Here is a 72089-nt window from a genome sequence, read left to right as displayed (position 1 = left end):
AAAGTTTAACTTATTTTGTTTGTTTCTCATTTTAGGATAAAGAAAGGCTGAAATTCTTAATGAAGAGAAGGGGGAAGCCTTTCCATCAAGGCATAACATCCAATTTCACATTAAAAAAAATAAGAAATCAGAAAACCATAGAATAGAATTAAAAAAAAGTAAAATTTCTAACTTACATGGAGTTTTGTGAGCTTTCCTTTGGCTTGAGGGATTGAGGGTTTTACTCTTGCTTGGATCAAGATGCTTGGATCAAGAGTGGCCACCAATTCTTTGTAGAGGAATTAGTCAAAAACAAGTGAATTATCAAAGAATTCAATGTTTTTGGCTCTGGGGAGGAGTAGAGTAACAGTGCATAAAACACTATTAAGCTTTTACAAAGGGGGAGGCTTCTATTTATAGGATAAAGTGAGCCTCTAACCAAGCAAACTGATTTTAGAATTTTCCAGATTAGTTTGGTCACTTTTTGACCATTTTTAGGTCAGTTTAGCTTACTTTTTGGATCTAGTTGAAACAGGAGAGAAGAGAGATGAAAATATCTCATTATTTGTGAGTTTAAAACTCATCCACACATGTGAAATAGGTGCCTCCTTCAAGAGGAAAATTCCCCACACTGAGGTGTCAAAAATGCATCATTTCCTCTAAATATCTCTTCTTTTTTAACTAATAAACCTTGTCCTTAGTCAACTCTTCATCTTATGTGAGTATTTACTCATTTTTGAGGGATTTTCTTTTATTCTTCAATTTATCTCCTCCCTACATTTGGATTAATCTTATTGGTCCATAGAAACCTTAATCCAAAATTTTTAGAAAATCTGGACCCTCAGGATAAGGTCTTTTTTTAAACCTATTTTCAATTAATTCCAATTGCACATTGGAAAGTTCTTTTTGAATTTCTGATTCAGGAGAATTTAGTTTAATAAGAAAGGATATTTTTTCATCCAAAGATATCTAAAAAATGAGTTATCTCTCTCTAGAATATTTTCTCTCTCTAGGCCAAAACAGGTAGAAACAAGATCTTTTATTATTCTGAAAAGGGGATTGATTACAAGGGAAGAAACTGGACATCTTGAGGGGCTGAGGAGGAATCTTACAGTCTCTCCCACTTGAAAAACGCGAGATGTCCTCATCTCACAGGTGGAGTATGATCTTCTTCCATCTTCTTCTTTAATTACTTCCAGCGTTACTGCCTTGGAAGTGGACGGCTGATTTGAAAATATCTCTCTTTGCCTTCCCCTATTATGAGGCGGAGGTCTTGCATTAGTTTGGATTGAGACTGTGGGTTGGTTAGAGGGTCTACCCCTCTGGGATTTTCTTGATTTTGGCAGAAAGAAACCTGATTACTCTGGAAGGAAGGAGCTGGAGTCTGGAATCTTGATCCCTGATTTCCCTACCCCGAAAACCTTGATCCAAAAGGTTTTGGGCAATCCATACTGTGATGTCCAATTCCTTGATAGTTATAGCATTTCACTCCCTTGTTCAAGGGTGGAACTTTTGAAGTTGAATTCCAGGGGATTGAGTTTCGAGAAAAGGACATTTCTTCCATTCTGGAACTTCCCATATTCTAGGCTTTTGACCCTGATATCTTTTAGGCGGCGGAAGGTTGGAATCACCTTCTGGAATTAAAAACCTTTTGAAAGGTAATGGTGCTGGCTTCGGTGGGACTCTGACATCAAAGGCCTTGGTGAAATCCTTCGCCATCCGCACTGCTTCAGCCATGGAAACTAGCTTGGCATTCTTCACCAGGATATTCAAAGGTTCGTTCAGTCCCCGAATGAACCTGGCCATCAGCTGTTCTTCATCCAGCGGTGGCGAGAATTTGAGGAAAGCAAATGCTTGGTGATATAATTCAATAGTTCTGCTCTGTTGGGTTAACTCTAAGAATTCGTTCATCTTTGTTTCCAAAAAGCCGGGAGGACAAAACCTCGTCCTTAGGTAATTTTTGAGATCATTCCTTGTCTGGGTATTCCAATCCAGACGGTTTATCTCGCAGTGGTTTCTCCATGCCACTTTGGCTATTTCTACTATTTTCAGTCTTGCAAGAGCCATTTTGCTCTTCTCATTGTACCCGGTGACATCAAAGTACTCTTCCATTGCTTCGATCCACTTTTCCACAGCCTCACCCAAGTTTTTCCCTTCACCCTTGAAAGGTCGAGGCTGCGATCTATGAAGAGTTTTACGAACATCCAAGTGGAGCTCTTCCTCGTCGAGTTGGGGGTTATCATTTCTACCACGACAACCTCGATCCATGTTCCTATCAATACGAAAATGCTTATTAAGTCCCTTTATTTATGATTCAATTCTGATTTTGGATTTAACTGATTCTGGGGTTCTTTATATTGGTCAGTTCCTGATAGAATCATGGGATAAAGATATTCATATAGAAATCATTATCGACGGCAGATAACAATTCATTCAGAACATCTCATTCATATCTTTAACACAATAATGGTCCATTAGACCAAAATTTCCATTTGAACAGTCCTCCATGAGGATTTCAATTATACAGATTTTTTTATTTTTTGTCATCCCTTAACTTGATCCACTGGGTCAAGTGTTAATAGTAGCAATTTGTCAGCACAATCCACTAATCTCATAGTGATTTGCTGAAGTCATTATTGTCATTCCAGTTATGAACATCATCATAGGGACTCGTCCCATTCATCCTCATTGTGGTTTTGTTCAGCTTATTACATTTCAACCAAAATTCAGGAATCATTATTTTTCAATCAGAATCCAAATCAATTCATCAGTTCTCAACCAGAATTTTAAAAATCATATCAACCACATTGGAGTTCATCATCTGGATAGCATTTTTGCTTATAATTTCAAGATCTTAGATTTACTCATATATATTGCCAGTAAAGAGCTGCAGTTATACCCTCGATATATACGGGTAGTCATGGTCTTTGGAATTATAAGGTAAATACCATCATGTCTAGGCCTCAAGCAAGTCAGGGATTCCATATAATTACGGTACTTCCATCTGAAGACCCAATTACCAATTTATGAATTTCAATCTGAATAACAATTTGTATGAAATTTATCACACAATTTCAACCTTTTACTGCTACTTCATCAATTTTTGACATTTTTGACTTCTCAGTTGATCCACTTTAGCCAATTTTGCTCTGATACCAGCTGTAACATCCCAGTCCCCACCGCGCAATGAATTCAGGGGTGCTAGCAGCGGAAGTAGCACTTCTTACGTGGGGTAGGGTCCCAGACTCGGGGCCTCGCCCCCACGGATATCCGGACAAGAGACTAATCCATCGGTTCTTCCAAAATCGAACCTGGAAAAACTTCCCTTGCCCGAAAAACTCGGGCGATTCCTCCACCAGGATAAATTTTTCTCTAACATAGTCAGAAGCCTTAACTAACTGAACTGATTTGGCCGAACTCGTAAGTCCCATAGTCAGATCAGGGAAAGATTGCACTTGGATCATAGAGACCAACGCTTTTTTCCTAATTGAGAGGCACAGCCGTTGATTCTTTTCCATAGAACAATTTTTATCCGGGATTTACTTTATCTAGCGTACCATAACAGAATTGAGTCTCAATTTAGGGATTCATCAGTCCAGCCTCTAACCCCATCCAATCCCATGGGTTAGCCAACCACCCAACCACTATAGTGATGGGATCCAATTAGAAACTTGGTTAGGTTTTGTCCCGGGTACCAGGGAAAAGAGTTCCCAGGGCCCCTAACCGGATATTCATGCAAACTTAAAACTAGTCACACCACTTACACACCCAATATGAAATTGCCTTTTTCACAGATTTAGCTGTCTTTAAAACAATCATTTAATGAAATCATAGTTACTGACCATAATCCTCCAAAAATTTTCGGTCGAGTTCTAATTTCCAATCATTCTTTCCTCAGTGTACCTATGGCATCATTGGCAACCAGAACGCTCACCACCTATCCACTTAGGGGTCTTTTCGATGGTTCCTAGCTCATAGTACTCGGCAATATTCACATATCAAAATGGAATCTTCATTGAAGATCAGCAAGATCAACCAACAGATCCATATAAAAGAACCATGGACTCATCCGTGGAGGACCAGCAAGGTCAATCAACAAGATCCATGCCCGAATTTAGAAAACAACTCTTACTCCTTGTTCCAATATCTTCCACGACGCATGTGTGGGTATCTTCGAGAGCCCGAGTATTGTATGGTCAGCACCCTTTAGGATCCTTCGCAGGTCACCTAGCGCTTCACTCATAGGCCACTTCCTTCGTCACTCATCCTCCGTATCGGAAGCTCACCATTTTAATCAAACCGAGGCTGGTCAAGACCTTGGCCGACCTTGCTACGTGAGACGTCCTCCATTGACTCTCCGTTAGCTGTTGCAACTTTATCAGATTAGGTCTCCACGACCTCGTTCACAAGACGGTCAAAATGCTTCCCCAGCATTCTTGACATAAAACAATCATTTAAAAAAAGGTCATAAATTTAGTTTCTATAGCGAACTCTCATCTTTCCACATCATTCCTCATTCATGTCATCTGTATGCCCTTTCTCATCACATCATAATCATTCACATCACAATTCACATGACACCACATCAATTCTCGTCCATCACATTCAATTATATCACATCCATTTACACCCATCACATCTCATTCATTCATATCCATCACATTCGTTCATTCATACCACCATATACATTCTTATAACCATCTTATCACATACATTCTATCCACATTATATCACATCACTTCTGTCCACACCATATCTCATTTCATACACATCCATCCAATCGTTCACCTGTACGACTACCCACATCTATTCATACATTCATCTCTATCACTTCACATCCACATATATTCATGTCACATCACATCATTTTTAATCACATCACGTTCCTTCGCATACACATCCACATCACTTTCTTTTACATACATTCACATCCATTCTTTCACATACATCCACTCACATCCCATATCATTCATTTACATCCTGATTCACATGACATCACATCTCATCACATCTATTCACCTCACATCTCTGCACCCCTATTCACATCACATCCATCCATCCATTCATGCACATCTATCTGATTTACATCACACATCTCATCACATCTATTCACCTCACATCTCATCACCTCTATTCTCATCACATCTATCCATCCCTTCATTCACATCTATCTGATTCACATCACACATCTCATCACATCTATTTTCCTCACATCTCATCACCTCTAATCACATCACATCTATACATCCCTTCATTCACATCTATCTGATTCACATCACACATCTCATCACATCTCATCACCTCTATTCACATCACCTCTATTCACATCACATCTATGCATCCCTTCATTCACATCTATCTGATTCACATCACACATCTCTTCACATCTATTTACCTCACATCTCTTTTTCTTCCTGAATTATCTTTCTCAAAAAGGGGGTGATATTTCAATTACTAATTTATTGAATTTCATTCATTGAATATTCACTTAACTGATTTCTAAACTAATCACGAATTTCGATGAGGAATAAATTAATCATTTATCTGAATATTTTGATTTCGATAGATTTCCTGAATTTTCTCTTTACAAACCGAGTGAATAGGAAATGATAGCAAACGCTTGGTGATATAATTCAATAGTTCTGCTCTCCAGGGTTAACTCTAAGAATTCGTTCATCTTTGTTTCCAAAAAGCCGAGAGGACAGAACCTCGTCCTTAGGTAATTTTTGAGATCATTCCATGTCTGGGTATTCCAATCCAGATGGTTTATCTCGTAGTGGTTTCTCCATGCCACTCTGGCTGTTTCTACTATCTTCAGTCTTGCAAGAGCCATTTTGCTCTTCTCATTGTACCCGGTGACATCGAAGTACTCTTCCATTGCTTCGATCCACTTTTCCACAGCCTCACCCAAGTTTTTCCCTTCACCCTTGAAAGGTCCAAGCTGCGATCTATGAAGAGTTTTATGAACATCCAAGTGGAGCTCTTCCTTGTCGAGTTGGGGGTTATCATTTCTACCACGACGATGACCTCGATCCATGTTCCTATCAATACAAAAATTCTTGTTAAGTCCCTTTATTTATGATTCAATTCCGATTTTAGATTCAACTGATTTTGGGGTTCTTTAGATTGGTCAGTTCCTCACACAATCATGGGATAAAGATATTCATATAGAACTCATTATCGGATAACAATTCATTCAGAACATCTCATTCATATTTTTAACACAATAATGGTCCATTAGACCAAAATTTTCATCTAAACAGTCCTCCATGAGGATTTCAATTATACAGATTTTTTATTATTTATTATTTTTAAATTTTTTATCATCCCTTAACTTGATCCACTGGGTCAAGTGTTAACAGTAGCAATTTGTTAGCACAATCCACTAATCTCATAGTGATTTGCTGAAGTCATTATCGTCATTCCATTTATGAACATCATCACAGGGACTCGTCCCATTCATCCTCATTGTGGTTTTGTTCAGCTTATTACATTTCAACCAAAATTCAGGAATCATCATTTTTCAATCAGAATCCAAATCAATTCATCAGTTCAACCAGAATTTTAAAAATCATATCAACCACATTGGAATTCATCATCTGGATAGCATTTTTGCTTGTAATTTCAAGATCTTAGATTTACTCATATATACTGCCAGTAAAGAGCTGCAGTTATACCCTCAGTATATACGGGTAGGCATGGTCCTTGGAATTATAAGGTAAATACCATCATGTCTAGGCCTCAAGCAAGTCAAGGATTCCATATAATTGCGGTACTTCCATCTGAAGACCCAATTACCAATTTATGAATTTCAGTCTGAATAACAATTTGTATGAATTTTATCACACAATTTCAATCTTTTACTGCTACTTCATCAATTTTTGACATTTTTGACTTCTCAGTTGGTCCACTTTAGCCAATTTTGCTCTGATACCACCAGTAGCATCCCTGTCCCCCCACCGCGCGAATTCAGGGGTGCTAGTAGTGGAAGTAGCACTTCTTGCGTGGGGCAGGGTCCCACACTCGGGGCCTTGCCCCCACGAATATCCGGAAAAGAGACTAATCCATCGGTTCTGGAAAAACTTCCCTTGCCCGAAAAGCTCGGGCGATTCCTCCAGGATAAAATTTTCTCTAACGTAGTCAAAAGCCTTAACTAACTGAACTCGTAAGTCCCATAGTTAGATCAGGGAAAGATTGCACTTGGATCATAGAGACCAACGCTTTTTTCCTCATTGAGAGGCACAGCCGTTGATTCTTTTCCATAGAACAATTTTTGTCCGAGATTTACTTCATCTAGCGTACCATTACAAAATTGAGTCTTGATGTAGGGATCCATCAATCGAGCCTCTAACCCCATCCAATCCCATGGGTTAGCCAACCGCCCAACCACTGTAGTGATGGGATCCAATTAGAAATTTGGTTAGGTTTTGTCCCGAGTACCAGGGAAAAGAGTTCCCAGGCCCCCTAGTCGGATATTTATGCAAACTTAAAACTAGTCACACCACTTACACACACAATATGAAATTGTCTTTTTCACAGATTCACCTGTGACAAACAATCATTTAAAGAGTTCCTAGGCCCCCTAGCCGGATATTCATGTAAACTTAAAACTAGTCACACTACTTATACACACAATTTCACAGATTCACCTGTCTTTAAAACAATCATTTAATAAAATCATAGTTACTGATCATAATCCTCCAAAAATTTTTGGTTGAATTCTAATTTCCAATCATTCTTTCTTCAGTGTACCTATGGCATCATTGGCAACCAGAACGCTCACCACCTGTCCACTCAGGGGTCGATGGTTCCTAGCTCATAGTACTCGGCAATATTCAGATATCAAAATGGAATCTTCGTTGAAGATCAGCAAGATCAACCAAAAGATCCATATAAAAGAACCATGGACTTATCCGTTGAGGACCAGCAAGGTCAATCAGCCAGATCCATGCCCAAATTCAGAAAACAACTCTTACTCCTTGTTCCAATATCTTCCACGACGCACGTGTGGGTATCTGCGGTGACCCAGAGCCCGAGCATCGTATGGTCTGCACCCTCTAGGATCCTTCCTAGCAGGTCACCTCTTAGCGCTTCACTCATAGGCCGCTTCCTTGGTCCCTCATCCACTGTATCGGAAGCTCACCATTTTAATCGAGGAGGCTGGTCAAGACCTCGACTGACCTTGCTACGCGAGACGTCCTCCATTGACTTTCCGTTAGCTGTTGCAACTTTATCAGATTAGGTCTTCACAACCTCGTTCACAAGACGGTCAAAGTGCTTCCCCAGCATTCTTGACATAAAACAATCATAAAAGAAAAGGTCATAAATACAGTTTCTATAGCAAACTCTCGTCTTTCCACATTGTTCCACATCGTTCCTCATTTATTTCATCTGTATTCCCTTTCTCATCACATCATAATCATTCACATCATAATTCACATGACACCACATCAATTCTCATCCATCACATGACACCACATCAATTCACATGACACCACATCAATTCTCGTCCATCACATTCAATTACATCACATCCATTTACACCCATCACACCTCATTCTTTCATATCCATCACATTCGTTCATTCATACCACCACATACATTCTCATAACCATCCCATCACATACATTCTATCCACATTATATCACATCACTTCTGTCCACACCATATCTCATTTTCATACACATCCATCCAATCGTTCACCTGTACGACTACCCACATCTATTCATACATTCATCTCTATCACTTCACATCTACATATATTCATGTCACATCACATCATTTTTAATCACATCACGTTCCTTCGCATACACATCCACATCACTTTCTTTTACATACATTCACATCCATTCTTTCACATACATCCACTCACATCCCAAATCATTCATTTACATCCTGATTCACATGACATCACATCTCATCACATCTATTCATCTCACATCTCTGCACCCCTATTCACATCACATCCATCCATCCATTCATGCACATCTATCTGATTCACATCACACATCTCATCACATCTATTCACCTCTATTCTCATCACATCTATCCATCCCTTCATTCACATCTATCTGATTCACATCACACATCTCATCACATCTATTTACCTCACATCTCATCACCTCTATTCACATCACATCTTTGCATCCCTTCATTCTTCACATCTATCTGATTTTCATGTAGGATGTGAAAACTAGTTGCTTTATCACATAGAGGAGGAGCAAACTGAATTTTATTCATTGAATATTCACTTAATTGATTTCTAAATTAATCACGAATTCTGATGATGAGGAATATATTGATCATTTATTTGAATATTTTGACTTCGATAGATTTCCTGAATTTTCTCTTTACAAACCGAGTGAATAGGAAACGATAGAATTTTCCCTCTCAGAGTGTTTACTTATTCATTTATCAAATATTCATGGAAATTAAACATATAATTAAAGAGAATCTAATTTTGATATAAAAATTCTTTATGCATTTATTTATGCATAAAATCAATTTAATAGGAATAACACTTTTAAAATAAAAAGTTTTCCAATATGCATCCTTCTATGCATAGAAATTAAATCTAATTAAAATGACACTTTTATAATAAGAAAATATCCAATATGCATCTTTGTATGCATAGAAATTGAATCTGATGAAAATGACACTTTTATGATAAGAAAATATCCAATATGCATCTTTCTATGCATAGAAATTGAATCTGATGAAAATGACACTTTTACAATAAGAAAATATCCAATATGCATCTTTCTATGCATAGAAATTGAATCTGATGAAAATGACACTTTTACAATAAGAAAATATCCAATATGCATCTTTCTATGCATAGAAATTGAATCTGATGAAAATGACACTTTTACAATAAGAAAATATCCAATATGCATCTTTTTATGCATAGAAATTGAATCTGATGAAAATGACACTTTTACAATAAAAAAATATCCAATATGCATCTTTCTATGCATAGAAATGGAATCTGATGAAAATGACACTTTTATAATAAAAAAATATTTCCAATATGCATCTTTCTATGCATAGAAATCAAATTTGATGAAAATAACGCTTTTATAATAAAAATATTTCCAATATGCATCTTTCTATGCATAGAAATTAATTCTAATGAAAATAACGCTTTTATAATAAAAATATTTCAAATATGCATCTTTCTATGCATAGAATGAAAATAACACTTTTAGAATACACAAACGGAGGGGATTACTCTTTTTGAATAACATAAAGATAAAACTTATTTCCACAAAATTTAAGAAAATTTTGCCATAACCTCCTTTGTATGGCTGACCATTTCTCAATTTTTACATTCTAAATCTACTTAGAATTTACCCCAAGATCAATTAAAACACTCTAATATAATCAATTTTCACTTCTAAAGAGCAATCAATAGGAAAAGTTTAACTTATTTTGTTTGTTTCTCGTTTTAGGATAAAGAAAGGCTGAAATTCTTAATGAAGAGAAGGGGGAAGCCTTTCCATCAAGGCATAACATTCAATTTCACATTAAAAAAAATAAGAAATCAGAAAACCATATAATAGAATTAAAAAAAAGTAGAATTTCTAACTTACATGGAGTTTTGTGAGCTTTCCTTTGGCTTGAGGGATTGAGGGTTCTACTCTTGCTTGGATCAAGAGTGACCACTATACGCATTGCACATAGGAAAGTTCTTTTTGAATTTCTGTTTTAGGGGAATTTAGTTTAATAAGAAAGGATATTTTTCCATCCAAAGATATCTAAAAACTGAGTTACCTCTCTCTAGAATATTTTCTCTCTCTAGGCCAAAACAGGTAGAAACAAGATCTTTTATTACTTTCCCCTTTACGGCCTACACACCTGCACTTTCACGTTGTTTCACCAACTTATGAGTTTTGAACCCTGTCATGTCACAACAGTTGTATCCCCTTAATTTCTCACACCACTAACACACTTCCCATCAAAATTAACCTCCTTGACACCTCCCAAAAAAAAAGAAAAGAAAAGAAAACAACAAGGTGTTGCACATGCCCTCATTAGTCTATGGACTGACCTTTTTCTTAATGTATAGATGTCGACCTTAGCAACATTTGACCTAGAAGCCGCAGAGACTCTGGCGCGGTGACACAAGCTAGTGCAACGGGTTCCCTAGTGAGCAGAAAGAGAAGACCCACACGGGACCGGAAGCTGAGCTACGTGGGTCGGTATGCCTAGGCATTCCATGGCATGATCATTAGCAGAGAACTCCACACTGCGCATGGAAAGGTAGCCTTATAGTACCACAATCCTGAGTGCCTGCAAATTTTGGAAGATGCCGAAGTTAAAGAAAAGCTGGAGAAGGTGGGCTTAGGGCAGATGGCATAGAGTCTTCCCTAAAACATTGATACAGAGCTATGTGCAGAGTACATCAAGACATATGACAAGGCCACCAAAAGGGGGACAATAACTAAAGCGGATGGCACCATAGAGCATGTTTTGATCACAGAGAGGACTTGATACGTGAGGCTCTGCAGCTACCACCACTAGTTAAAATACACACACATAATTATGAAAAGATGCCCCTAGATGCAATGCTGAAGAAGAGTTTGTATAGCTCTAATGGAGTAGAATATGACAATATCAGGGATGAAGTAACATAAAAGGCATGCATGGCAATGCCACTAATTATGCAAGTGAAGCCAGTAGATAGGTACAATAGGATGCCACTGAACAGGATAGCCAAGGTACATGAGGAAAAGGAGGATGAATGGGCCTATTACATCCACAGAGAGATGGAGAATTATCTAAAGGCCCATTAGTCAAAGATCTGCAACCCGTACCTAATGACACAGGTGCTAAATCATGTGGCTCAGAGGCCTCTTCTAGATTCGGAACCAGAAGAAAGAATGCAACTGGCACTCCTGATAGAACAACTAACACTGCTGAAGAAATGCAGGAAGGATAGGCCGTGTTGATGGGAGACTAAAGAGATCATGAAGGAGAACAAGAGAGGGAGAAAAAAAAATATTGAGAAAAAGATGAGGGGCATTATATCGGATGTCACTGAAGAGACACAAAGGATCGAGGCTGAGATAGCTCAAGAAATAAAGTCATACCAAGAAGTACTGGGGTAGCAGGAAGCGAGTATCAGCTTGACAACACCTCAAGAGAGGAAGGAAGTACAACATCTAACTCCTCCTCAGAGTTCAGCACAATTAATATTCAAGAATCTTTCTCCCCTTAAGAATTCCACAATGTCATACACACCTGCTGGGTTGTTGCAGAAAGAGTCTGAACCATAAGCACTGCCAGAAGCAGAGCCCCAAGGACACGAAGAAGCTACATCACTCCCAGTACAACTCACAGAAGAGCAATTGGATACAGGAAAACGACCATGGGCTGAAGATACACCAAGTCCCAGTAAAAGGCGACGTCTGGAGGATGAGGAGGTGATACCAAAAACATCTTTCCTCCATAATTTGGATTATGAAAGATTCTTTCAAGAGACTGTGGAGGGACTGGACAAACTCTTGACTTGCCACATGCTAGACTGGAAGGGGCCGCAACAACAAGTGCTTCCCTTTGGGAGCAAGAGCAATGTGTATGGTGGTGCCATCTCCTCACAACCCACATGCTTCATGACCACAATGCAACATTATGGAAACAGGTTCAAGAGGATACCAACCAAGTACAGACATTGCAAGAGCACCTCACAACAGTAGAAGCAACCCATAACGATGTTATCCTAAAGAGCTTAAAGGAGGCCGAGGAGCAGGAATCCAGATACCAAGCACTAGAAAACAACAATCTGGTTCTGAGCCAAACCATTGTGTAAAAGATCAAAGAGAATATAGATTTGAAAGTGCAGTTGGAACAAGCCAAAGAGCAGCTTCAAAAGGAAGTCACACAACATAACCAGGAGCAAGTGGCTATCCATGCTTAATAGCTACTATAGGAGCTAAAGCACACCTCCCTAGCCAAGGAAGAAGAGCTCCAAGGACAACTCCATACACTATCCTTAACTCTGAAGGAAGCAGAACAAAGAGTGCTCCAACTACAACAAGAAAGAGAACAGAACAACAAAGCAAATGCAGAAAAGATTAGAGCACTCAATGAGACCATTAGCACCAATAGGTCTGTGTAGATAATGATGGCTACACACCAAGAAGCTATGGTGCAAATCACATAGCAGTTTCGATATTGAACTCTCGTCTTTCCGCATTATTCCACATCAATCCATATTACTTAATCCAATTCGAAATCATATGTGTATCCATTCTTGACCAGATACATCATTTTCCATCCCATCACATCAGATTCATTCACTTCACATAACATCCATTCCTATCTTTCTTAATTTACATTACGTCTCATCACATCCATTTCTCATTATGTCTCATTCGTTCAGATCTTATATTATTCATTCACATTCTGATTCACATGACATCTCATCTCATCCACTCGTTCATATCGACATCATATCCATTCACATTCATATTTGCATTCATTATTCCACACACACATCCACATTCGTACATCCACATTCACATCTATATCCATACATCCATTTTCACATCCACATTCATACATCCACATCCACATCCACATTCATACATCCACATCCACATCTACATTCATACATCCACATTCACATTCACATCCATACATCCATACCCACATTCCACATTCATACATCCATATCCACATCCACATTCATACATCCACATCCACATCCACATCTACATTCATACATCCACATTCACATTCACATCCATACATCCATACATCCATACATCCACATTCACATTCACATCCATACATCCATACCCACATTCCACATTCATACATTCATAGCCACATTCCACATTCATACATCCACATCCACATTCACATTCACATCCACATTCATACATCCATATCCACATTCACATTCACATCCATACATCCATATCCACATTCCACATCCTCATTCACATTCACATACATCCACATCCACATTCCATATCTACATCCATATCCCCTTTCACACATCCACATTCATATTCACATACATCCACATCCACATTCCATATCTACATCCATATCCCCATTCACACATCCACATTCACATTCACATACATCCACATTCACATTCACATTCACATTCACATTCACATTCACATTCACATTCCACATTCCACATTCCACATCCTCGTTCACATTCACATACATCCACATCCACATTCCATATCTACATCCATTCTTTCACATACATACATCTCCATCTATTCCTCATTCATTTTCATCTATTTGATTCATTTCACATCCTCATATCTATTTATAGAATACAAGAGAATTCTTATTTTTGATATAAGATTTCTTTACGCATCTATTTATGCATAAATTTCATTTTAAGGAGACTAACACTTTCGAAATAAAAATCAATATTTTATGCATCTTCCTATACATAAATTCATTTTAAATGAGAATGACACTTTTGAATTAAAAATCAAGCTTTTATGCATCTTCCTATGCATAAATTCATTTTAAATGAGAATGACACTTTTGAATTAAAAATCAATCTTTTATGCATCTTCCTATGCATAAAATCAAAATTGACGAAAATAACTCTTTTGAACTAAAAATAGATTTCTGTATGCATCTTTCTATGCATAAAATCAGAATTGATGAGAATAACTCTTTTGGGTTAAAATAAATTCTTTATGCATCTTTTCATGCATAAATCCAATTTAGTAAGAATTACACTTTTAGAATAAAAGAATTTTTCTTATGCATCCTATTTATGCATAAATCTATTTATGATGAAAATCACACTTTTAATATAAAAAAATATCTTTTATGCATATGTTTATGCATACAATCATTGATGATGAAAATAACTCTTTTAATATAAAAAAATATCTTTTATGCATATGATTATACATACAATCATTTATGATAAAAATCACTCTTTTAATATAAAAGAATTTCTTTTATGCATCTAATTTATGCATAAAATCATTTATGATGAAAGTAACACTTTTATAATAAAAAAATCTTTTATGCATACTTTTATGCATGAAAATTAAATATGATAAAAGTAACACTTTTTTAATAAAAATAATAATCTTTTATGCATACTTCTATGCATGAAAATCAATTATGATAAAAGTAACACTTTTATAATAAAAAAATAATCTTTTATGCATACTTCTATGCATGAAAATCAAATATGATAAAAGTAACACTTTTATAATAAAAAAATAATCTTTTATGCATACTTCTATGCATGAAAATCAAATATGATAAAAGTAACACTTTTATAATAAAAAAATAATCTTTTATGCATACTTTTATGCATAAAAGTCAAATATGATAAAAGTAACACTTTTATAATAAAAAAAATAATCTTTTATGCATACTTTTATGCATAAAAATCAATAATAATGAAAGTAATACTTTTATAATAAAACTAAATTTCTTTTATACAAATAATCAAAATGCATCTTCTATGCATGAAAATGACACTTTAGAATATAGATATCATAAGGAGCATCATTTGCAATGTAGAGAAGACAAAAATCATAAAAAACCATAAAAAGAATATAAAAGAGAAGAATCTCCAACTTACATAGTTACTTTGAGAGCTTTCCTTTGGCTTGATGGTTTGAGGATTCTACTCTTGTTTGAAACAAGAGTGGCCACCAATCTTTTGGAAGAGGGAAGGTCAAAAACTAGTGAATTATGAGTAGAATTCACTGTTTTTGGCACTTGGGAGAGGCAGGGTAACACTATTGAGTTTTCAACAAAGGGGAGGGCTTCTATTTATAGGAAAAAGTGAGCCTCTAACCAAGCAAACTGATTCTAGAATTTTCCAGATCAGTTTGGTCAATTTTTGACCATTTTTAGGTCAGTTTTGCTCACTTTTTGGATCTAGTTGAAACAGGAGAGAGGAGAGATAAAAATATCTCATTATTTGGGAGTTTAAAACTCATTCAAGCATGTGAAATAGGCGCCTCCTTCATGAGGGGAATTCCCCCATGCAGAGGTGTCAAAAATGCATCATTACTTCTAAATATCTCCCTTTTTCAACTATTAACCTTGTCCTTAGTCAACTCTTCATCTTATGTGAGTATTTACTCATTTTTGGAGGATTTTTCTTTTATTTCTTCATTTATCTCCTCCCTACATTTGGATGAATCTTATTGTTCCATAGGAACCTTAATTTAAAATTTCAAAAAAATCTTCACCCCCAGGATAATGCCTCTTGAACAGATTATACTTAATTTCTAATGCACCTTCTGAAAATCTGTTTGAACTTCTGTTTCAGGGGAACTTATTTTAATAAGATGAGATATTTTTCTATCCAAAAATATTTAAAAATAAAATTACCACTCTTTAGAAGATTTTCTCTCTCTAGGCTAAAACTGGTAGAAACAAGATCTTTTATATTTTTGAAGAGGGATTTGACTACAGGGGAAGATACTGGACATCCTGAGAGGCTGGGAAGGAATCTTACATTCTACCCCACTTAAAAAACGCGAGATGTCCTCATCTCACAGGTGGGGTATGATCTCTTTCATCATCTTCTTCTTCTTCCAGCGTTGCTGCCTTGGAAGTAGACGGCCGATTTGGGAACAATTCTCTTTGACTTCCCCTATTCTGAGGTGGAGGTCTTGCTTTACTTTGGATTGAAACTACAGGTTGGATAGAGGGTCTACCTCTAGGATTTCCTTGATTTTGGTGGATAGAACCGTGATTACTCTCGAAGGAAGGGGCTGGAGTCTGGAATCTTGATCCCTGATTTCCCTGCACTGAAAACCTTGATCCAAAAGGAGTTGGGCAATCCATGTTGCGATGTCCAAATCCTTGGCAGTTATAGCATTTCACTCTTTTGTTCAAGGGTGGAACTTCTGAAGTTGAAATCCAGGGAATTGAGTTTCGAGAAAAGGACATTTCTTCATTCTGGAACTTCCCATATCCTGGGTTTGACCCTGATATCTCTTAGGCGGAGGAAGGTTGGAATCACCTTCTGGGAATAAAAACCTTTTGAAAGGTGATGGTGCTGGCTTTGGAGAGACTTTGACATTATAGGCTTTGGCGAAATCCTTCGCCAACTGCTTCGGCCATGGAATTAGGTTTGGCATTCTTGACTAAAGTATCTAATGGCTCATTCATTCCCCGAATGAACCTGGCCATCAGCTGCTCTTCATCCAATTGAGGGGAATATTTAAGGAGAAGGGCAAAAGCCTGATGGTACTCTTCAATTTTTTGGGTTTTCTGCTTTAGTTCCAAGAACTCATTCATCTTAATTTCAAGAAAGCCTGGGGGACAAAATCTCTTTCTGAGGTAAGCCTTGAGATCGGTCCAGGTTTGGGTATTTCGGTCGAGACGGTTTGTCTCGCAGTGGTTTCTCCACGCCACTCTAGCTGTCTCCACTATCTTCAGCCTTGCAAGAGCCATTTTGCTCTTCTCATTGTAACCGGTGACATCGAAGTATTCTTCCATTGATTTGATCCACTTCTCCACAGTCTCGCCCAAGTTTTTCCCTTCACCCTTGAAAGGTCCAGGCTGCGAACTATGAAGAGTTTTACGAACATCCAGGTCGAGTTCTTCTTCATCGAGTTGGGGGTTAACATTTCTACCACAACGACCTCGATCCATGTTCCTATTAATACAAAAATTCTTGTTAAGTTTCTTTATTTATGATTCGATCCGATTTTTGATTCAACTGATTCTGGGGTTCTTTAAATAGGTCGGCTCCCCACATAATCATGGGATAAAGATACTCATATAGAAAGCATTATCAAATAACAATTCATTCAGAATATCTCATTCATATCTTTAACACCATCAGACTAAATTTTTCCATCTAAACACGCCTCCATGGGGATTTCAATTTTTTTTTATTTTTAATTTATCAACCCTTAACTTGATTCATTGATCAAAAGTTAAGAGTAATAATCTGCCAACACAATCCACTAATCTCATAGTGATTGGCTGAAGTCATTAACGTCATTCCAGTTAAGAACATCATCACAGGGACTCGTCCCATTCATCCTCATTGCAGTTTTGCTCAGCTTATTACATTCCAACCAATTTTCAGGGATCATTATTTTTCAATCAGAATCCAAATCAATTCATCAGTTCTCAACCAGAATTTAAAAATCATATCAACCACATTCGAATTCATCATCTGGATAGTATTAATGCTTATAATTTCAAGTCTTAGATTTACTCGTATATACTGCCAATAAAGAGCTGCAGTTATACCCTCGGTATATATGGGTAGTCATGGTTCTTGGAACTATAAGGTAAATACCATCATGTCTAGGCCTCAAGCAAGTCAAGGATTCCCTACAATTGCGGTACTTCCATCTGAAGACCCAATTACCAAATTACAAATTTCAGTTTGAATATCAAATTGTATGAATTTTTATCACACAATTACAACCTTTTAGTGCCTCTTGATAAATTTTTGACATATTTGGCTTCTCGGTTGATCCTCATTAGCCAAATAGCTCTGATACCAACTGTAAGATCCCTGTCCCCATCGCGCAACGAATTCTGGGGTGCTAGCAGCGGAAGTAGCACTTCTTAAGTGGGGCAAGGTCCTACACTCCGGGGCCTCGCCCTTGGATATCCGGACAAAAGACTAATCCATCGGTTTTTCCAAAACCGAACCCAGAAAAACTTCCTTTGCCCGGAAAGCATGGGCGATTCCACCAGGATAACTTTTCCCTAACGTAGTCAAAAGTCTTAACTAACTGAACTGATCTGACCGAACTCGTAAGTTCCATAGTTAGATCAAGGGATAGATTGCACTTGGATCATAGAGACCAATGCTTTTTTCCTCATCGAGAGGCACAACCGTTGATTCTTTTTCCATAGAACAATTTTTGTCCGGGATTTACTTCATCTATCGAACTAAACAGAAATTGAGTCTCGATTTACGGATCCATCAGTCCAGCCTAACCCCATCCAGTCCCATGGGTTAGCCAACCGCCCAACCACTGTAGTGATGGGATCCAATTAGGAATTTGGTTAGGTTTTGTCCCGGGTACTAGGGAAAAGAGTTCCCAGGCCCCCCTAGCCGGATGTTCATGCAAACATAAACTAGTCACACCACTTACACACCCAATATGAAATTGCCTTTTTCTCAGCATCAGCTATCTTTAAAACAATCCTTTAATGAAACCATTGTGTCACTGATCACAATCCTCAAAATCTCTGGTTGAATCCTTATTTCCAATCATTCCTTCATTGGAGTATCTATGGCATCATTGGCAACCAGAACGCTCACCACCTGTCCACTTAGGGGCCTTTTCAATAGTTCCTAGCTCATAGTACTCGGCAATATAATCACTTATAAAAATCAAGATGGAAATCTCTGTTGAAGATCAGCAAGATCAACCAACAGATCCATATAAAAGAGCCATGGACTCATCCATTGAGGACCAACAAGGTCAATCAACCAGATCCATGCCTGGTTTCAGAAAACAACTCTTACTCCTTGTTCCAATATCTTCCACGACGCACGTGTGGGTATCTTCGGTGACCCAGAGCCCGAGCACTGTATGGTCAGCACCCTCTAGGATCCTTCGCAGGTCACCTAGCGCTTCACTCATAGGCCGCTTCCTTGGTCCCTCATCCACCGTACCGGAAACTCACCATTTAAATCGAACCGAGGTTGGTCAACACCTCGGCCGACCTTGCTATGCGAGACGTCCTCCATTGACTCTCCATCACAGCAGTTGCAACTTTATCAGTTAGGTCTCCACGACCTTAATCACAAGATGGTCAAAATGCTTCCCCAGCATTCTTGACATAAAACAGTCATTTACAAACAGGCCACACATACAGTTTTGATATTGAACTCTCGTCTTTCCACATTATTCCACATCAATCCATATTACTTAATCCAATTCCAAATCATATGTGTATCCATTCTTGACCAGATACATCATTTTCCATCCCATCACATCAGATTCATTCACTTCACATAACATCCATTCCTATCTTTCTTAATTTACATTACGTCTCAGCACATCCATTTCTCATTATGTCTCATTCGTTCAGATCTTATATTATTCATTCACATTCTGATTCACATGACATCTCATCTCATCCACTCGTTCATATCGACATCATATCCATTCACATTCATATTTGCATTCATTATTCCACACACACATCCACATTCGTACATCCACATTCACATCTATATCCATACATCCATTTCCACATCCACATTCATACATCCACATCCACATCTACATTCATACATCCACATTCACATTCACATCCATACATCCATACCCACATTCCACATTCATACATCCATATCCACATCCACATTCATACATCCACATCCACATCTATATTCATACATCCACATTCACATTCACATCCATACATCCATACCCACATTCCACATTCATACATTCATAGCGACATTCCACATTCATACATCCACATCCACATTCACATTCACATCCATACATCCATATCCACATTCCACATCCTCATTCACATTCACATTCACATACATCCACATCCACATTTCATATCTACATCCATATCCCCATTCACACATCCACATTCATATTCACATACATCCACATCCACATTCCATATCTACATCCATATCCCCATTCACACATCCACATTCACATTCACATACATCCACATTCACATTCACATTCACATACATCCACATTCACATTCACATTCACATCCATATCCACATTCTACATCCTCATTCACATTCACATACATCCACATCCACATTCCATATCTACATCCATTCTTTCACATACATACATCTCCATCTATTCCTCGTTCATTTTCATCTATTTGATTCGTTTCACATCCTCATATCTATTTATAGAATACAAGAGAATTCTTATTTTTGATATAAGATTTCTTTACGCATCTATTTATGCATAAATTTCATTTTAAGGAGACTAACACTTTCGAAATAAAACTCAATCTTTTATGCATCTTCCTATACATAAATTCATTTTAAATGAGAATGACACTTTTGAATTAAAAATCAATCTTTTATGCATCTTCCTATGCATAAATTCATTTTAAATGAGAATGACACTTTTGAATTAAAAATCAATCTTTTATGCATCTTCCTATGCATAAAATCAAAATTGACGAAAATAACTCTTTTGAACTAAAAATAGATTTCTTTATGCATCTTTCTATGCATAAAATCAAAATTGATGAGAATAACTCTTTTGGGTTAAAATAAATTCTTTATGCATCTTTCCATGCATAAATCCAATTTAGTAGGAATTACACTTTTAGAATAAAAGAATTTTTCTTATGCATCCTATTTATGCATAAATCCATTTATGATGAAAATCACACTTTTAATATAAAAAAATATCTTTTATGCATATGTTTATGCATACATCATTGATGATGAAAATCACTCTTTTAATATAAAAAATATCTTGTATGCATACAATCATTTATGATGAAAATCACTCTTTTAATATAAAAGAGTTGCTTTTATGCATCTAATTTATGTATAAAATCATTTATGATGAAAGTAACACTTTTATAATAAAAAAAAATCTTTTATGCATACTTTTAAGCATGAAAATCAAATATAACGTAACACTTTTATAATAAAAAAAATAATCTTTTATGCATACTTCTATGCATGAAAATCAATTATGATAAAAGTAACACTTTTATAATAAAAAAATAATCTTTTATGCATACTTCTATGCATGAAAATCAAATATGATAAAAGTAACACTTTTATAATAAAAAAATAATTTTTTTTGCATACTTCTATGCATGAAAATCAGTTATGATAAAAGTAACACTTTTATAATAAAAAAATAATCTTTTATGCATACTTCTATGCATGAAAATCAAATATGATAAAAGTAACACTTTTATAATAAAAAAATAATCTTTTATGCATAAAAATCAAATATAATAAAAGTAACACTTTTATAATAAAAAAAATTATCTTTTATGCATACTTTTATGCATAAAAATCAATAATAATGAAAGTAATACTTTTATAATAAAACTAAATTTCTTTTATACAAATAATCAAAATGCATCTTCTATGCATGAAAATGACACTTTAGAATATAGAAATCATAAGGATTACTCTTTTAGAATAATGAAAGATAATACTGATTTCTAAATTTTTGAAAAATTTTGCCATAACCTCCTTTGTATGGCTCACCATTTTTCAATTTTAAGTCTCTAAAATTAATTAGAAATGCATCAAGAGTATTTAAACCATTCTAAAGTAACATTTTTCTACTTATTTAAGAGAAACATTATGAAAAACTTGATTTTATTCATTAATCATTCACCTAGGATAAATAATGGTTGGATTTACTAGAGAAGAGAGGGGAATGCCTTTTGCAATGAGGCATAACATCATTTGCAATGTAGAGAAGACAAAAATCATAAAAAACCATAAAAAGAATATAAAAGAGAAGAATCTCCAACTTACATAGTTACTTTGAGAGCTTTCCTTTGGCTTGATGGTTTGAGGGTTCTACTCTTGTTTGAAACAAGAGTGGCCACCATTCTTTTGGAAGAGGGAAGGTCAAAAACTAGTGAATTATGAGTAGAATTCACTGTTTTTGGCACTTGGGAGAGGCAAGGTAACAGTGCAAAACACTATTGAGTTTTCAACAAAGGGGAGGGCTTCTATTTAAAGGAAAAAGTGAGCCTCTAACCAAACAAATTGATTCTAGAATTTTCCAGATCAGTTTGGTCAAATTTTAACCATTTTTAGGTCAATTTTGCTCACTTTTTGGATCTAGTTGAAACATGAGAGAGGAGAGATGAAAATATCTCATTATTTGGAAGTTTAAAACTCATTCATTCCCCCATACAGAGGTGTAAAAAATGCATCATTACTTCTAAATATCTCCCTTTTTTAACTATTAACTTTGTCCTTAGTTAACTCTCCATCTTATGTGAGTATTTACTCATTTTTGGAGGATTTTTCTTTTATTTCTTCATTTATCTCCTCCCTACATTTGGATGAATCTTATTGGTCCATAGGAACCTTAATTTAAAATTTTGAAAAAATCTTCACCCCCAGGATAATGCCTCTTGAACAGATTATACTTAATTTCTAATGCACCTTCTGAAAATCTTTTTGAACTTCTATTTCAAGGGAACTTATTTTAATAAGATGAGATATTTTTCTATCCAAAAATATTTAAAAACAAAATTACCACTCTCTAGATGATTTTCTCTCTCTAGGCCAAAACTGGTAGAAACAAGATCTTTTATATTTTTGAAGAGGGATTTGACTATAGGGGAAGATACTGGACATCCTGAGAGGCTGGGGAGGAATCTTACAATACAAGGTCATTTTTATATTACTAAAGCTGATGATTTTGATGGCATATTATATCCTCACTTTGAATTGAAAGTTTTTGAAATCAAACCACAAGATGATGGTGTAGATTATCTTATACCTATCCAATCAGCTAGACCCGCTAGACAGGAACCATGTTATTTCTTTGATAAAGATATAACAATAGAATACCTTGTTACTCCAATAATAGGAGAGTCAAGAAACACTACCATAAGCACCCTAAAAGAAGTCATTATTGATCTTACAATAGGAGATTCTCCCCAAGTACACCAGTTCAGAAGAGTGTGGTCAAATACTTATTGTCTGAGGAATATCATGCTAGTGTTCTTCATAGAATGTTATTAGCAAGCACACATATTGAGAAAGTAGAAGAGATTCCTCAAATCTATAATGCTAATGTGGCTTTTGTGTAAGATCCCTGTTCCCACCGCGCAACAGATTCGGGGTACTAGCAGCGGAAGTAACACATCTTGCGCGGGTCAGGGTCTCACACTCGGGGCCTCGCCCACGGATATCCGGACAAGAGACTAATCCGTCGGTTTTTCCAAAACCGAACCTGGAAAAACTTCCCTTATCCGGAAAGCACGGGCGATTCCACCAGGATAACTCTTTACTCTAACGTAGTCAAGATCATTACTGATCAAACTGATCCGACTGCACCTCTAACGGTACTTGGTCAGATCAAGGAAGAAACTTGCACTTAGATCATTGGGATCAACGCTTTTTTCCCCATCAAGAGGCACAGCCGTTGATTCCTATCCATAGAACAATTACTATCCGGGATTTACTTCATCTATCGTAGTAATAGAAATTAAATCTCGATTTACGGATCCATCAGTCCAGCCTAACCCCATCCAGTCCCATGGGTTAGCCAACCTCCCAACCACTGTAGTGATGGGATCCAATTAGGAATTTGGTTAGGTTTTGTCCCGGGTACCAGGGAAAAGAGTTCCTAGGCCCCCTAGCCGGAAGTTCATACAAACATAAAACTAGTCACACCACTTACACACCCAATATGAAATTGCCTTTTTCTCAGCATCAATTAACTTTCAAACAATCCTCTAAATGAAACCATTATGTCACTGATGACAATCCTCAAAGTCTCTGGTTGAATCCTTATTTCCCGTCATTCATTCATCGGTGTACTTATGGCATCATTGGCAACCAGAACGCTCACCACCTGTTTACTCAGGGGCCTTTTCCATAGTTCCTAGCTCATAGTAACCGCCAATATATTCATATAATAGAATGGAATCTCCGTGGAAGATCAGCAAGATCAACCCACAGATCCATATAAAAGAGCCATGGACTCATCCGTTGAGGACCAGCAAGGTCAATCAACCAGATCCATGCCCGGTTTCAGAAAACAAATCTTACTCCTTGTTCCAATATCTTCCACGACGCACGTGTGGGTATCTTCGGTGACCCAGAGCCCGAGCACCGTATGGTCAACACTCTCTAGGATCCTTCGCAGGTGACCTAGCGCTTCACTCATAGGCCGCTTCCTTGGTCCCTCATCCACCGTACCGGAAGCTCACCATTTAAATCGAACCGAGGCTGGTCAAGACCTCGATCGACCTTGCTACGCGAGACGTCCTCCATTGACTCTCCGTCAGCAGTTGCAACTTTATCAGTTCGGTCTTCATGACCTTAATCCTCAAGACGGTCAAAATGCTTCCCCAGCATTCTTGACATAAAACAGTCATTTACAAATAGTCACAAAATACAATTTCTATAACGAACTCTCGTCTTTCCATATTATCCACTCTCGGACCACATTACTTATCCTCATTCCATTCAATGTGTACTCGTTCTCATCCATTCACTCATATAGACTACGCATTATCTCACATACACCTTCATATTCATTATTCTACATACATATCCATGTTCGTACGTCCACATCATACATCCAATTTCACATTCATACATACGCATCTACATGCATACATCCACATCCACATCCACATTCATACATCCATACTTCCATTTCCACATCCACACATCCACATTAACATTCATACATCCACATTCACATGCATACATCCATTTTCACATCCTCATTCATACATCCACATTCACATACATACATCCACATCCGTATCTACATCCATACATCCACATCCACCTCTTCATTCACATTCACATCCATACATCCACATCTACATACATACATCCATTTTCACATCCTCATTCATACATCCACATCCACATCCACATACATACATACATCCATTTTTCACTTCCTCATTCATACATCCACATCCACATACATACATACACATCCGTATCTACATCCATATATCCACATCCACATCCACATCCACATTCACATTCATACATATACATCTACATGTATACATCCACATCACATTCATACAACCATATTACATCCATTCTCGTCCTAACACATCCCATATACATCTTAACACATCCATTCTCGTCCTAACACATCCCATATACATCTTAACACATCCTAACTCATCTTAACACATTCTATCACATCTCATACACATCTTATCACATCTTTTCACATCTCATACACCTCTTATCACATCCTATCACTTCCCATACGCATCTTATCACATCTTATCACATCTCATTTACCTCTTATCACATCTCATACACCTCTTATCACATCTTATCACATTTCATATCTTTTTTAAGAGAATTCTTATATTTGATATAAGATTTCTCTACACATTTATTTATGCATAAATTCCATTTAAAGAGACTAACACTTTCGAAATAAAAATCAATCTTTTATGCATCTTCTTATGCATAAATTCAATTTGGTAGGAATTACACTTTTAGAATAAAAGAATTTCTCTTATGCATCTAAGTTATGCATAAAATCCATTTATGATGAAAATCACACTTTTAGTATAAAAAAGAATACTTTTTATGCATACCTCTATGCATGAAATCCAAATATAATAAAAGTTACACTTTTATAATAAAATAATCAACTTTTATGCATATCTCTATGCATGAAATCCAAATATGATAAAAGTCACACTTTTATAATAAAATAATCAATTTTTATGCATACCTCTATGCATGAAATCCAAATATGATAAAAGTCACACTTTTATAATAAAATAATCAACTTTTATGCATACCTCTATGCATGAAATCCAAATATGATAAAAGTCACACTTTTATAATAAAATAATCAACTTTTATGCATACCTCTATGCATGAAATCCAAATATGATAAAAGTCACACTTTTATAATAAAATAATCAATTTTTATGCATACCTCTTTGCATGAAATCCAAATATGATAAAAGTCACACTTTTATAATAAAATAATCAATTTTTATGCATACCTCTATGCATGAAATCTAAATATGATAAAAGTAACACTTTTACAATAAAATAATCATCAATTATGCATAACATAAAAATCAATTTCTCCATGATTACAATAAAATTCTTTCAATTAATCTAGGATGATAATTCCTAGAATATGGTAGGAAGTTCTCTTTTCATGCTTTGAATAAAATTATTTTATGTGTAATTTTTATAAAAATTTTACCATAGCTCCGCTACTATGATTGATAAATCTCAATTTATTTTGAAGGATAAAGCTTGTCATTAAGGAAATGATTAGAATGATCCCTAATTGGATCATTAACCCAATAATGGATTGAATCATCAATATTCATGAAATACATAAACTAAAAGCATAGAAAAAAGCCATTAATTTGGCCTCAAGCATAGATTAATCTTGGATTAAGGAAAGCTTTATGAAAAGCTTCATTTGGATTGAGAATGGGTCACGAGTATGACCATTTCTTGAGTGAGAGAGAGAAATTACATAAAACCATTAGAATTAAGCATAAATAAAAGTTTATGTAATTCTTAAGTATCATTAATCGATTAACTTCAATAGCATTCATCAAATTATGTAACTCTTCACTACCATTCATCAATTAACTTCAATAGCATTCAAAAACCATTCCAATTAAGCTTCTCAAGCTTGAGAGGGGTTGAGAAGAGAGAAGTATTGAGAAATTATAGAAAAGATCAAAATTCACCATTTACCTTATAAATTGCTTGATTCTTTGTTCACGGTAGAGGCCCCCAACCAATCAATTGGTTAAGTATGTTGATGGAGCCACCAATGGGGATTGAAGAAAGAGGGAAGCTCCAATTTCTTCAATTTGGAGAGAATTTTAGAGAATAGTAGAAATTAGCATTATTTCAGCATAACTCTAGTATAGTAAAATTCTTCTATTTTTTTCAAAGGACTCATGTTCTATTTATAGGAGAGGGAAGCTCTAACCAAAGCTAACTGAATTCTAGAATTTTCCAGATTCAATTTGGTTGAATTTGGACTAGATTTGGACCTCGTTTGGTTACTTTTTGATTCGGTTTGGTTCCATTTTGATTTGGTTTGATTCAAGAGAGAGGAGAGATAAAAATATCACATTATTTTTGAGTTTAAAACTCATTCAAGCATGTGAAATATGCACCTCCTTTAATGGACTCCCCTTCCTTACATATGTGTCAAAATGGAATTATTATACCCAAAATATCTCATATTTTTAATATTGCTCATAGTTTTTTACTAATAAACCTTGTACATTTTCAACTCTTCATCTTATGTGAGCATTTACTCATTTTTGGATACCCAAAATATCTCATATTTTTGATATTACTCATAGTTTCTTACTAATAAACCTTATACATAGTCAACTCTTCATCTTATGTGAGCATTTACTCATTTTTGGGTATCTTCTTTTACAAATTGGATTTATCTCCTCCCTTGGATTGATCTTATTGGCCCAAAGGAACCTTAATTGGACCATAATCTAAAATTTCTGAAAATCTAGACCCTTAGGCTAAGGTCCTTTATACCCATTTCCAATTAATTCCAATTGCACATTGGAAAATTCTTTCTGAATTTCTGTTTCAGGGGAATTCATTTTAATAAGATGAGATATTTTTCTATCCAAAAATATTCAAAATCTGAATATTCTCTCTCTAGAATATTTTCTCTCTCTATGCCAAAACAGGCAGAGACAAGATATCTTATATTTCTGAAGAGGGAATTGATTACAGGGAAATATGTTGGACATTTTGAGAGGCTGGGGAGGAATCTTACATTCTCTCCCACTTGAAAAATGCGAGATGTCCTCATCTCGCAAACTTGGGATAATTTCGCAAGATGCACGAATATGAGACTTAGAGAAAAATTTAATTAAGATTAACCACCAAAAAAAAAGTCTCAAAGAGAGCAAGATTCAAGACAAGAACAAAATTTCAACTTTATTCATTCTTGGAACATATACAATAAAGATAGAAGAACTCTTTACACTTCCATAAGCCCGTCCATCATATGGTCACAAAAGCAGCACTCACAAGCTGCGCACGTATAAGGTAACTCATCTATGGGAATAATTCTGCTGGTTATTGCCGCACCTATCTCAGTGGTATGAGGTGATCTAACAAAAGGACCTCTGAGAGGCAAGCCAAAAACGGGGTAAAGGCATATCTTCTGATGAGGAAGAAAACACGCCAGTAAGAAGACCCGCTCAGAAAACCCAATATGCCTTGATCTCATGACGCAGTAGTATCGGGGACCCAAACCCAAAGCTTCAATAACCATGGCCAAGCGGACATTGTTACGAAAGTGCTGCTGACCCCACGGTGTTACCCTAGTTATGTCTTGATAGGTCCGCCATTTGGTTTGAGCTACAGAAGTTCCTAGGTGAGGAAAAAGTGAGCGCTCATACAGTTCTATAAAATCCTTCTTCACAGACTCGCTTGCGTCTTGAAGGTGAGAAATCATCATGGATAAAACTAATTCCTGTTGCCAAGCCATGAAGGAGATTAAGAAAGAAAGGAGATCGATGGAAGTAAGATTACTGTGAGCGACAAGTAAAAGTTACGACTTATATAAAGGAAGGAGCTAGCGTAACCTAGAAGCCAACGGTATCTTGCCACTGAAGTTTTACCATCTTTCCATGATTTGGGTTTGGCACATATTTCTATAGAAGGCATTCAGAACTTTGAGATGAGGAGATAAAAGAAGTTCGTAGGCTAAGTCACTTACTTTCTTTGGTCCACAATATCTGGGGGATAACTACTTATACTCCCCAAGAGATAAAGAACTTCTTTTGGTCCGTACTCAATGAAGACCATATCTGCTTCTTTGAATTCTCTGACTGTCCTCTTCTTATCTGTATATTGTATCTGTCGATCCTGGGCAGCGTTTATATCTTTATGAATTGCCTGCATCTGTTGCTCTATGTCGCCAAGCATTTGACTGGTCATCTCGACCCTAATCAATGGTTCGAACCTGGTTAATGGAGTTAAGCAATCTTGTCCGAGACGGACCCTGATTAGATTGGTATGAAGGAATTGGTCTCTGAATTTGGGTTCTAGACTTCCTTGTGCCCTTTTCATGGTAGGAGTCGGGCAGTCTTTTAACTGATGGACCAAAACCTTGGCATCCAAAATACCGGTTCTCACTTCTGAACTCATCGTTCTGAATCCTTAAAATAGGTGGGCTCCTGAGAAGGTATTCTGGGAAAGTGTCTTTCCTTTTCAAACAGAATCTTTCTTTTATTTAGAGAAGGAATAATTATTAGATCAGAAAAGGAGATTCTTACTCCTGTATACCTCTAAGGCTGGGGGAGGAATCTTACATTCTACCCCACTTAAAAAGTGCAAGATGTTCTCATCTCCCAAGTAGAGGACAACTCTTTTGCTTAAGATCCAATTTATTCCGGGGTTCCTTATATTCCGGTCAACCCAACAGAATATGGGGATAAATATCCCTTATATAGAACTCATCATTCAATAAAAATTCATTTAGATCATATCATTCATATCTTTAACACGATAATGGTCCATTAGACCGAAAAATTTCCTTCTGAACATTCCTCCACGGGAATTTTAGTTAAGCAAGTTCTCAATTTGTCATCCCTTAACTTGATCTACTGTCTCAAGTATTAACAGTAGCAATTGGACAGCACAATCCACTAATCTCATAGTGATTTGCTGAAATCATTTTCATCATTTATCATTACAGGGACTCGTCCCAATCATCCACATTGTGGTTTCGCTCAGCTTATTACATTTCAACCCATTTTCAGGGATCATCATTTTTCAATCAAAATCCAAATCAATTCATCAGTTCCCAAATAGAATTAAAAATCATATCAACCACATTCGAATTCATCAACTAGATAGCATTAATGATTATAATTTCAAGTCTTAGATTTACTCGTATATACTGCCGGTAAAGAGCTACAGATATACCCTCGGTATATACGGATAGTCATGATACTCGAAACTATAAGGTAAATACCATCATGTCTAGGCCTCAAGCAAGTCAGGGTTCCATACAATTGCGGTACTTCCAATTGAAGTCCTAATTACTAATTTACGAATTTCAATTTGAATAACAAATTATATGAATTATATCACACAATTACAACCTTTTTGTGCGTCTTGATAAATTTTTGACATAATTGGCTCCTCAGTTGATCTTATTGGAGATCTATGACATATGTCTGATAAACAGATTTTTCTTTATCCGATCGTCCGTAAACAATCACTTAAATAACACGAAAAAACATTTGTATATTTATATACAAGTTGCAATAAAGTACATAGAGTGGCTCGGTTCCAAAATTCAAAATCTCCTCGGGAGACGCATAAGACGACGGTACTGGGCCATAGTCATGCCCTGTTACATAATTTCTCTAATTGCGAAGGGAGCTATTATTTTCTCCTTAGGGATAAATCGACTAAAGAGTCTATAAACTCGGCAAGCAAGTCTGAAATTTTGAGGCATTGAATGATATAGAATGACACCACGCGTCATTTTCAGCTTTATCAAAATCATGGCCAATGAGAGGTTCTGTCCCAGCATTGCATGCCGGTTGCAAGAGACGTGGATATATAGCCCTGCAAACCACTTATGCTATTGTCTCTCCACTAGGTTAGGAAAATATAATTCCTCGAAATGGCGTGCGAGTCTTGCTCGGCTTGTTCGAGTTGAAGCGGAAGAGATGAGATGTTCGAAGGCGAACGCAGTCATATCTTGAGACTGGGTGAGGTCGGGAATACCAGATAGGTAGGGAACTTCCATCTAAAAAAAATTCTTTGATTAAAATTTCTTCATTAAAGAGGCTTACGGAATGAAAATACATTATGAAAAATGCTTTTTCTGAATTTTTATTATCAATTTATGATAAGAATGTGCTTATCCGTATTAGTTTTAAAATGCTCTGATACCAACTGTAAGATCCCTGTTCCCACCGCGCAACGGATTCGGGGTACTAGCAGCGGAAGTAACACATCTTGCGCGGGTCAGGGTCTCACACTCGGGGCCTCGCCCACGGATATCCGGACAAGAGACTAATCCATCGGTTTTTCCAAAACCGAACCCGGAAAAACTTCCCTTATCCGAAAAGCACGGGCGATTCCACCAGGATAACTCTTTACTCTAACATAGTCAAGATCATTACTGATCAAACTGATCCGACTGCACCTCTAACGGTACTTGGTCAGATCAAGGAAGAAACTTGCACTTGGATCATTGGGATCAACGCTTTTTTCTCCATCAAGAGGCACAGCTGTTGATTCCTATCTATAGAACAATTACTATCCGGGATTTACTTCATCTATCGTAGTAATAGAAATTAAATCTTGATTTACGGATCCATCAGTCCAGCCTAACCCCATCCAGTCCCATGGGTTAGCCAACCTCCCAACCACTCTAGTGATGGGATCCAATTAGGAATTTGGTTAGGTTTTGTCCCGGGTACCAGGGAAAAGAGTTCCTAGGCCCCCTAGCCGGAAGTTCATACAAACATAAAACTAGTCACACCACTTACACACCTAATATGAAATTGCCTTTTTCTCAGCATCAATTAACTTTCAAACAATCCTTTAAATGAAACCATTATGTCACTGATGACAATCCTCAAAGTCTCTGGTTGAATCCTTATTTCCCGTCATTCATTCATCGGTGTACTTATGGCATCATTGGCAACCAGAACGCTCACCACCTGTTTACTCAGGGGCCTTTTCCATAGTTCCTAGCTCATAGTAACTGGCAATATATTCATATAATAGAATGGAATCTCCGTGGAAGATCAGCAAGATCAACCCACAGATCCATATAAAAGAGCCATGGACTCATCCGTTGAGGACCAGCAAGGTCAATCAACCAGATCCATGCCTGGTTTCAGAAAACAACTCTTACTCCTTGTTCCAATATCTTCCACGACGCACGTGTGGGTATCTTCGGTGACCCAGAGCCCGAGCACCGTATGGTCAGCACCCTCTAGGATCCTTTGCACGTGACCTAGCGCTTCACTCATAGGCCGCTTCCTTGGTCCCTCATCCACTGTACCGGAAGCTCACCATTTAAATCGAACCGAGGCTGGTCAAGACCTCGATCGACCTTGCTACGCGAGACGTCCTCCATTGACTCTCCGTCAGCAGTTGCAACTTTATCATTTCGGTCTTCATGACCTTAATCCTCAAGACGGTCAAAATGCTTCCCCAGCATTCTTGACATAAACAGTCATTTACAAACAGTCACAAAATACAATTTCTATAACGAACTCTCGTCTTTCCATATTATCCACTCTCGGACCACATTACTTATCCTCATTCCATTCAATGTGTACTCGTTCTCATCCATTCACTCATATAGACTACACATTATCTCACATACACCTTCATATTCATTATTCTACATACATATCCATGTTCGTACGTCCACATCATACATCCAATTTCACATTCATACATACGCATCTACATGCATACATCCACATCCACATCCACATTCATACATCCATACTTCCATTTCCACATCCACACATCCACATTCACATTCATACATCCACATTCACATGCATACATCCATTTTCACATCCTCATTCATACATCCACATTCACATACATACATCCACATCCGTATCTACATCCATACATCCACATCCACCTCTTCATTCACATTCACATCCATACATCCACATCTACATACATACATCCATTTTCACATCTCATTCATACATCCACATCCACATCCACATACATACATACATCCATTTTTCACTTCCTCATTCATACATCCATATCCACATACATACATACACATCCGTATCTACATCCATATATCCACATCCACATCCACATCCACATTCACATTCATACATATACATCTACATGTATACATCCACATCACATTCATACAACCATATTACATCCATTCTCGTCCTAACACATCCCATATACATCTTAACATATCCTAACTCATCTTAACACATTCTATCACATCTCATACACATCTTATCACATCTTTTCACATCTCATACACCTCTTATCACATCCTATCACTTCCCATACACATCTTATCACATCTTATCACATCTCATACACCTCTTATCACATCTTATCACATTTCATATCTTTTTTAAGAGAATTCTTATATTTGATATAAGATTTCTCTACACATTTATTTATGCATAAATTCCATTTAAGGAGAATAACACTTTTGAAATAAAAATCAATCTTTTATGCATCTTCTTATGCATAAATTCAATTTGGTAGGAATTACACTTTTAGAATAAAAGAATTTCTCTTATGCATCTAAGTTATGCATAAAATCCATTTATGATGAAAATCACACTTTTAGTATAAAAAAGAATATCTTTTATGCATACCTCTATGCATGAAATCCAAATATGATAAAAGTTACACTTTTATAATAAAATAATCAACTTTTATGCATACCTCTATGCATGAAATCCAAATATGATAAAAGTCACACTTTTATAATAAAATAATCAACTTTTATGCATACCTCTATGCATGAAATCCAAATATGATAAAAGTCACACTTTTATAATAAAATAATCAACTTTTATGCATACCTCTATGCATGAAATCCAAATATGATAAAAGTCACACTTTTATAATAAAATAATCAACTTTTATGCATACCTCTATGCATGAAATCCAAATATGATAAAAGTCACACTTTTATAATAAAATAATCAATTTTTATGCATACCTCTATGCATGAAATCCAAATATGATAAAAGTAACACTTTTACAATAAAATAATCATCAATTATGCATAACATAAAAATCAATTTCTCCATGATTACAATAAAATTCTTTCAATTAATCTAGGATGATAATTCCTAGAATATGGTAGGAAGTTCTCTTTTCATGCTTTGAATAAAATTATTTTATGTGTAATTTGGATTGAGAATGGGTCATGAGTATGACCATTTCTTGAGTGAGAGAGAGAAATTACATAAAACCATTAGAATTAAGCATAAATGAAAATTTATGTAATTCTTAACTATCATTAATCGGTTAACTTCAATAGCATTCATCAAATTATGTAACTCTTCACTACCATTCATCAATTAACTTCAATAGCATTCAAAAACCATTCCAATTAAGCTTCTCAAGCTTGAGAGGGGTTGAGAAGAGAGAAGTATTGAGAAATTATAGAAAAGATCAAAATTCACCATTTACCTTATAAATTGCTTGATTCTTTGTTCACGGTAGAGGCCCCCAACCAATCAATTGGTTAAGTATGTTGATGGAGCCACCAATGGGGATTGAAGAAAGAGGGAAGCTCCAATTTCTTCAATTTGGAGAGAATTTTAGAGAATAGTAGAAATTAGCATTATTTCAGCATAACTCTAGTATAGTAAAATTCTTCTATTTTTTTCAAAGGACTCATGTTCTATTTATAGGAGAGGGAAGCTCTAACCAAAGCTAACTGAATTCTAGAATTTTCTAGATTCAGTTTGGTTGAATTTGGACTAGATTTGGACCTCGTTTGGTTACTTTTTGATTCGGTTTGGTTCTATTTTAATTTGGTTTGATTCAAGAGAGAGGAGAGATAAAAATATCACATTATTTTTGAGTTTAAAACTCATTCAAGCATGTGAAATATGCACCTCCTTTAATGGACTCCCCTTCCTTACATATGTGTCAAAATGGAATTATTATACCCAAAATATCTCATATTTTTAATATTGCTCATAGTTTTTTACTAATAAACCTTGTACATTTTCAACTCTTCATCTTATGTGAGCATTTACTCATTTTTGGATACCCAAAATATCTCATATTTTTGATATTACTCATAGTTTCTTACTAATAAACCTTGTACATAGTCAACTCTTCATCTTATGTGAGCATTTACTCATTTTTGGGTATCTTCTTTTACAAATTGGATTTATCTCCTCCCTACACATGGATTGATCTTATTGGCCCAAAGGAACCTTAATTGGACCATAATCTAAAATTTTTGAAAATCTAGACCCTTAGGCTAAGGTCCTTTATACCCATTTCCAATTAATTCCAATTGCACATTGGAAAATTCTTTCTGAATTTTTGTTTCAGGGGAATTCATTTTAATAAGATGAGATATTTTTCTATCCAAAAATATTCAAAATCTGAATATTCTCTCTCTAGAATATTTTCTCTCTCTATGCCAAAACAGGCAGAGACAAGATCTCTTATATTTCTGAAGAGGGAATTGATTACAGGGGAATATGTTGGACATTTTGAGAGGCTGGGGAGGAATCTTACATTTTGAGTTGCCGAATGTACGTGATCCTTCAGCCTCTCCAATGCAAGGACTGGAGCAAGCACATGATGGCCATTTTTGGGTGAAACCTGCGGAGAGTCATGTGAAGTTTCTTAGAGTTATACAAAAGAGTTCTTGTGGAGGCTTATTTGAGTGCACTTATGCCTTGTGTGGAAGAAAAACTCTAAACGGCACATCGAATACAACATCATGGATTGGAAAGCATATTGTCTTGGATTAAGTTTGATAACTTTGATTTATAAGAGTATTTATTGGAACTTTGTAATTTTTCACATAATAGGCAAGCTCACACAAACCTTCCCTCTCTAGGCTTAGCAACAACGGATGGGCTTAGCAACGGATGGATATGGATCACTAGCTTGTTTCTTTTGCAAGAACAAACATGTATGTAGAAGAATGTGTGGTGCTACGATGTACTATTGTATGCCTGTTGACCCACATATGTCGAGATTGATGATACATCAATGGGAACATTTGCATGAGGTGCAAAGGGGCACATCAAGGTAGGCATTGTAAAAGATAAGAGAACTTGTGCAAGAGGCAGTTTTTGGGGTGGCTACAAGAGGTCCAAGGAAGGAAAAAATGGATATCACCAAACAACTCGTATTGGATGCAGTCATCAGGAAGCATATGAGTAATGAATCAAATATTAGCAATATGGAGTTGTCATTATTATTGGAACACATGCATCCAATAATTCAGTGTTAAAGGTAATGTTAATTCCATATTGATTTTAATTGTTTGGTAATTCTTGTTAAATGAACGTTTGCATAGTTTGTTAAGTTGTCCAATTCTCTTGTAGATTCAAGAGGATGGTGCATGCTTCTAGGATGAATGGTTCAGTGCAAGGATCAGAGTCAAGTATCCTAGAATTGAAGAGACAGTGTGCTTTTGAGTTCTTCCATAGCAGTTGTTTTCTTGGGCAAAGCTTTGGATGAGTCATACTGGTGTTATGTGTTCAAAATGTTAACCAGCACAGGGGGCGCTTGCATCGGGTTTAGATTTGGTGAACCGTATGCACCAAACAAGAGACGGGGATTTGAGGAGGGCTTGGGTTTGTTTTGATCACGTCAGGTGTGTGCAAGGATGGACAACAATGGTTGCACATGTATATGATCCAAGGTACAGTTTGGTATTGTAATGTTCTTATAAAATTTGATCTTGTTTTTAGTACTTTTCTAATTGTTATATGATAGCATGCAGCTTGCAAGAGCTCATGACAATTGCAAAGAGGAGTGGCACAAGTGCTTTTCTAGGAGATGATTAACAATGTTGTGGTTCAAAAAGGCTTTTCCAAGCCTTTTTGTGAAATGAAAGAGGAGGACACATTGGCACAAGTGCTTTTCTAGGAGATGATTAACAATGTTGTGGTTCAAAAAGGCTTTTCCAAGCCATATTTTTTTGGCTTCATGGCTGATGAGGCTACAGCCAATTGGAGGGCAGTTAGGACAGTCTATAATAATGGACCAGAGAATATATTGGAAGGTTCTGAGCATTCGTGTCTTTTTCATTGTTGCAAAAAAAGCTTGAACATCCATACAGTACAATATGTAGTAAGGAATTTTCAGGAAGAGCACAAGTGACTATGTCATCAGTGGCGTTGTGCATTTAGTGAGAGGAAGAGGAACTTTTAAAATACAGACACAGATTGTGGGGGATGAATGGTAAAGTCATTGATGCAAACTTACCAGCCATGGATTGTTGGCTTAGTTGGTGGCATACTAGATTTAAAATACAGACACATTAGATTGTGGTGGATGAATGGTAAAGTCACTGATGCAAACTTACCAGCCATGGATTGTTGGCTTAGTTGGTGGCATACTAGATATCCCCATTGGAGGAAACATTTTGTAGGGGTAAGTATTACTTTCTTAGTTTTTGAAAAGAATAGCTTGTATTTTCAATGTGAACTGTCAACTTAATTATCTGGTTGGAGCTTGCAATTAACTTATTCTCCGATTGTAGGATGTCAATGACGCCAGTGTACCACACATGTCGACCACCAATCTAGTAGAAACGAAACATGAAAGTTGGTAAGTAGGAGAGGGTTTTAGGGGAACCATCTCTTTGATGATGCAGTTGTTTCAAACCTCGCTAATTCTCTCTTGCAATCCACAAAGAGGCATGCATTCATGCAAGGTAAATATCATGGAGTAAGCCCTACGATAACAAAGTTGATGGAGAAGGAAAAAACATCAAAAGCTCCAAGTCCGTTAGTAGATTGGTGGGGGAAGCAGTGAGTGGCACAGTAATGCACATGCAACCAAACTTTTTTGGTGATAATATTATTGTTAGCCAGGGTGGAAAACCCACAGTCATAAATCTTGAGGAAGATAACTCATCACATCGTCCAGAGTATGTCACAGAAAACCAGCCACACAAGAAACAAGGTAGGAGATTAAGCTGTTAGAGAAAACTAGCCATGCAAGAAACAAGGTAAGAGATTAAGCTGTCATAGAAAACTAGCCACGCAAGAAACAAGGTAGGAGATTAAGCTTTCCACCCACTATTCCTTTAGCTACAGGTGGTCAACAGAATGCAGAGGGTGACAACTGAAGCAGAGGTGCTGGAAATTGTGGAGAGTGACATAAACAATTTAATGTGGGCTATACATCGAGCATCTCTACACAGCAAGGTAACTTGCCAAGGATGGTTAGGTGGCCAAGAAAGCAAGTGTAAAAAGAGCATCAAGAACTGCAGGCAAGGTTTTCCAGCTCCTTCTTTCCATGGTATGAGAGAATGGTCTGGGGGGCAAAGGGTGTTAGTTCAGGTGGTTTTGTAACAACATCGCGGATCATACTTGGAGAGTGTGTAACACCATCTGTTAACCTGCTAGACCCCCCTAGTTGTTTGCCCAGTGGGACGAGGTACAAACCTGACTATGAATGAGATCTGAGAATTGGAGGCTAGTGGGTTTGTGTTGCAAAAGGGACAATGCAAAGAAGTAAATGATGTAGGCCAACGATCAACAAGGTACAGAAGTGGCATATCAGATATGGTAACATAATAGATTCGACAATTTCAAGTACAGCTATGGTCTTTGAGCATTTGGTCATTAACGTCGAGCAGATGGAAGTGTTTGTAATTGAGGCTAAAGAATCATTAGTACGCAATGAAAAATATCGAGAGACTATGGGAAAGAATCGGTCATGCACATGTCTCGATTTTCAAATCAGGCTAGGTGCTTTACGACCATATTGTGTATGCACACACCTTTACTTTGTATGCTGCCCGTACCTGACACTATATGTAGAGACTATACCTGACAATCCGTACCTGACACTCTGTGTGGGACTGTACCCGATAGCCCTCTGCAACCTCTTTCCTAGTAAGCCCTCCACCTCCAAGTAAGCTCTGCAGAAACTTTTTTCATCATCTCACCCTTGTGTTAAGTAGAGGTGTCCTTAGCTTCCCTCCCTCCCCGGTGTGAATAGACTTAAGAGAGAACTCCCCCCTCTCTCCTTGTAGGTGCAGCTTTTGCCCTAAATTCCAGTTTAAGGACACCTTCCCCCCATTTGCGGTGAATTTAGTAAGGAATCTTTAGTTCTTAGAGGTGGTTCCCACCTAAGAGTTTTATGCTCATAAAGAGAGCAAGCAAACTCTGATTCATGATTCAACTGAAGTGTTACGTTCTCCAGCAACGTAGGCTATGAGAAGGTGAAGAGAATGGCTCCTCCACGAAGACGCCAAAATACCATCTCGGCGACGTTAGCAAGGCTCGGGGTTGGCCCAAGGTATCCCTCCTACTATTGGGAAGATGAGGTTTTCTGATTTAGGTGAATAATATGATGCTGCCTAGTTCCGTAGACCCAGGCTAGTGCGGTGAATAAGCTCTCCCTAGTGCTTAGACATCTCTCTGAGGAGCGGCAGGATCAAGAAATGGAGCTTGAGAGGGCGACAAGTCGGCTTGAGTCCTTGCCAACTGCCAACGATGAGGTGTATGGTCCCATAGGGATTGCCCAGTTTGTAGAGGCTGGAAGGCGGAATTCTAGATCATCCACAGAATAAAGCAAAGGAATAAGAGAGCCTAGATTTAGCTATGGATAATTTTGAACATTGTATCTATTTCTTTTATTAAATCCTTATTTGTAAGAATTGTTGTATCATTGTTAAAGGCTGTTTAAACAAACAATGTGTAAGGTTATTAATTAAGGAACTTGTCTATATATGTCACGCAGCGTGGTAGGACTAATCAAAAAACAAAATTGATACATGAGTTGGGTGGAAAGTGGGAGGATGGAATGCCTTGACGGCACTATCCTATGGATGGGTGGACCCAATTAGTCGGGTAGCTTTCCAACAGATTAATTGGAAGTTCTACGTTAGGTAAGTAGGGTCCTGGGAAACTCTACTCTAGAGGACTAGGCTAGCGGGTTGTGCCTTGCATAGATGAGAAAAAAAGCGTTGTTTCTAGGAATCTGAATAGAGGTTGCCTGATTTAAGGTCAGTCATTCTATGAGTGATCTGATTTTAAGTGATCTGATTTTAAGAGTCATTCTATGCACTGCGGGATAGAACTAGGTCTTACCTATACGAATCGTATCCTTGTATCTTTACATGGTCAAGGTGTCGATGAGTAGAAAATTTTCGAGTTAGACTTAGTAGACTATCTTATGGTTTTCCCCTGTTGTTGTGGCTACTGTTGTTGTTGTTGCTGCGGCTCCCTGTTTGCATCATCTTCGTCCTCTAGGTCATGAATGACCTGTTGCGATTTGCAAGACATTTGTTCATGAATTTCTATCAGGGCTTTCAGCGCATGATCCCAAACCTTGTTGAGTCTGGTCTTTGCTGTTTTTATCATTGCTACTTTAGTATCTAGTGGTAGGCACATAATATCTTCCTCTTCTTGGTTTTTTAGGGCTTGGGCTTCTAATTAGGCGACCGCCAACGCCGTTGTGCTGTCCAGCACTTCATCCTTCAATCCTTGGATGGTGTTGGCCCAAACCTTTGTTGGCTTTCTTGCTTCTGCTAATTTTGCATGGAGCCCTTCCACTTGAGCTTGGATCAGGTGCCTTTCGCTTATGAGGGCTTTGATCTTCCACCCACTCAGCTCCTTTTGTTGTACTAGGGCCCTTTTTTTCCATGGCAATCTTTTTCTACATCTCCTCATTTTGCTATGCCATCATCTATGATTTTCTCTCTAAATCTTTGGCTTTAGCTGTGGGGCGTTCACTAGCATTCCATTTCGTTTATGATTCAGGGCGGCACACATGTTATTGATTATGTCCGGGCCTTCTTCTCATACTCCTCCATCGAAGAGACAACCTGTGAGAGGATGTTCTGGGCCACAGACATTAGCCCTCTATTTGTATGCAGCTGTCGACTAGGAAGTTCCGCCTCCAACTCTCTGGGTAGCTTGAAGCTGTAGCTTGGGCCTTCTTGCACCTTCTGTGCCAGGGTTGCCACCCAAGGCCTTAGTTCTGTTGGTATGACCACTTCTGTTCTTGTGGGAAGCTTCCCCTTTGTTGAAATTTGAGAAAAATGATGAGCTATGGTGGATCATACACTAGAATCAACATGATTAACAAAGTGATTAGCAAATGATTAAGACGTAATTAGTGAATAATTAGCAAATAGATTAATGTAGGCATGGATACTCAAAAACCAGCAAATTCTCATTAGGGCTATGCCTCAATTTATAGAGTTTACATCAAGCATCAAATCCCATTGATTTCTCCATGATTCACTCCCAGAATATCTCCACCTTTTGCCTGATTCTCTCCACCTCTTCTCTTTTCCCTGAATATCTCCCAGAATATCTCCACACTCCTAAATTCCCTCATGCTACCCATTATTCTCTCCCAGTAGATTCTTCTCACCTTTTCACAGGTTCTTTCACAATTACATCTCCTCTTTTACAGCCTCTATCCAAGAGCTTGTTCCCACACACACCCTATTCACTTGTATATTTCAACACCTCCCCTCAAGTGAATACTCCTAGTACACCTAGACCCTATACCAAGTTTGCCTCCCCTTACTTGGTAGTCCGCGACCAGTGTCTACACCTCCCCTCAAGTTATCTCAGCACACCTGGACCCTATATCAAGTTTCTCTCTTACTTGATAGCTTGCGACCAGTGCCTCAAATCCCTAAACTCATAGTCCTTGACACTCTCTCTCTCTATGTGTCCAAGGCTTACTATAGTTGCCCGCGACCTTGACTAAAGTGCTCACACATACATCTCTCTACCACGTGGCCTACATCATCGGTGGCTCAGAGGTGGTTTTACTTTATTGGGGCAGGTTACATTGGGTTGTGGGGTCTCTCTCTCTCTTTCTCTCTCAGAGATTTTCACATGGCTCCTCACTCTTTGGAGCCTCACATCTTCTCTTTTCTTCAGTCTTCTTCTCGTGGCAGCATCTCTTCTTGTGGCAGCTTCTCTTCTCGTGTCCATGTCTTCCTTCAGCTTTTCTTCTTGGTGTGGATCCTCTTCTTGGGAAGAGATATTCTTCTTCTTTCATGGTTGGGGCCATGAGCTCGTCCGTCAGGTCATTTTGCTCCATGTGAGCAACATGTTTCAATGTTTTGCTGACAGTTCCTTTGGGCTTTTTATGTTTATTTTGTATCATTATACAATGCAAACCCAAATTTATGCGGGAGGTCTTACCTCTTGCCTTAATCTGGACAAGGGCAGTGTCTGTTCCCATTTTTACACTGATAAAATGTGCCCAATACATAATGCGTATAGCATTCATTCTCATGCACATTCCAAATGCAACTCTGGCTATGAATTTGAGTGAGATTTACAGGCATTAACCAAGGGTTGAATGCAAAATGATGATTTTCACAAATTTATCAGCACAATTTTACCAGAAATTACATGAAATCAAGGGTAACCAATTTGTACGGGATGGTTGGAGTATCAAACCAACTCCGATTTGTAATCTGAAGCTTTAGGGATCTGTATCAGATACCTAATGGTTAATTTGAACCCTCAATTGCACCAAAGTATAGTGATTCGCACTGATTAATCACTGATTAGCAAATTAATGCTCTGGTTTGTGTGCAGAAAACAGAGTATGCGGGGAGCCTAGATCTGATGCCTTCCACTTCAAATGAGCTCAAATTCTTTCAAAGGCATCAATAGCAATGAGTCTAGTAGAGGATTAAGCCAAGAAACACAAGATTTGACCAAATAATGAAAGCTTAATCTCTGTTTTACCAAAGTCACCTGCAGATTTGATGAAGAGCTTGGATCTCTCTGTAGACTTGATGAAATTGATTTTTGTCTTCACCAGCTTGTAGAGCATGCTTGATTACCCCTTGGGCTAAGAGGAATTAGAAAGATTTGAACTGCTGAGCTCAAGATCTGCAGTTTCCTTCAAAAAAACGGCGCCTATTAATTAGCGAAAATTCGCTGCTTCCGCTGGCGGTTTGTTGCGTGGAGTAGATGGGCTTGAAGCTAGGGATGTTAGCTAGCTTGTGTATAAAGCTTGTGACCTAATTTGATGTGTGCTAAGTGCTAGAGACCCTCCACTGGCTGGGGGTGAAGGGGAAGATGAAGAACTCACTAAAAATTGATTTTTTTTGCTAATTACATACTAATCCTAATTAATTCACTAATGGGCTCATAAATCTAGTTGATTCTAGGCATGGCTCTGATACCATGTTGAAATTTGAGAAAAATGATGAGCTATGGTGGATCATACACTAGAATCAACATGATTAACAAAGTGATTAGCAAATGATTAAGACGTAATTAGTGAATAATTAGCAAATAGATTAATGTAGGCATGGATACTCAAAAACCAGCAAATTCTCATTAGGGCTATGCCTCAATTTATAGAGTTTACATCAAGCATCAAATCCCATTGATTTCTCCATGATTCACTCCCAGAATATCTCCACCTTTTGCCTGATTCTCTCCACCTCTTCTCTTTTCCCTGAATATCTCCCAGAATATCTCCACACTCCTAAATTCCCTCATGCTACCTATTATTCTCTCCCAGTAGATTCTTCTCACCTTTTCACAGGTTCTTTCACAATTACATCTCCTCTTTTACAGCCTCTATCCAAGAGCTTGTTCCCACACACACCCTATTCACTTGTATATTTCAACACCCTTTTGAGCTTCTTCTCTCTTTTTTGGTTGTTCTCCTTCTTTCATCTTCTTTCATCTTCTTTCATCTTCTTCTCTTATTCCTCCTTCCTTCTCTTTTCTTCTTCCTCCTTTTTCTTCTCCTCTTCTTCAAGCTTCTTCTTTCTTTCAGCTTCTATAGTGGCCTCCTACTTCTGTCTTCCTCCAGCTCCCTTTTTCTTTCTTCTTTTGCCTTTTGTTTCTTGACCTCTTTCGGGTCAGGCAGCATCTCTTCATCTATTTTGTGCTTCCTCTTACTATCTTCTACCATTCCACCTCATCATCTATGTCATCCTCAAACAAACTGAAAGTTACCTTGGTAGCTTTCGAGGATCCTCCAACTTCGTTATGTTGCTGTTTGACATAGACATCTCTTGTTCCACTGACCTGACAGCCTGAGCGATCACCCTTAGGTGCGCATGTACTACAATGGGATATTTCTCCTTAGCCTAGGTGGCTGCCCTCTTCACCATATTTTCTTTGTAAATGGTAGCCCAGTTTATTTTTCCTCCTGCTTTTGCTACTCTAAGCAGTCTGAAGTTTTTATTAGACATGTCTTCCGTCTTGCCCATGAACATGACGTTTTGCAAGAAAAAGATGAATTGTTCCTACTGGGTTTCATCAGCCACGTCCTTCACTTGATGCATGTTTCTAGTCTTTGGAATTTCTTCTTCCACCCTTGGCTTCAAGTTGGTGTCCATCGCACCATCCATTAACAATCCTAGTGCATGATGTACTTTGAGCTCTGAAACTTTTTAGGCTCCTTCCCCTCTACGTGCAGTGTGTTGGTCTCCAGAAATTGATTTATCAGTTTCCCCCCATCCTCGGGGTCTTGCAACTCCCCACTAGTGCTCCAACACCATTTCAAACCTACACTTCTTTGCCCACTCCTGATATTCTTTCTTCCTCATATTAGGGATGATCATGGGCATGCAAAGGCTTTTCTCAAGCCTTTTATTTGGTCTTTGAGACTTGTTGACCTTCGGCATGGCGCTGTCTTCTGAGAAAGTGCTGCAGATGGGTGAGCAAGAGGGCAAATTGTGAATGTGTATGTTTAGTGTCCTTGTGTTCTTTTTTGCGATGTTTTCTCCTTTTTACTTCCTTTTTTGGGGTGTTGTCGTTTTTGCCTTCCCGATTTTCAATGTGACGTGACCCTTGATTCATATCATGCCCGCCATCTCGGCTTAATGGTATTAAAGTATTCATGCTATCTTCCTGTCTTACTGTTTAATGATGTTATGACACCTGTCCTCCATGCAGTTTCTCGTGTCGACATCCAAGTTTTCTAAGGTAAAGGCATTCTGGCTGACCGAGTCTTTCATTTTATGAACGGTCCTCACCACTGGATTTTGAATTTTCTAGGGTGAGGTCCCAACTTGGAATTGTAGACCAATACGAGATCTCCTTTCTCAAAAATTCTATGCGTGAGATGCTTATTAGTCCAAGCCTTTCTTCTTTGTTGCACTATCTCTGCTTTTAGAGAGATGATTTGCCTTCCTTCCTCTAAGGCTAGGAGTTCCTGTATTCTATGCTCCTGTATTTCTTCCATTGGCAGCTTCTCTTGAATGGCCACTCTCAGATTGGGTACCACAAATTCCATAGGCATAACTGCTTCCAACCCATAAACCAGCTTGAACAGTGTTTGCCCAGTTGAGACTTTGTAGGATGTGCGGAATGCCCATAGGGCAGCATCTAGCTTCTAGTCCCAATCATTTTTGTTAGCATTTACCATTTTCTTTAGAATCTTGGTTAGAACCTTGTTGGTCGATTCCACCTGGCCGTTGCAGTGTGGGTTGTAGGGTGAGGATTTCTTGAAAGATCAGGTATCTCTCCATCAACCCTTTCATTACTTTGCTCATGAAGTGTGTGCCCTGGTCACAGACTATTTCCACCGGCAATCCATGCCTAGCAATGATGTCCTTCAAGAGAGACTTCACCACCTCTTCTGCGGAGTTTCTCTTTAGAGATTTAGCTTCCAGCCACTTGGTAAAATGGTCAATAGCCACAATGATGTACTCACATCTGCTACCTTTTGTGGGTGGCTTGATTGGTCCAACAAAATCCAATCCCCACTTCATGAATGGAGATAGCGGCAGTATAGGTGAGATGGGCAGTATAGGTGAGATGGGAAATCTATCAGAATCTCCAAGTTGGCCCATTTGTTGAGATAGACATCACAGTTCTTTGCTTCACTGTTGGCATTCCTCATGATGACAGTTGGCCACCACAGGCTTGCTTGCAAATTTTTTTGGGCTGTTATTTCTCCAGCCATGTGTCCTTCGGTGTTACCATAGTGTGCTTCTCTTAACACCGCTTGCTGCTCATGATCAGGGACACATTTGCGTAGGATTTGGTCTATGCCTCTTTTGTAGAGCTGCCCAGTAATCATGGTGAAATTTCAGCTTGTTAGGGAAATTCTCTTTTTTCTATCAGCGGTGTACCCTTCTGGAAACGTCCTATCTTCCAAAAACTGCATCATGTCATAATACTAGTTTTCTTCTACTTCGGCTGCTACTACTGTGAATAAGTTGGTGTCTGGGAGTTGATTTTCTACACCATCCCTAGAATCTAGTCTAGGCAAAAAGTCCGCTACTGCATTTTCTTTTCTGGGTGTGTGCTGAATGGTGAACTCAAATTCTTGAAGTAGGAGCATCCATCTTGCCATTTTTCCCACCAGAAAAGCTTTGTTCACCACGTAAATGAGGGCTTGATGGCCCAGATGGAAAACAAATTTGTTTCCCAAGAGAGAGTGTCGGAACTTGTTCACAACATAGATCATTGAAAGGTCTTCATGTTCTGTTGTGCTGTAGTTCCTTTTCGTCCTTGTGAGGGCTTTGCTGGCATAATGGATGGGCTGAATGTAACCTTTTTGCTTTTCCTGCATCAGTGTGCTGCCTACTGCTTTGTCTGAAACATCTACATAAACATGGAACATTAAATTCCATTCCGGGTTGATCATCACTGGTGTAGATGACAGCATGCTCTTCAGCCAATGCTCGGGGGGTTCACTTAAAAATATGTAAGTATAGCATGTGACTTCAAATGAAGGGGTTTTTTAATTCAAAATTTGAAGGTAAATTTACAGAAATACATTTACATAAGGGGATTTTTTTACCACATTTGAAAAAAAAACCCCATAAGTCTATAAAGAAAAAGGGGTCATTTTATTCATAAAAAATTCACAGGTAAGGGTTTTTTAAACACCCCTTGAATGCACGTGATACATAGGGTGTTTTAGTAGTGCACCCCCCAAGAGCCAATGGAATGCCTTCTAACACTCCGGACTCCATTCATACTTTGCATCCTTTTTAGTAAGTGCATATAATGGGCAAGATACATGTGCTAGATACTTCAAAAATCTCGCATGCCACTTCACCTTGCCAAGTAACCTTTCAAGTTGCTTAATATTTTGGGGAGCAGACATTTTGGATATGGCCTCTGCCTTATTCGAATCCATAGCCAATCCTGACACAATGTGTCCTAACAGTGTTTCAAATTTTACTGCAGAAGCACACGGCCGGATTTAACTTCAGCCTTGTATCTCTGCATCTTTGCAAACATAGCCTCAAATGATAGATGTGCTTTGCCTTATCTCCGGACACACTGAAATCATCCACAAAAGCGTTCATAAAGTCTATCAAGTAGTCATAGAAAAGTTCTTGCACCTGTGAGATCCCATTGCCCCCTCCGCGCACCGGATTCCTGATTGCTGGCAGCGGAAGTAGCTCCCTCTTAAGCGGGGCAGGGTTTCCCACTCGGGGCCTCGCCCTCGAATGTCCGGGCACGAGACTAAGCTGGTCATTCCGAAAACCGAAACTGGGAAAATTTCCCATGCCCGAAAAATGGGAACGATTCCACCATTTTGAATTTCTTAACAAATTTTTCTAACGAGGTCAAGATACTGAACTAACCTTCATTTGAATAAACCAGATAGAAGGGAAACTATTACAGATGTAACTTGAAGGAATCAACACTTTTTTCCTAATTAAATCAGGCACAGCCGTTGATCTATTCATTTGAGAAGTCTTCAGGTTATTATTTAACTATTTGAGTTCTATGCGTATTCCTTTTGATCAATTTTATTATTAAAACTCTACTGATTCCAGCCTATCCGGCCCATGGGTTAGCCACTGCCCAACCACTAGAATTGGTAGAACCAGACAAGTACTCCCACCCATAATTGAATGCCTTTCTTAACTTTTGCTTTAGAATACAGATACGCACACACTCCTCTTTAAACTTTAATTTATAAAACAATCCATTGACAAACAATTATTTGTTACAGATGTCATAACTCAAAATTTTCATTCAATCCTTGTTTCTCACAAAACAGTATCACTCTGGGCTCTCCGTTGAGACCAGCAGGTCAGCAACGAGATCCAGTAATAGATTACCATAATTTTCTCATCATCATACATATATATATATCTTAATTCCGTATCCCAAGACTTCTAGATCACAGGTCTGGATTCCCAAGTAGAATTCCTCGAATTCTGAATTCTTGATCCTCAGATCAAAATCAAAGGTCTCAACTTAGTTTCAGATTCGGTGGGTGATTTGAGTGTAGATTACTGAACTGGTAACATCGTCTTTTCTTGAAACTGACGAAGGAGTTACGTCTTGGTCATAGTCTGATTTAGGGTTTAAGTCTGGAAAGGTTCTCCCTGAACTATCTTTCTCGAAGGGTAATATTTCAATTACTACTTTACTGAATTTCATTCATTGAGTATTTTGCTTAACTGAATTCAAAACTAAACATGTATTTCATTCATTCAGTATTTTGCTTAACTGAATTCAAAACTAAACACGTATTCTTATGAGAAATAAATTAATCATTTATCTAAAATTCCGACTTCGTGAATTTTCTCATTACCATCCTAGAGAATATGAAACAGTAGAATTTTCCTTCACAAAGTATTTACTTATTCATTTACCAATATTCATGGGATTTAAACAATGATTAAAGAGAACTCTCATTTTGAAATAAAAATTCAGTATGCATCTATTTATGCATAAAATCCAACTTCTATGGAAAAATCACTTTTATATAAAAGAAAAATCCTTTTATGCATAAAAAAATCAATTTTGATGAAAGTAACACTTTTATAATAAATAAATTCTTTTATGCATCATTTTATGCATAAAAATCAATATTGGTGAAAGCAACACTTTTGCAATAAAAAAAATTCTTTTATGCATCATTCTATGCATAAAAATCAATATTGATGAAAGTAACACTTTTATAATAAAAAAAATCTTTTATGCATAAAAATCAATATTGATGAAAGTAACACTTTTATAATTTAAAAAATCTTTTATGCATAAAATCAATATTGTTGAAAGTAACACTTTTATAATAAAAAAATTCTTTTATGCATCTATTTATGCATAAAAATCAATATTGATGAAAGTAACACTTTTATAATAAAAAAAATTATCCAATATACATCTTTCTGTGTATAGAATTTAAATCTAATGAAAATCACTCTTTTATAATAAAAAAATAAACAATATGCATCTTTCTATGCATAGAATTTAAATCTAATGAAAATCACTCTTTTATAATAAAAAAATAATCAATATGCATCTTTCTATGCATAGAATTTAAATCTAATGAAAATCACTCTTTTATAATAAAAAAATAATCAATATGCATCTTTCTATGCATAGAATTTAAATCTAATGAAAATCACTCTTTTATAAAATAATCAATATGCATCTTTCTATGCATAGAATTTAATTTTAATGGAAACAACACTTTTATAATAAAAATATTTCTACTATGCATTTTTCTATGCCTAGAATAAAAATAACACTTTTAGAATACACAAACGATGGGGATTACTCTTTTTGAATAATAAAAGAAAAAACTTATTTCACAAAATTTTGCCATAACCTCCTTTGTATGGCTGACCATTTTTGAATTTTTCCTAATCTTAAATTACTTAAAAATTATCCCCAAATGGTTTAAAGCATTCTAAACTAATCAAATTCCACTTTTAAAAGAGAAACAATATGAAAAGTTTAATTCTAACAATTTGATTACTTAACTAGGATAAAGAAAGGCTGAATTTAAGAATGAAGAGAGGGGGAAAGCCTTTCCAACAAGGCATAGCATCAATTTATCATTTTGAAGATAACAAAAATTAGAAAACCATTAAAAGAATAAAGAAAAAGTAGGATTTCTAACTTACATGAATTTCTGGGAGCTTTCCTTTGGCTTGATTGTTTTGAGGGATCTACTCTTATTTGCAACAAGAGTGGCCACCAATTCTTTAGAAGAGGGAATGGTCAAAAACTAATGAATTATTAATAAATTCATAGTTTTTGGCTCTGCTGGGGAGGAGTAGAGTAACAGTGCATAAAGCACTATTAAGCTTCAACAAAGGGGGAGGCTTCTATTTATAGGAAAAAGTGAGCTTCTAAGGAAGCAAACTGATTCTAGAATTTTTCAGATCAGTTTGGTCAATTTTGACCATTTTTGGATCAGTTTAGCTTACTTTTTGGAACTAGACTTGAATTAGGAGAGAGGAGAGATGAAATATCTCAATTTTTGGGAATTTAAAACTCCACCACGCATGTGAAATAGGCGCCTCCTTCATGAGGGGGAATCCCCACTCTGAGGTGTCAAAAATTCATTTTTTTAGTATTTCCTTTGGTCCTTAGTCCACTCTTTATCTTATGTGAGTATTTACTCATTTTTGGGGGGATTTTCTTTATTTCTTCTATTTATCTCCTCCACACATTTGGATGAATCTGATTGGCCCCTCAAAACCTTAATTTAAAATTTTTAGAAAATCTAGACCCCTAGGATAAGGCCTTTTGAAATTGATTTCTAATGCACCTTCTGAAAATCTTTTTCTATTTCGGGGGAATTGATTTCTAATGGACCTTCTGAAAATCTTTTTGAACTTCTATTTCGGGGGAATCTATTTTAATAAGAAGAGATATTTTCCATCCAAAAATATCTAAAATCTAAATAATCTCTCTCTAGAACATTTTCTCTCTCTAAGCCAAAATAGGTAGAAACAAGATCTTTTATATATCTGAAGAGGGATTTGATTACAGGGGAAGATACTGGACATCTTGAGAGGCTGGGGAGGAATCTTACATTCTCTCCCACTTGAAAAATGCGAGATGTCCTCATCTTGCAAACTAGGGATAATCTCGTAACAGTTCGGCTTCTTTCTCTCCCAGGTGGCATCTTCAAAAGGATAGAACTTCCATTTGACCAATAATTCTCTTAGAATTATGTTCCTGAGAACCTTTTCTCAAACATCAAGGATTTCTTCAGGTTGGAGTTCCATCTGCCCTTGGGTTGAAGAAGTTAAGATTTCATCACATCAAGCACATGATTGGGCTTGGTATATACTTTTTAAGAAGGCTGACATGAAATACATTATGTACTTTGAGATGAGGAGGCAGAAGAAGCTCGTAGGCTAAGTCACCTACTTTCTTTGTAATCAGATATGGTCCACAATATCTGGGGGATAACTTCTTGTACTTCCCAAGAGATAGAGAACTTCTTTTGGGGCGTACTCGAATGAAGACCATATCTGCTTCTTCGAGTTTTCTGTCTGACCTCTTCTTATCTGCATACTGCTTCTGTCTATCCTGGGTAGCTTTTATATCTTTGGGAATTGACTGCATCTACTGCTCCATGTCATCAAGCATTGAGGGTAATTCAGTTTTATAAAATCCATACTGATGCATTCCCACTTCATCTGGGAGATGTCTAATGGATGTAACTTCCCAGGAATTTTTACTCTCTCGGCCTTGACTTTCTGATAGGTCAAAAATTGACGTACATGATTAAGCACATCCTTTTTTAGACCAGGCCAAAAGAAGCTTTTCTTCACATACATGTAGGTTTTGATGAAACCTGGATGTCTTGCAATAAGGCTGTCATGGGCTTCATTCAGAATTTGACCCTTAGTTCTCTCATCATTGGGAATGCATAGCCTGCGATTATAATACATAATTCCATCATCCAAGCTGTACCCTTGAACTCGGTTAACTCCTGTGGAGTTTTGCTTTCTTGCATAAGTAGGGTAGCAATAGGGCCAAAGAATCTATCTTGCATGATCTTCTCACTTGCTTCAATAATCAAAGGATTTGACACTACAGTAATTGCAAGCAAGGAGGCTTTTCTGCTGAGGGCATCTACTACCACATTTTCTTTGCCTAGGCGGTACTTGATTTCAAAATCAAATTCCTACAGGAGGGTTTGCATCCACCTTCTTTGGCGCATGTTGAGATCCTTCTGAGTGAAGATCCACTTTAAGCTCTGATGATCTGTCATCAAAGTGAATCTTTGACCCAGTAGGTAATGTCTCCACAACTTCAGGGCATATACTACTGAAAGTAGTTCCAAGTCGTGGTGGACAGCATAATTCCTCTCATGCGTTCTGAGTTTTTGGGATTCATAGGCCACTGCATGACCTTCTTGCATGAGTGCACCTCCCAAGGCAAAACCACTGGCATCAGTTACTACCTCAAAGGGTAGAGAGAAATCTGGCAGCTTTAGAATGAGATTGGTTACCAAGGCGGTCTTTAGCTTATCAAAAGCACTCTGGCACCTGGCAGACCATTGAAATGGGATATTCTTCTTGAGAAGATTAGTCAGGGGGGAAGTTATGAGAGCATACTTTGGTATAAAAATCCTATACCAACCAGTCAATCCCAAGAATCCTCTGACTTCTTTCACTGACTTTGGTTCAGGCCAATCTATGACTGCTTGGACTTTAGTGGAATCTGGAGAAAAGCCATCTTTGGATACCAGAAAGCCCAAGTATTCAACATGGTTGGCAGAGAAAGTGCATTTACTCTTTTTTGCAAAGAGTTGGTGCTTCCTTAGAATCTCAAGAACTTTCCTGACATGAGCTTCATAGTCAGCTGCATTCTTTGAGTAAATCAAAATATCATCAAAGAAAACAAGAACAAAATCATCCAAGTATTCTCTGAGAATGTCCTGCATTAATCGATTAAATGTAGCTGGGGCATTTGTCAATCCAAACGGCATGACAGTGAATTCATAATGCCCATACCGAGTATTGATGGCTGTCTTTGAGATATCTTGCTCATTAATCCTGATCTCATAATACCTTGATTTGAGATCTATCTTTGTGAAGATCTGGGCTCCACCTAGCTTGTCCAGAAGCTCATCAATTCTGGGGATAGGATACTTATTCTTAACTGTCAGCTGATTGAGACCTCTGTAGTCCACACAGAGTCTTAGCGTTCCATCTTTCTTTTTCTGAAAGAGAACTGGCGCACCTGGGTCTTACAAACCCTTGTTCTAACAGCTGTCTGAGCTGTTCCTTGAGTTTGATGGCTTCAAGAGCTGGCATTTTGTACGTGTGTAGGGCTACCGGGGGTCAATTCTATCACATGATCTACTTCTCGAATTGGAGGCATCTCTGTTAATTCTGCTGGGAATAAATCATCATAATCATTTAACCATTCAGGTTCTTTAGCTTTTAACTTTGAGTCTACTAGATTTATTTTGACAACATAAATGAGCTGCTTCTTTCTAAGTCATTTTAGTAACTTAGAAGCCTTTACTAACTACTGCAGACTTGGGGATCCTAAGATTCCGGTTCCTTGAACTTTATTTCCGTGAAGGTCATGGAAGGAAATGGTTCCATTATGACAGTGAATGTGAGCATGATTTTTGTGTAGCCAATCCATTCCAAGGATCCCATCGAAAACTCCCAAAGGTATAACTCTGAACTGACAGTCAGTTAAATTCCCATCTAGATTGAACTGAATACGATCTGTCTCAAAGTGAGTGAAAAGAATCTTCCCACTTGCCAATTCAACTTGCATAGGTTTCCCTGATTTCTGATCTAAGACTAGCTTACACAAGCATCCAGGGGAAATGAAAGAATAAGTACTGCGTGAATCAATCAAAAGCTTAAAAGGCTTACCCTGATACTCCGCTGGAGTATGAATGACGGAGAATTGACGATTTGCCCCTTGGTTTTCAATTGTTGCATAAATCTGTCCTCTTTCTTCTTCCACTACTTCTGCTATTGTGACTGCTCTGGCTGCTGCAGTCTGAGGCGGAACTCTTTCTCTTTAGTTGCCCCAGTTCTAGGAAGGAGTTCTGAGGCTACTCTGGACAGAGGTAGATGGCTGAGCTGGAGTTCTCATGGGATTGCCCTGATTTTGATGAGATGGACCCTGATTTGATTGATAGGAAGGGGCTAGTCTATACACTCTCGGTCCTTGAATTCTTTGTCCCCTTGACATGGCAGGAGTCGGGCAGTCTTTCAGCTGGACCAAAACCCATCCAAAACACCGGTTCTCACTTCTAAGCTCATCCCTCTGAATCCTTGAAAGAGGTGGGGCTCCTGAGAAAGTGTTCTATTGGGAAGGGTATTCCTTCACTTCTGAATCTCCTAGTATCCTGATTCTGAATTAGGCCTTGCTGCCTCTTTGGGGGAGGAAAGTTTGAAGTACTTCCCGGGGTTTGGAATCTTTTAAAGTTAAGGGGTGCAGGCTTTGGGGCGGGACCTTAACAACAAAGGCTTTGGCAAATTCTTTTGCCATTCTTACTGCTTCAGCCATTGAGACAGGTTTGGCATTCTTTACTAAGGTGTCCAATGGCTCATTCATTCCTCGAATGAATCTGGCCATCAGCTGCTCTTCATCCAATTGCGGGGAATATTTAAGGAGAAGGGCAAAAGCCTGATGGTACTCTTCAATTGTCTGGCTATCTTGCTGTAGTTCCAAGAACTCATTCATTTTAGTTTCAAGGAAGCCCGGAGGACAAAACCTCTTTCTGAGGTAAGCTTTAAGATCGGTGGGTATTCCGGTCGAGACAGTTAGTCTCGCAGTGGTTCCTCCAAGTGACCCTGGCCGTTTCCACAATCTTTAACCTGGCGAGAGCCATCTTGCTTCTCTCATTGTAGCCAGTTACATCAAAGTATTCCTCCATTGCCTCAATCCACTTTTCCACTACTTCACCTAATTGCTCCCCTTCACCCTTGAACGGACCAGGTTGGGATCTGTGCAGGGCTTTTCGAACATCCGGATCTAACTCTTTGTCATCGGTTAGAGGATCCGGCTGCCTTGCACAGGCCATGCGCCTCATGACTCTGACAAAATGAGATTTTTGTCAACTTAACTTTGACAACAGATTTATGATTATTTAATTTTTACGATTTATTCTTTAAACAGATAATTATTTCATCATACATCATGAAACAAGATTTACTCTGATAATTTTATGAACCATATTCACAATCATGAAAACAATTTGGATTTTTTTTACAAAACATCATTTATTATCAAAAGTTTTCGATATATACATAGAGCATCACGGCTCCCAAAATCACTGCCTCAATCGTGTACACATAAAGAAGCAAAACTGCGAAGGAGACACGCCATGGTACACACGATTCATTACAGAAAGAGGTGTTGTAATTCTACTTCCAGGGATAAAGCGGCTAAGAAGCCTAAAAACTCGGCATGAAATTCTGAAGTTCTTGTGTGAATGATCAAAGAGTTGCACATGCTGAACAAGCCCTAGCCTTATCAGAATCATGGCTAAGGAAATATTTTGCTTGAGCCTCTGACGTTGACTAGTACTGACATTAATACATCATCCTCCACAGAACCACATATACCGACGTTGCTCAAGAGGATCAGGAAAGTAAAGACTCTCAAAATGACATGCGAGTCTCACTCTGCTTACTCGGGTCGTAGCACAGTTGATGAGGTGCTTGAATGCAAAGGCTATCATATCCTGACTCTAGGAGAGTTCAGGAATGCCAGATAGATTCGGGGTATCCATCTATAAATTTCCAATTCAATTTATGAGTTTTCAATTTTTGAAGCTCATTCAACATAAATTTAACAAACGAAAACATTATTTCCCAGATTTACTTTAAAATTTTAAGCAATTTCTGATGCTGTTACGTAAATTTACAACAGCGCTCTGATACCAACTGTGAGATCCCACTGCCCTCTCCGCGCATCGGATTCCTGATTGCTGGCAGAGCGGAAGCAGCTCCCTCTTACGTGGGCAGGGTTTCCTACTCGGGGCCTCGCCCTCATGTCCGGGCACGAGACTAAGCTGGTGGTCATTCCGAAAACCAAAACCGGGAAAATTTTCCATGTCCGAAAAACGGGGACGATTCCACCATTTTGAATTTCTTAACAAATTTTTCTAACGAGGTCAAGATACTGAACTAACCTTCATCTGAATAAACCAGATAGAAGGGAAACTATTACAGACTTAACTTGAAAGAATCAACGCTTTTTTCCTAATTGAATCAGGCACAGCCGTTGATCTATTCATTTGAGAAGTCTTCAGGTTATTATTTAACTATTCGAGTTCTAAGCGTATTCCTATTGATCAATTTTATTATTAAAACTCTTATGATTCCAGCCTATCCGGCCCATGGGTTAGCCACCGCCTAACCACTGGAATTGGTAGAACCAGACAAGTACTCACCCACCCATAATTGAATGCCTTTCTTAACTTTTGCTTTAGAATACAGATACGCACACACTCCTCTTTAAACTTTAATTTATAAAACAGTCCGTTGACAAACAATTATTGGTTACAGATGTCATAACTCAAAATTTTCATTCAATCCTTGTTTCTCACAAAACAATATCACTCTGGACTCTCCGTTGAGACCAGCAGGTCAGCACAACGAGATCCAGTAATAGATTACAATAATTTTCTCATCATCATACATACATATATATATCTTAATTCCGTATCCCAAGACTTCTAGATCACAGGTCTGGATTCCCAAGTAGAATTCCTCGAATTCTGAATTCTTGATCCTCAGATCAAAATCAAAGGTCTCAACTTAGTTTCAGATTCGGTGGGTGATTTGAGTGTAGATTACTGAATTGGTCACATCATCTTTTCTTGAAACTGACGAAGGAGTTACGTCTTGGTCATAGTCTGATTCAGGGTTTGAGTCTAGAAAGGTTCTCTCTGAACTATCTTTCTCGAAGGGTAATATTTCAATTACTACTTTACTGAATTTCATTCATTGAGTATTTTGCTTAACTGAATTCAAAACTAAACACGTATTCCTATGAGGAATAAATTAATCATTTATCTAAAATTTCGACTTCGATAGATCTTCTGAATTTTCTCATTACCATCCTAGAGAATATGAAACAGTAGAATTTTCCTTCACAGAGTATTTACTTATTCATTTACCAATATTCATGGGATTTAAATAATGATTAAAGAGAACTCTCATTTTGATATAAAAATTCTATATGCATCTAGTTATGCATAAAATCCAACTTCTATGGAAATAACACTTTTATATAAAAGAAAATTTCTTTTATGCATAAAAAAAATCAATTTTGATGAAAGTAACACTTTTATAATAAAAAAATTCTTTTATGCATCATTTTATGCATAAAAATCAATATTGGTGAAAGCAACACTTTTGCAATAAAAAAATTCTTTTATGCATAAAAATCAATATTGATGAAAGTAACACTTTTATAATAAAAAATTCTTTTATGCATCATTTTACTTATAAAAATCAATATTGATGAAAGTAACACTTTTATAAAAAAAATCTTTTATGCATCATTTTATGCATAAAAATCAATATTGATGAGAGTAACACTTTTATAAAAAAATTCTTTTATGCATAAAAATCAATATTGATGAAAGTAACAAAATCAATATTGATGAAAGTAACACTTTTATAATAATAAAAATTCTTTTATGCATCTATTTATGCATAAAAATCAATATTGATGAAAGTAACACTTTTATAATTAAAAAAATGATCCAATATACATCTTTCTATGTATAGAATTTAAATCTAATGAAAATCACTCTTTTATAGAATTTAAATCTAATGAAAATCACTCTTTTATAATAAAAAAATAATCAATATGCATCTTTCTATGCATAGAATTTAAATCTAATGAAAATCACTCTTTTATAATAAAATAATAATAATAAATATGCATCTTTCTATGCATAGAATTTAAATCTAATGAAAATCACTCTTTCATAATAAAAAAATAAACAATATGCATCTTTCTATGCATAGAATTTAAATCTAATGAAAATCACTCTTTTATAATAAAAAAATAATCAATATGCATCTTTCTATGCATAAAATTTAAATCTAATGAAAATCACTCTTTTATAATAAAAAAATAATCAATATGCATCTTTCTATGCATAGAATTTAAATCTAATGAAAATCACTCTTTTATAAAATAATCAATATGCATCTTTCTATGCATAGAATTTAATTTTAATGGAAACAACACTTTTATAATAAAAATATTTCTACTATGCATTTTTCTATGCCTAGAATGAAAATAACACTTTTAGAATACACAAACGATGGGGATTACTCTTTTTGAATAATAAAAGAAAAAACTTATTTCACAAAATTTTGCCATAACCTCCTTTGTATGGCTGACCATTTTTGAATTTTTTCTAACCTTAAATTACTTAAAAATTATCCCCAAATGGTTTAAAGCATTCTAAACTAATCAAATTTCACTTTTAAAAGAGAAATAATATAAAAAGTTTAATTCTAACAATTTGATTACTTAACTAGGATAAAGAAAGGCTGAATTTAAGAATGAAGAGAGGGGGAAAGCCTTTCCAACAAGGCATAGCATCAATTTATCATTTTGAAGATAACAAAAATTAGAAAACCATTAAAAGAATAAAGAAAAAGTAGGATTTCTAACTTACATGAATTTCTGGGAGCTTTCCTTTGGCTTGATGGTTTGAGGGATCTACTCTTGTTTGAGGGATCTACTCTTGTTTGCAACAAGAGTGGCCACCAATTCTTTAGAAGAGGGAATGGTCAAAAACTAATGAATTATTAATAAATTCACAGTTTTTGGCTTTGGGAAGGAGTAGAGTAACAGTGCATAAAACACTATTAAGCTTGAACAAAGGGGGAGGCTTCTATTTATAAGAAAAAGTGAGCTTCTAACCAAGCAAACTGATTCTGGAATTTTCCAGATCAGTTTGGTCAATTTTGACCATTTTTGGGTCAGTTTAGCTTACTTTTTGGAACTAGACTTGAATTAGGAGAGAGGAGAGATGAAATATCTCAATTTTTGGGAATTTAAAACTCCACCACACGTGTGAAATAGGTGCCTCCTTCATGAGGGAGAATCCCCACTCTGAGGTGTTAAAAATTCATTTTTTTAGTATTTCCTTTGGTCCTTAGTCCACTCTTTATCTTATGTGAGTATTTACTCATTTTTGGAGGGATTTTCTTTATTTGTTCTATTTATCTCCTCCACACATTTGGATGAATCCGATTGGCCCCTCAAAACCTTAATTTAAAATTTTCAAAAAATATGGACCCCTAGGATAAGGCCTTTTGAACAAATTATAATTGATTTCTAATGCACCTTCTGAAAATCTTTTTGAACTTCTGTTTCGAGGGAATTTATTTTAATAAGAAGAGAACCTCCTACCTTCCAGAGAATGGTACTATAAGATTCCTCCCCAGCCTCTCAAGATGTCCAGTATCTTCCCCTGTAATAATCAAATCCCTCTTCAGATATATAAAAGATCTTATTTCTACCTATTTTGGCTTAGAGAAAGAAAATGCTCTAGAGAGAGGTTATTCAGATTTTAGATATTTTTGGATGGAAAATAGCATTTTTAAAGCCAAGCATCATAACGGTTGTCCCACAAAGACATCCCACTCAGTGAATGCGGTCTTCTCCTTGTCTTCAAGAGCCATCTTCACCTAGTTGTACCCATTGAAACCATCCAAAAAAGAGTACATCTCCTTTCCTACTACCTCATCCAGCAAGGAGTCTATGAATGGAATTGGAAAGGGATCTGAGTTAGTTGCGGCATTCAGCTTGCGGTAGCCCACACAGATTGTGATTTTCATATTCTTTTTGGGGACTACTACGATCGGGGATATCCAGGCAGCTTTCGTCTTCACTAGCACGATGAAACCCACTCTCAGTAGTCTGTAAATTTCTTCTTTGACTTGTTTGCATAACTTAGGTTCATTCTGTACCTCTGCTATCTGACAGGTATGACTTCCTCTTTTAAGTTGACATTGTGCTGGAAGAATTTAGGGTCAATGCTCTCCATGTCTTCATATGACCACGTAAAGACATCTTGGTATTCCTTTAGCAAGGACACCAACTCCTGCTTGAATTCTTCTTCTAGTTCGAGGTTGATCTTCACATGCTTTTCTTCTTTTCCATCCCCTAGATTTACCTCGTGTAGTTTGTTCGGGCTTACTTTTGTAGCATTATTTTCCTAGTTCTCCTTTTCCTTTTACACCTGGATTTCCTAGATCTCTTCTTCTTGCTCAAGATTTCGGGCCCATTTAATTTCTTTGGAGGCTTTCTCTTGCAAGGTTTTGCTTAGTTTTGAGCCCTCTGTCTTTTTAGAATCTGCTTATTTTCTCTTCATTTGATTATTTGCTACTTCTGTATTTTCACCCTTTGCTCTTGCATAATGCCTTATTACTTCATCCACATTTAACATTTATAAAGACACCAGATTCGGGTGTTCACAAAGTATTCTATTCTCTTCATCATCATCAAAGCCTTCTGACATGTTGAATGTTTTAGCATGACTGGCCTGAGAGCAGGTTCCACTGATCTCCTTGCATCGAAAAAATCAACATGCACTTTCCGCTTTCCCTTTCTGATGGTGATTCTGTTCTACCCGAGTCCTGCTTTACCTTGCCATGTCTCAACCAGGGCCTTCCCAATAACACCTAGTAAGACCCGGCGTGGTTTTTTTGTGGTAATACCCACTAAGTTAACCTTGAAGTTAACTTGTTTGATTTTCATTATTGTTGGGACATTTTTTATGATTCCTTTAGGTACTACTACCCTATTATTTGCCATTCTTATGTTAAACAGAATGGGATTCAACTTGAGACCCAATCCCAATGCAGTTTCCTTAGTGATGACATTCACTCTAGATTCTCCATCCAGCGCACTGCATCATTGATGAGTACATTATTCAGTTGAATTGTGACTTTGGCCACTTCATCATCTCCGGATGCTGAGGGTTCTTTGGCTTGTATATTGTTGTATTCCGGGGTTTCTTTCTCTATTGAGTGCTTCAGTTCCTTGCTTAGACCTTCAATGCCTACCATCAATATTTTGGCCTTGAATCTTGGACATAAGTCTAGCACTTGTCTCAGCCGCGCGGACCTATCTATCTACTAGCAGCATTGACATTACATCGGTTTTTAACCAGCACTTTTTTGGCTTTTTTCAAGGCATTCGTTATTGAGGTGCTCTACATACTTGCTTCCACTTGTTTTCGAGAGATCTCTAATGATTGTGTGTGAGCCATCCTCCTTTTGCTTACCTTGCCTTCTCTCTATTTCCTTAGTAGTTTGAATCCTCACATTTTCCTGCTGCTATTCCTAGTCCATAGATGCCTTCTTGCGGGCTTGGGGTGAGTCTTGATTATGTAGCAGAGTTATTACTACACCAGATTCATTAGCTTTAGTTCTTGTAAAATTGCCAAGATATCATGCACTTCCCCTTGTATGTCATCTGCCTGCATCATGTTGGCGCTTGGTAGTTTTCTTTGAGCCGCATCTATTCTGATTGTCTTTCTTCATTATGATTTTTCTTCTTCATGGCACATTCCACTTTGGTGTGTCCAAGCTGTTGACAATAATAGCATGTGAAGGTTGTAGAACCACCAGCTCATCCTTCATGGTACATTTCGCTTTGGTGTGTCTAGGCTATTAACAATAGTAGCATATGAAGGTTGTAGAACCACCGGCTTGTCCTTGGCCTCTCCTTCCCAAAAAAATTTTGTGGCCTCTATTTCCATACCTTCCTATACCTGGGGGTCTTCTTTCCACTCCTTCCATGTTGTTCACCATGGGAGCTCTATTTTTCATGTTGTATTTTTAGTTTCATGTATTATGATTGTACATATTACAAATGGTACAAGTTGGTGGCACAGTGCATTCCTTCTTGAGGTGACCTTCATGTTTGCATTGGTGGGAACAAAACACATTCTTGTGAAAATTTGATCCTTTTCTCTTTTTCATTTCTTGCATCAGTTGCTTTACCTGCAACATCAATTCTCTGGGGCTTGCTTGTGCCTTCCTGGTTTTCTTCTTTTTGTCCTTCTTTTTCTTTACTATGCCATTAGAGTGTCCTGCAAGGAGTCGCTTGAATCGTCCTCTTTAGTGGTGACACTCTTCTTGGGCTTCCTCTTTTGTCTCCTTTCTTGAATTCTTTTTTTTTTTGGCCATTGTGGCTAGCTCAACCAATTCCTCAAACTCCTCTTCAATTTCCGCTTGCTTTGTGCATGGATATCTGGCTTAAGTCCTTGGACAGACCAAACAGCAATAATTTTCATTGAGGCTCGGGTTTGTTCTGCCACTCTTTGCCTCAAGCTTAGCAGCTTTGTTGCATAAGCTTCCACATCCATATCCTCTTATCTCCAGAGCTCTCTCATTTGATCACAGAGTTGACTTGCAAACTTTATCTTTCAAAATCTTACCAGAAAAGCAGTCATGACCTCTTCATAGGTTTGGAAATGGTTGTCTTGATATCTTGACACCCACTCCGTGGCTTTGTCTTTGAAGGTATTCATGAAAGCATCTTTGCGGATTTCACTTAGCTTTGGCTCTTCCACATCCTGAGGTCTGGCCACTTTCTAGTATTACTTAAATCTCCTTACATGTACATCTGCATCTTCCCCTTTTTCTCTTGAGAACACCGAATTTTTTTTGGCTAATGACACCATGGCTCCCTTGAACCTTTTATGGGGTTTTGTTGTGGTTGTTCTTTTTGGTTTTGTTGCTCCACCCTTTTTGGGCTTTCCAGACTTGGACTGTGCCCGGTTACTCGCTCTTGGCACTCCTTTTCTTGGTCCAAATTGTGCCTAAATTTTGACACTTCCTCTTGAGTGTAGGGTTGCTAAAGTTTACACGCTGACTTCTTGATTGTAATGGTGGCGAGGCAATCCTAGCAGCTGCAAGCTTCCTAGAGGGTCTCTTGGAAGGCATTACTTTTCACCATCCTTAGATTCATGAACATGTAGAAAGTATGCGTGAATCTGGTTGGGTTGTGTGGTGAAAGTCTCTCCGCATTGACTTTTCCAGAAAGTTCCTTCCATGCTGCTATGGTTTCTCCTCGGACTTGTTTTAAGTGGACCACCCACACTTTCCTTTGTGCCTGATGGTGCAAAATGCTACTAAATGCAGGTTTTACCTAGTAGAATGTTTGTTGTTCCCCAGCAGGATCGTTAGGTGTTTCTCCACTAATTTCCCTCTTAGTGGAATGGAAAGACAGTAGTCCATGATGGTGACAAACTAGTTAGGCAATGCCGTGGGAGATGTGTTGCCACCCACCAGAGTTTTTAGGTACAAACACCAACTCTCAAATGGTCGCAGGGACACACAGAACACCACTCTACTAAGCAAAATTTCACTCTTACTCTCTTAGTTCTCACTTCGCATCTCTCCACTAACTATCTCACTTATAATCTCACACATACACAACATGTTCAGTAAAATAGAGACACTGCAGATTTAATCCACATAGTGTAGAGAGAAACACAGAACAATAATGAAATGGCAAGATTTCTCTTAGTTATATTCTAAAAGTATTGCATACTAATACAAAGCAATTGGCCCACACATACTACCATTTCCTCAGTACTATCACTATAACAAGCTTCATGACACAACTGTCCAACTGTCAGTTGAGAGCATACAATGACTACACCCTTCATACATTCCTTCTATCTAAGTGTCTCACTCTATTCCTGTCTAACACCATATCTCCCTTTTTGCCCCCATGTATTGAAGGAAAATTAGATTGTGACTAGCCCTTGTATCAAGTAATGCCTTATAAAGCACTTTAATTGAATTGATGTTTGTAGAGGTGCTATATGCTCCTTCGTGTCTCCTTCAACCTCTCTTACAAAGGCTTATGCAGATCCCATAATAGCTTCTCGTCATTTCTACTATCTAATTTGCCTTTCTTTAGCCTCTTGTCGAGCTTGAGCTTTCTTTAGTTCCACTTTCTCCTTGGCTACCTTCTTATCATGTGCGACCTGTAAGGCTTCCCCGATAAGAGGACCATAATACTTTTTGAATTTACTTCCATTAGGAACCCAATAGTTTCAACTCTGTTAAGAGTCTCAACACACATAGTACCTTGAGGTGTTATTTCGCAGACTCGAAATGGTCCTACCGGTATATTTTAGTATCTTCTTTTCGTTTGGGAACTCCGTACATAAGTATTAGGTCTCCCTCCTTGATTTCCTTATCCTTGAGATTATTATCAAACCACTTTTTTGTCGATCCTTTTATGTTAACATGTTCTACACAACTATTTGTCTTTCTTCCTCTAGTTGTTCTAGAATGAACACCCGATTGGCCAACATGTTACCCTCCGGTCTCTGAGTCACTACCATAGGATTTGGGGAAGATCCCAAACTAGTATTTATTGCCATAGACCTAACCCCATAGGATGAAGAAGAGCTTATTCCTCTTTTGAAAGAATTTGGTATTGCTTCTCTTAGAACTAAAAAGACATGAAAGTGAAAGAGGTAGATATTATAGGGTTTGTCTTTATTGCCCATGGCCATAAAAGGAACAAGACTTGATTACTCTTTTGAAAGAGTTTAAGGATTTCTTAACTTAGAACTACACTCCCTATCATGGAAGACTCAAGGCTACTCAAGCAATGTCCTTACCAAATGAATCTGAAATACTCAACAATTGTAAAGGAGGAAATTGGCAAACTCATTGTGCTGTGGATTTCATTTATGAGATTGAGCACATAGATTGGATATTTCCAATTGTGATTGTACCCAAGAAAAATGGAAAGCTTTGTGTGTGTGTGTGTAGATTTGAAGAAAGTGAATGCAGATACCGGTAGGAATCACTATCCCATTGCCATATATAGAGCATGTTTTGGTAAGAGTGGCTCAGGCAAAAGCCTATAGCTTCCTAGATGGATTCTCAAAATATAGCATGTTTTGGTAAGAGTGGCTTGGGCAAAAGCCTATAGCTTCCTAGATGGATTCTCGGGATATAATCAGGTGCCCATTTCCCGAAGGACCAACATAAATAGCTTTTACCACACCGCATGGGGAACCTCTTTGTATACAAGGTCATGTCTTTTGGGATGACCAATGCTCATACAACATTTGAGAGATTGATGATTGAGTACAGCTTTCAAAGAATACTTGCAAAAGTTGTTGGAAGTGTTTGGTGATCTTTTCGCGCATCAATGGACAAAGCATTTAGCTTTCTTGAGAAAAGTGTTTGAAAGGTGTCGATTATATCATATATCTTTTTGAACCCTTTGAAATACCAATTTTAGGTAAGGCGGCATACAGTTATATTGGGACACATATTGTCCAAGAATGGAATTTCCACTGATGATAGCAACGTAAAACTCATATTGGAGTTTCCAGCACCTACTAAATTCAAAGGGGTGCCACCACCTACTAATTACACAGGGATGCAATGGTTTATGGGTCACATAGGCTATTCCCGGAGATTCATTATGTTCTATTCTAATATAGCCAGGTCATTATTCAAACTTTTGATTGTATTTGAATGAACTGAGGGATGTGTCAACAAGTTTATGATGAATTGAAGAGGGCATTAGCCAGTGCACCTATCTTGAGGCTGCCAAATTGGGACGTTATGTTCCACGTGCAATTATATCTCAAACTTTACAATTGGGTATATCTTAGCACAATCAAGAGAGCTTAAACTAGACTATCTAATATGCTTTGTAAGTCGACAACTCAATGAAGCTAAGATGAACTATACTTCAATAGAGAGGGAAGGATTAACCATGGTATATGCGGTTAAGAAGTATGAACATTATCTACTAGCTAATAAGTTCATATTCATTGAGGATCATTAAGATTTTTTGTATCTTATCAATAAGCCTTGCATGATTAGGCAAATTACCCACTGGTTTGTTTCTACTGATGGACTTTGACTTTACCATCACAGTAAGGAAAGGTTCATAACGTGTATTGGTAGATCACATATCAAGAATACCTGCCCCATTGGTGTTGATGAAATACCAGATGCTATGCTGTTCATGTTAGATTTGGTACTTGAATGAAGTGAAAAGATCTCCGAATATCTTGCCTTTGGATTGCCATGGGACAAGCTATTGAACAAGGATAAGATACAACACCTTAATAATTGATAACAACAAAATCATGCCAAGACAAATGAGCCAAAATTGTAAAATCTTGAGCCCCCATAATATGTTGTCATTGATTTTGCTTGAATTTCACCAGTTTGATGCATTTTGCCTAACGCGAATATCACTGTGATTACTCGACGTGATCACGACCATAGTCGATGTGATCATGGCCATAGTCAATGTGATCATGGCCATAGTCAATGTGATCATGGCCATAGTTAATGTGATCACAACAATGGTTAGGCATGATCATGGCATGTATACCTAGGCCGACATGTCACTTTGCATTAATGCCCCGCCACCACTTGATCCCACTTGCTCTAAATAGGTGATTTATCCTTCTTTTTTCATCATTTCTCTTATTTCCAAGTTTTCAAGTCTTCATGTTTGCTACAAGTCGACTGCACCTCCATCATCACCACCACACACCAATATCTCCAGGGGTAGGAGCATTTTGTTTCTTCTTTATCACATTCTTTCCCACTATTTATGTTTATCAAAATCAACATGTGTGTGTTGGTACACAATGTAAGCTTTTGGTGTTCTGGGAAAATCACAACTCTCCTTTATTCTCTTCTCATGCATGGTCATGCATTGTAATCACACAATGGTGGGTAAGCACAAGCCTAGGTAAACTCTCATACTCCCTCAAAATCATAAACATAACAACTTGGTAAACCAACACAATCATGGTGGCCCATCACCACCATGACTATAGAATCATGGCAATCAAGAGTTCTAAACACAACAATTGACCTTGTCCAACTGTAATTAAAGGAACCAACGGCCCTATTTGAAGCCAAATCTATCCCAAGTTCCCAACTCTCATCATGATATTGTAGCCGATGGAATCACGGCCTTGATTGACACGTCATTAATTACAGTGACACATCATCAATCACGCCTACAAAATCATGCCAGCTTATGGCATCTACAAAATCACATGGTATGTTAAAAATAAATAGAAATAAGGGATAGGATTGGAGTTGAGTCTCACAAGCCAGTAAACCTAGAGGCCATGATTATTTCCCTAGAATACCTTTAGATGTGTATTTTTAGTAGCTCAGTGTTTTAGATGCTAGCAGCTATCTAGGACATATGATGAATGATTGCCTGAATGTAATTGTTGTTACCTTTTTCACTCCTTCTGCTCCTCTAGGATTCCATTTACGAAAGGCATGTAGTTTCAGTCTAGAGTTATAGGGACCTCCATTTTAGAATTGGAGAAATCAAAGGAGGCAAGTTTGAGCCCAGTCTCAGAGCATCATCTTTGGCTTTCACATCAAAGATAGTGAATCTCTTTAAGCACACCTTAATAAAATAAAGAGTTTAATGCATTGGGGAACTTGTAGAAGAATAGGATGCCACATTGTTGAAAAGCAAGCCCCTTGGTGGTGGCTACCCTCAAGAACCTCGCAGATCCAACCATTGTAGTAGTGAAAGCCTCACTTATAGAGAAGAAGAGAAGAAGATTTGAGGAAAGGTAGCCCAAGCTACATCAAGCAAGGAGAAAGCAATCTTCTCAAGTGGGACCAAGGACAAAGATGACCTACCACTACTATGGAAAGTTACGTCACATGGCAAGGTATTGTTAACATAAGAAATGTGCTAAAGCAAATATAATGATCCAGGATAAAAACAAGGGCGAGGCTTCTAAAGATGGAAGCAACCCAAAGCAGTTGTTCTGAGCATGAGAGGCATGGCTTCTCAAAGCAACCCAAAGCAGTTGTTCTGAGCATGAGAGGCATGGCTTCTCACCCCCCTGATGATGGTAACCCCATCCTCCCATGTGTAAAGTGTCAAGTCAAAGCCAACATTGTAGCAACCCACAAGGCAAGATGAGATAGAACATTCTAGCATATGACAAAGTCCAGTGTAACATATTTGGTGATAGAACCTCATCACATTGAGGGGGAGTGTTAAAATAGCAATATGTGAGGGTAAAACATGAGTAGATCAAGGGAGAGGGCATGCACATTAGAAAGGAAGACTAAGGGTCCTAACTTTAAAGTTGATTTGTATGGTTACTTATAAAAAGACAGTACATGGAGAGCACAAAGAGGTACATGGACTGTGGGCATTAGGTGCATGAATTTATACATTAAGCAACACTTTGTAATTATTCTAAGTCATGGAATAAACCACACATCATTTGGCCAGGTACTTGAATGAAGCTCCAACTAAAGCATTGGAAATTTTAAGATGTCTTGGGGATAATTGTATTGGGTGAATTTTTGTAATATTAGTATTAAATATTAATTTCCATATTACACTATTTTACGTGAGCTTTATGAAGCTTGTTGCTTATCTTCTCTCTTCATGAAGGGATTCATGATAAGATTTCTCCTCCTCTTCCATCCCCTTACTCTTAATTCAATAAGCTCTCGGTGAAGTTTCTATTTCTCCTTTGTGATGACGGTCAAATTTAATGGACCATGCTTCTTGGCAAGGTTCCGCTTCAACAATGGTAGTGGGTGTTGTAATCAAGGGGTTTTCCCTTAATGAAGAGATCCATTAATATGTTATATATGTACAAAGATAGAAAAGAGAGAAAGAGCAAGAGTACTCATGAGATGGTTGCTGTATATTGTAATGTGTAATACAAGAATATAAGGGTCATGATGCCTCTCGATGCCTATAATTGTTTGTGCCTTACTTATGTTTTATAAGTTTAAGTTTGAATGTCCTTATTCTAGTTATTATAATATTCTCCCTCTCTTAATGTGTGTACATGATGTGCATGTCACCTGTTTAACATGTGGCAAGTTGCACGTGTATGTGATGTCCTAGTCTACGTGTATACATGTCTATATTATAAATCATGCATGATCATAAATGAGGTTAGTAATGTAGAACTCATTATTTCTAGATGAAACCTCTTTGACCATGCATTCTCCCCTGTCATCATTGCATCACATTCTCCCCTTTTGTTTTTTTTCTTTTCAATGAGTCTTTGTAAGGAAGGTGAAACCATGAAAGATCTAGCATGATGGCATAAAGAAACCATATAAACATCTACATGTAAAAGTTAGCTTATGGAAAGAGCCCTATGAATCACCTTTTGTTAGTAGGGTTTCATGTGAACCTATTGTTGTTAGCTACCCTATCATCCATTTTGGTGGGTATGGTAACCATATCTATCTAAATATATCTCTTAGTGAGAGGTAATTGCTGAGAAGTGGTGGCTAGGGTAGGCAAGGCTAATGGGAGTATCTTTCATGTTACTACCAGAGTCCACCCTCCTATCGGGTTTCCTTCGTACCAATAATAATGTGTTGTGTCATGGTTCCCATGGCATTGGTAATGAGCACAAAATTGGTGCTATCTTGGCATTGCCTTAATGCTGGGAGTATCTTTTATGGTACCAAAGTCCACCCTATTGGGTTCCTTGGTACCAATAATAATGAGTTATGTCATGGTTCCCATGGCATTAGTAAAATGAGCACAATACTATTGCTATCTTGGCCTTAGCGATGGACACTCCATGGTTGTATGGTTTTGGTGGCAAATTACATACCAAACCATACCTCTCCATGGGAATAAATGAGGGTGTCAAGGTTAGCCTTTTTGGTTACACTTAGGGCTAGACATACCACCTAATTCTTGCCTAATTAATTGAGAAGATTATGTATCGACTCATCTATGCTTATGTCCTTTACAAGGACCTTTTTTGGTGGTGATTGGACTCCCTTAGCCATAAAGGGGTTTTTTGTGCATGGTTGGACTCCCTTTTCCGTAAAGTCTTTGGATGATGTATCCCATATCTCTTGGTTTGGGTGGTTTGGGTGGATGACTTCTACATCCATATCTTGTAGATTTTCTACTAGGTCCATTTGCTTGTTGATGAAACTTATCAACAACAAAGACATAGTGTCTAGACCTATAGAGATGGTTATGAAGTGTTACCTCGTGGGCAACACTCATCAAAGAAGAAAGTTTTTAAAAGTGTTTAAGCCTATATAGATGGTCATTGTTATGGCCCATTTCTACCCCTTCAAGAATTCTCTCTCATTCATGTAGGACCATTGTTGTGGGGATACTTATCTTACTTTTGAGCCCAAGATCTCCATGATCTCCAATCTCCACAAGTGGTAGCTATTTCTAAGCTTCCAAGCCTCCCTCTCTTACTATTTTCAATAAGAGATTTGTTACGCCTCCTTCTAGGGACACACCTCTTACTATTGTTAATAAGAGGCTTGTTACACCTCCTTAAGGGACACACCTCTTATACTGTTGTCAATAAGAGGTTTTCTACACCTCCTTATTATAGGGACACACCTCTCTTAATCTCTCTAAACTCTCTTTCAAAGCATAAAGAGGCACATATACTAGGAGTAAATATGCATCTCCTCTCAACTCTCTCTCTCTCTCTCTCTCTCTCTCTCTCTCTCTCTCTCTCTCACACACACACACACACACACACAAGAGCAAGAGCAAGAACTCACTTGGCACAAAGGGGGATTGTGTCTTTAAATTATGAGAAAGTGCCTTTTATCTATTCACATTTGGGCACCTAAGACTTAAAAACTAACTAATATGCTTGGTCATGGGCCAGCTTTTCACAAAGGGGGGTTGTGTCTTTACATTATGAGAAAGTGCCTTTTATCTATTCACATTTGGGCACCTAAGACTTAAAAACTAACTAATACGCTTGGTCATGGGCCAGCTTTCCTCATAATATTTACAAGTTTTATAGTGCCTTTTCATGACAATTATTGCTACTCTTGTATATAGTAGAGAGTGTATCCCAAAATTGGGCTAGCATCCCTCCCTATATGTGATGTAAGCTATGTCCTTAGAACTTTGTTAAGGCCTAAAAGCTTGGTCATCACACCAAGCTTAAATTTTGGATTGTGGCTTACATAGTGTCCTCCTAAAATAGGGATGTAGGGTCCAAAATGATGTATCTATCATGTCTTCAAATGTGACATGCATATATCTTGGTAATCATCAAAGACGATGATAGTAATACATGATCTTCTCCTCGCATTGGGACCCCTACCCATGTTGAAACATAAAATTTCTTTTATCATAATTCTCCATAACATCACACTAAGCTTCAATTCTCGATTGTGGCTTGCATAGCGTCCTCCTAAAATAGTGATGCAGGGTCCAAAATGTTGTATCTATTATGTCTTCAAAATGATGTATCTATCATGTCTTCAAATGTGACATGCATGTATCCTTGTAAGCATCAAAGACGATGATAGTAATACATGATTTTCTCCTCTTTGGGACACCTATCCATGTTAAAACATAAAATTTATGTATCATAATTCTCCATAACTTCCTTCTTCTAGTCAAGGATGTTGAAATATACAAGTGAATAGGGTGTGTGCGGGAACAAGCCCTTAGCAAGAGGCTGTAAAAGAGAATCTGTAAATGTGAGAGAAGCTGTGAAAAGGTGAGAAGTATCTATTGGGAGAGAATAAAGGGTAGCATGAGAAGATTTAGGAGGTGTGGAGATATTCTGGGAAGAGGTGGAGAGAATCAAGCAAAAGAGGTGGAGTGAATCAAGGAGAGATCAGTGGGATTAGATGCTTGGATGTAAACTCTATAAATTGAGGCATTGGCCTAATAAGAACTTGTTGGTTTTTGATTATCCATGCCTACATTAAGCTATCAGTTAATTGCTCACTAATCATGTCTTAATTATCATCTAATCTCTTTTTTAATGATGTTGATTCTATCATTTGATCCACCATAGCTCATCACATTGCTGCAAATTTAACATGGTATGAGGGCCTAGCTTAGAATCCATCAAATTTATGAGCCCATTATCTTGCTAATCACCTAACTAATCAAGATTAGTAGATAATCAAGTTTTTTTTAAACCTCTTTTTCAATTAGCCTCTGTACCCCCAGTTGGTGGAGGAGCTCTCTCTCCCTTCACACATAAAATTGGCCCA

Source organism: Cibotium barometz, chromosome 10 (assembly GCF_041138505.1).
Source record: "Cibotium barometz isolate CiBa-2024 chromosome 10, ASM4113850v1, whole genome shotgun sequence".
NCBI lineage: Eukaryota > Viridiplantae > Streptophyta > Polypodiopsida > Cyatheales > Cibotiaceae > Cibotium > Cibotium barometz.
The sequence above is the reverse complement of the archived record's forward strand: the minus strand, read 5'-3'. Positions refer to the sequence as shown.